Genomic DNA, 72,089 nt, shown 5'->3' on the forward strand with positions numbered 1-72,089 from the left:
GGTCGGACGGCGGAGAAATCACCGTTTGAAGATTTTCGACCCCTCGCCGGAAAACGCTCCGATCCCGGCGCGTCGGTGGTCCGATGGCCGTGATTTTTGGTGGGTAGGCCGGACTTGAGGAGAGGATGCTGGGTGTATGGCGCGTGTACTGTATATCGGCCGGAATAGTGCCGATTCGCGGTGGCCGGCAGTGGAGGGGGAAAAATCGCCGCCAAACTTCGGACGTCCGATCCGGGCGCGTCCGGCGGCCGTTCGCCGTGAAATTTGGAGGTTTTGTCGGAAATGAGGTGGGCAATCTGGCTGGCCGGCGCGTGTACAGTAACTAGGCCGGAAAAATGTGAAAATGACCGGCGGCCGGCGGGTCCTCTCTCTCTCTTTCTCTCTCTTTCTCTCTCTTCCCCGAGAGTTTTTCAAAATTAAAACCCTGCGTGACACTGTTCATGCCACGTGGACCACTCAGAAGCTGACACATGGCATTTCACTGTTCACGACCCAAAAACATTAAAATAATACGGTATCCGGTAAACTTCAAACGTCCATAACTTTTTAACCACATGTCCGATTTAAGCGTGCCGCTAGTCTATGAACTCGTATCGACGAGTACTTTACAACCATACAAGAGTCAACTCACAATTACATCACAAGAAAAAGTCAACTCCCGGCACCTTTTAGACAGTTTACACTTCAACTTGTTTTGCCCATAACTTTCAAACCGTAGCTCCGTTTTCGACGTGCTACTAGTCTACGAACTCAGGGCGTCATGCACTCCGCCACGGTACCCTGGTCAACTCGCAATTCCCACCGAGTCAAAAAGTCAACTTTTGACCCCTTTGGTCAACGGTCAACGTGCACGGATTCCGGTGCGAATCGGGACGGGGTGTTACAGCCTTCCCCCCTTACAAAAATTTCGTCCTCGAAATTTCCGCATGTCACTGGAACAGATACGGGTACTGCTCACGCATCTGTGCTTCGGGTTCCCACGTTGCTTCCTCGACCAAGTGGTTCCGCCATAAGACCTTAACTAGAGGAATAGTCTTGTTGCGTAGCGTGCGTTCCTCGCGATCCAAAATCTGTACTGGCTGCTCCACATACGAAAGATCTTCCCTTATCTCTATATCCGGACTCTCGAGTACGTGCGAAGGGTCTGCAATATACTTCCGTAGCATCGACACATGAAACACGTTGTGTACTCGAGCTAGCTCTTCCGGTAACGCCAACCTATACGCCACCGGGCCAATCCTCTCCGTAACCGCGTAAGGCCCAATATAACGAGGACCCAACTTACCTCGTCGTCCAAAACGTACTACTCCTTTCCATGGAGATAGTTTTAGGAATACCCAATCTCCTACCTCGAATTCCAAATCCTTTCTACGCACATCGGCGTAACTCTTCTGTCTATCTTGGGCAACCTTCAATCGATCCCTAATGATCTTCACCTTGTCCAAGGTCATCCTTAAATACTCAGATCCGACCGCATTAGTTGTTGCAAGGAGCCTCTCTTCTCCTACCTCACTCCAACACAAAGGTGTCCGACACTGCCTCCCATATAAAGCTTCATACGGGGACATTCCAGTACTCGCTTGATAACTGTTGTTGTAGACAAACTCTATCAGTGGCAGTTGTTCATCCCAGCTACCGCTAAATTGCATAATGCAAGACCTTAGCATGTCTTCTAATGTCTGGATTGTGCGCTCTGCTTGTCCATCAGATTGTGGGTGAAAAGCGGTGCTGTAGTTAAGTCTTGCTCCTAGTGCATCAGCCAACTTCCGCCATAGTCGTGAAGTAAAGCGCGGATCTCGATCGGAGACGATGGCTAACGGTACTCCATGAAGACTTACAATGCGTTGCACGAACAACTGGGCTAACTTCTCGGGCGAAAAACGTTCTCGTACCGGTAGGAAGTGTGCCGACTTGGTGAGACGATCAATGATTACCCAAATGCCGTCGTACCTTCTAGGTGTGGAAGGAAGCTTGAATACGAAGTCCATGTTGAGTTCTTCCCACTTCCACACGGGAATCGGTAAAGGTTGGAGTAGTCCCGAAGGCTTCTGTCTTTCTGCTTTCACTTGTTGACAAATCAAACACTTTGATACAAAGTCTGCCACTTCTCTCTTCATACCAATCCACCAATAATACTTAACAAGCGTCCAATACATCTTGGTACTCCCAGGATGCGTCGCATACATCGAGCTATGCGCCTCCTCCAAAATCTCCTTCTTGAGTCCTGGGATATCCGGAACGCAAAGTCATCCTTTATACACGAGGGCTCCATCCCTCCTTATGGAAAATTCCGGATCAAGACCTTCTTGTACCTTGCCCTTAATTGTCCTCAACTTAGGATCTTCCATTTGGGTCTCTACTATGCGATCCACCAACACCGGTCGTACTTGGAAGCTAGCCATGAGAACTCCTAAAGGATGCATATGCATTAACACCCCCATCTTCTTCAACTCCACCATGAGAGGTAGTTGGATGACTTGGATGTGAGCAAGGGATCCAGTAGCCTTCCTACTCAAAGCATCTGCCACTACATTCGCCTTACCCGGGTGATAGTCAATCACACAGTCATAATCCTTTAACAACTCCATCCATCGCCTTTGCCTCATATTTAACTCCTTCTGAGTGAAAATATACTTGAGGCTCTTGTGGTCGGTATAGATTTGGCACGTGGCCCCATACAAGTAGTGCCTCCACTTCTTTAGAGCAAAGACTACCGCCGCCAATTCTAAGTCGTGCGTAGGGTAATTCTGTTCGTGCTGCTTCAATTGCCGAGATGCATACGCTACCACCCTTTGATTCTGCATTAGCACGCAACCCAACCCTTGATGGGATGCATCACAATAAACTTCAAAACCTTCATTCCCATCAGGTAAAGTTAAAACAGGTGCGGATGTCAACTTTTGCTTCAACTCCTGAAAACTCTGTTCACACCTGTCCGTCCAACTAAATTCAACATTCTTTCGGGTCAATCTATGAAGCGGCCCGGCAATCCTTGAAAACCCTTCAATAAAACGACGGTAGTAACCCGCTAATCCAAGAAAACTTTGTACCTCCATCACAGTGGTAGGGCGCTCCCAACTCAACACTGCCTTTACCTTATCAGGGTCCACATAGATACCTTCTGGCGACACGATATGTCCGAGAAAACCCACTTGATTCAACCAGAATTCACACTTGTCGAACTTAGCATATAGCTGATGCTGCCTTAAAGTTTGGAGCACTCTCTTCAAATGCCTCACGTGCTCTTCTTGGATCCTTGAATAGATCAGAATGTCATCGATAAATACAATGACAAAACGATCCAAGTACGGACGAAACACCCTATTCATCAAGTCCATGAAAGCTGCTGGGGCATTGGTGAGTCCGAACGACATCACTAGGAATTCATAATGTCCGTACCTCGTCCTAAAGGCAGTCTTAGGAATGTCCGACTCTCGGATCCTTAACTGATGGTATCCCGACCTCAAGTCGATCTTGGAGAACACCTTGGCACCTTGGAGTTGGTCGAATAGATCATCTATCCTTGGCAACGGATAGCGATTAGGAATGGTGACCTTATTAAGTTGTCGGTAGTCTATACACAGCCTTAGACTACCATCCTTTTTCTTTACAAACAAAACTGGGGCTCCCCACGGCGATATACTTGGTCTAATAAACCCCTTATCTACCAAATCTTGCAACTGGACCTTTAGCTCCCTTAACTCCGCTGGAGCCATCCGATACGGTGGTAGAGAAATAGGCACGGTGCCTGGAATCAATTCAATGGGAAAGTCAACTTCCCTTTCCGGAGGCAATCCTGGTAACTCCTCAGGAAACACGTCCGGGAAATCCCTCAGAACGGGCATGTCTTCCAACCTGACCCCACTTACTCGGGTATCTATCACATGAGCCAAATACCCCTGGCAACCTTTATTCAGTAGCTTCTTGGCGGTAAGGGTAGATATCAACCTCGGTAAGGGCCTTCCAACTCCTCCACGGAATACTACTTCTGGCAACCCTGGCCTCCTGAATGTAACTTCCTTGCTGAAACAGTCTACAGATGCATGGTTCCTTGCCAACCAATCCATGCCCAAAATTACATCAAGTCCGGACAGATCCAACAGGATCAAGTCCGCCTCCATCACTTGATCTTCGATGCAGAAGAAACATTCCTTGATTAACTGGCTAGGCCACAAGGATTCTCCTGCAGGAGTGGCTATCTCTACTAGACATTCTAAAGGAGTAGGGGTCATACCGACCCGAGTGACGAATTCCTTGGAGATAAATGAATGTGTTGCTCCCAGGTCTATAAGTACCAATGCATAATTACCGAATATATTCAACGTACCTACCACGACGTCCGGTGTAGCTAAGGCCTCCTGCTGCGTCATCGCAAACACTCGACCCTGCCCTGTCTGCTGGGGCCTCCGTCCTCTACCCCTGCTCGGTCCAACAGGCTGTGGAACTGATCCCGATGAACCTCCTACTGCATAACTCCCTCGGGAACTCTGACCCCGCGATCCACTGGCCTGATGTGATGGTGGGCTCGCCCCTAACACTCCCGCCTCTCCATAAGGGCAATTTCTCTTAATATGTCCCGCCTGTCCACACTGAAAGCACACACCCTCAAACTGGCAAATCCCATGGTGTGCTCTATTGCAACGTCTGCAGAATGGCTTGGGGCTAAACCCAGAGTGCTGATATGAGCTCGTGCCGCCGCTGATGGAATGGCGCGCTGGTTGGGGCATACGATAGCCGCCTCTCCTCTGAAATCTGCCTCGAGGGCTGAACCCACCACTGTTTGAGCCTGAACTATGACTCTTCTTAGATGCCCCCTGTCGAGGTACCCCTGTAACAGCCCAGACCACCCGCATCAGGATATTGTCCTCTTTGGCCCAGGGTTCATACCCTCTCTCCCCCCTGGCCTCAAGGTTTTGTCAAAACGCGTCCTGAAGGGAGAGGTATCCACAGCCTTATAAAGACCGCTTCGTGCCCCTCTCCAACCGATGTGGGATGTTACAATCCTCCCCCCTTGGGGCCCAGCGTCCTCGCTGGCACACCGATCCGGGTACTGGCTCTGATACCACTGTAACAGCCCAGACCACCCGCATCAGGATATTGTCCTCTTTGGCCCAGGGTTCATACCCTCTCTCCCCCCTGGCCTCAAGGTTTTGTCAAAACGTGTCCTGAAGGGAGAGGTATCCACAGCCTTATAAAGACCGCTTCGTGCCCCTCTCCAACCGATGTGGGATGTTACAACCCCGCTGTACGAACCTTCGAACGGTCTGCGCCTCGAGGGTCTGTGTATCTCCGCCTGTCTCTCTAGCTCGAGCGCTGCATCCCTGGCGGACTGATAGGTGGGGTGTACTGACCCAGAAAGGGTGTAGCCGATGCTCTCGTTCAACCCGTCTATGAACCTCACCTTCTTCGCGTGATCGTCGGGAATCAGGTGCATGCAGAACTCTAATAGCTCCCGGAACCTCCTCTCGTACTCTGTCACCGTCATGTTTCCCTGGCGCAGTCCCTCGAACTCTCTCCTTCTCGCCTCACGGTAGGCAGGAGGACAGAACTCAGTAGAGAAGGCAATCTTGAACTGGTCCCACGTATGCCTTCTGCGGGTCTTCTCCATTTACCACCACTTCCGGGCGTCTCCCTCTAACATGAACCCAGAAATCCTCACCATATCCTCATCGGGGCATTGCATCCCCTCTTCCAAGATTTTCTCCATGCTGGATAGCCACTTCAAGGCTGCAGCTGGGCCTTGGCTTCCATCGAACTCCATAGCTCCTAAACGTCGAGCCTGATCCACGGATCGGTTACTAGAGCTTGAACCTCCTAAGGCTCTAGTTAGCTGAGAGACCAGATCTCTAAGGCTTGATCGACTCCCGGAACTCTCAGCCGCGCGTTCCCGAGTTCTACGTGTGTCCAGCCGACTCATCGTAGTCGATTACTGAAGAAACAAACAAGAGTTTAGAAACAGGGACACTTAAGCACGCTTACAAAAGGAAGGAATTTACGGATGGGCTGTACAGCAATGCACAGTCCCTTAGGATTACAAGAACCTATGCTCTGATACCAACTGTCAGGACCCGTCCAAAGTTCCCCACCGGAACCCTAGACAAGCCCTGATCCCAGGGAAACCCTACCGGACCCTTCTGTGGAAGATCCGGCAGAACCTCCCCTAAGGGATGGACTTACCACAAAATTTCCTGCACGGAAAACACACTTCTATAATTGTCCCCTGATTCCTCCCACAGTACTACAAACTGGTTCCACAAATTTTCAGCACCCAAAATGAAAATACAGTAATCCAGTGCAATGCAAATACATAAGTGTCCCATACAGTATACAGAGCTTTATGAAGTACTACAAAATACAGAATACAGTAAAAGTGAAAGAAATAGTACAACTGCAGTAAAAGAAGAACAAGGTACTGCACGAACAAATACAGCGAGGAAGATCGAGTCCGCTCCGAGTGAACACCGACAACCTGGTACCTAGAGGAACGGAATTTAAGAGTGTGAGATGCTAATCATCTCAGTGAGCGACCCTACTACTCTACACTATCATACCACGGTAATAGGTATATAAATAATAATTTCTCTCAAAACCCTTACAATTCTCTCAGTTGGAAAGGTTCCCCTTTTAAAACATTTTCACAAAACCCTTTATTCATATTTCCCGAAAACCAAGACATCAATTAAATACCAGAAGCGGTAACAATTATATTTTTCATTAACATTTTATTTTTAAAACACAGTTCTGAAAATCATTTGATGCACCCACTATATACCAGTGGCGCCAACAGTACCCAGCGTCCCAAGGTACCGCCAGACAGGAGGTTATAGAAAGAAACCGGCATACGGTCGCGTGGCGTCCCACTGCGCCGCTGCTAACCTGGTGTCCCGGCCAAAGGGGGGTGGCCGCCCTCTCCGATGGCATCCACAGGACACCCTCATAATATCAACCGCGCGCTACTCACACCCACCTGCGCGCTAATCACAACCGTGTGCACACTAACCATATCACATAATCAGAACACCAGTACGTGCACGGTGCATCTAAAAATTATAAAATCCATAATTTTTAAATCATAAAACAAATTTCACATTTTTCATAAGCATAGCGGGCATAATCCATCCGCTTGAACCGGGAAATTCTCCACAATTTCCTTATAATCCATACCATAAATTCCATGATTTTCAAATCCACCAACTCCCAAATCCATCAATTCAAATATCCACATTTTTTCCAAGCATAAATAATTTCTCGAAATATCATAATCAAATCCCATAATATTTTATGGGCATATTTCATAAAAATTGAAATCACCAACATAACCAAATATTTTCCTTGAAATATTTGAAAATCAAATCGTGCCCAATTTACCATTAAAACCACACCAATTTCAAAATCCTCAAAACCATAAAATAATTCCACATGGCATAAATTGGTGAAATACACATTTTCTTAAATCCGATAAATTCACAAATAATTCCACAATAATTCAAATAAATATTTGGCACATAGAAATTAAATTCCAAATATTTAAATCACACATTATATATTCACCAATTAAATTCCCAAAATTAATTTGAAGGTGGGTCACTCATCTTGTGCACGTATCTCAATCAAGATCCTCCGCAGGATAGACTCCGCTACTTGCACGTGCACCTAAAACATCCACAGTACCAAAACCACAAATATTAATATTTTATTCGGGTAATCCCCAAATGGGTACCCGGGGAGCGAACACCAAACGATAACTAAAATTTACGAATTATATACCGAATCGAAGCTCGAGTGATGCTAATCACAGATCCGGTCTTAATTTCCGATGATCGTACCCGACGGGGTCAGAATTTTATCGGGAAGCTTTTCGGGTTTCGGCTCCGCAATTCTCCCAAACCGTCGTGAATTGGTGGAAACGGAAGTCGGATTTGGGTTTAGGAGGTCGAACACTGCGGACTGGAGCTGGCCGGAATTTTCGGGTACTCGCCGGAACAGTATTTTCCGACGGGCCGCCGCGGTCACCGTCAACCGTCGCCGGAACAGTATTTTTCGGCGGTGGCCGTTTGCTGTGAAATTTTGCAGATTTGTAGATCGTGAGGAGAGCAATCCAACGCGACCAACGGTGAGCAAAACGGAGGTCGGACGGCGGAGAAATCACCGTTTGAAGATTTTCGACCCCTCGCCGGAAAACGCTCCGATCCCGGCGCGTCGGTGGTCCGATGGCCGTGATTTTTGGTGGGTAGGCCGGACTTGAGGAGAGGATGCTAGGTGTATGGTGCGTGTACTGTATATCGGCCGGAATAGTGCCGATTCGCGGTGGCCGGCGGTGGAGGGGGAAAAATCGCCGCCAAACTTCGGACGTCCGATCCGGGCGCGTCCGGCGGCCGTTCGCCGTGAAATTTGGAGGTTTTGCCGAAAATGAGGTGGGCAATCTGGCTGGCCGGTGCGTGTACAGTAACTAGGCCGGAAAAATGTGAAAATGACCGGCGGCCGGCGGGTCCTCTCTCTCTCTTTCTCTCTCCTCTCTCTCTTTCTCTCTCTTCTCTCTCTTTCTCTCTCTTCCCTGAGAGTTTTTCAAAATTAAAACCCTGCGTGACACTGTTCATGCCACGTGGACCACTCAGAAGCTGACACGTGGCATTTCACTGTTCACGACCCAAAAACATTAAAATAATACAGTATCCGGTAAACTTCAAACGTCCATAACTTTTTAACCACATGTCCGATTTAAGCATGCCGCTAGTCTATGAACTCGTATCGACGAGTACTTTACAACCATACAAGAGTCAACTCACAATTACATCACAAGAAAAAGTCAACTCCCGGCACCTTTTAGACAGTTTACACTTCAACTTGTTTTGCCCATAACTTTCAAACCGTAGCTCCGTTTTCGATGTTCTACTAGTCTACGAACTCAGGGCGCCATGCACTCCGCCACGGTACCCTGGTCAACTCGCAATTCCCACCGAGTCAAAAAGTCAACTTTTGACCCCTTTGGTCAACGGTCAACGGTCAACGTGCACGGATTCCGGTGCGATTCGGGACGGGGTGTTACACAAATGCTTGGAAAATTGGAGCTGGAGGTGAGAGGCATGCTGAATTGGTGAGGGGCACATTGAAATGGTGAGTGATGCATGAAATTTGGTTCTTAAGGACCTTGACTATTGCCTCGCCTCTTTGAAAACTCCCTAAAATGAATTTAGGCTTCTCCACAATGCTTTGAGCTTCAATAAAACCTTGAATTTTTAAGACTCCTCTTAATAGCTTCAAAGATCATCCAGTTTGCAACAAAATCCAATTTTGAAGCGTTCCTACAAACTGCACACAAAATTCAACAAATAACTTGAAAGCTTGAGTTCTCACCACTAATTAAGCCTTAAAAAGATACCAATAAGTGAGTAAATCCTCAGTTATCAAGAAGCAATTGCGTGCTAGACTTAACAATGTTATAAAAACTTAACTTATATTTTCCTCTTTAATTAGCAAACTTGTAACGCCGCATCCCAAAGTACACTGGAATTTTTCTTCACATTGACCAAGATTTGTTGGGTTTGACTGCCATTGCCCGAGATGGGATAAATTTTGCTTTTTTATCCGGCATAGAATTTTGCTTTGACCAAGGTATCATTACAAAATACGCATTAACCCAAGTTCATAGACTAGTGGTACATTGAAAACAGAGCTACGGTTTGATAGATATGAGCAAAACAAGATGCGGTCCAAACTATTCGAGGGTATCAGGTTTGACTTTTTTTTGTGAAATTTTTCTTTAACTCATGTGTCATTGTAAAGTACTCATCGAGATGAGTTCATAGACTAGTTGTGAAGCCCCACATCGGTTGGAAAGGAGAACGGACAACTCTTTATAATTGGGTGTGGATACCTTTTGTAATGCCCCGTCCTAAATCATACCGAAATTTTTTCACGTTGACTGGATTTGATCATTGTTGACCGAGAGGATCCAACTTTGGCTTTTTGATTCAGAAAAAATTTCAGGTTGACCTAGACACCATTGCAAAGTATGCATCGACATGAGTCCATAGACTAGTAGCACATTGAAAACAAAGCTACAGTTTGAAAGTTATGAGCAAAACAAGTTGAGGTCCAAACTGTCCAATGGTGCTCGAGTTGACTTTTTATTTTTGTAAAATTGAGCTTTGACTTATGCATGGTTGTGAAGTACTCATCGATACGAGTTCATAGACTAGTGGCACATCTAATTTGGACACCAGGTTAAAAAGCTATTGATCTGCAAAGTTTTCCAAATACCATAATATTTTAATATATTTTTTAATTGAGTGAATATTGTGTGCCATGTATTGTGTTCTCAGCCAATCCCGTGAGTGAACAGTATCACCCATGGGTGGCTTTTATTTTGGCCAAAATACATATGGGCCAGGGGGAAGAGAGAGAGAGAGAGAGAGAGGAGAGACCACCACCACCGGCCACCCTTTCCGTACACACGCCACCCCACCTTGAAATCCACCTAAAAACTGCCCGGCCAACCAAAAATCACTGCCAAATCGCCGGCGACCCGCCCAGATTGGGGTGTTTTCGAACGATCGACCTGTTTCCTTCTCTGGCAGATTTCTCCCAAACCAGACCTCCGTTTGTCTCACCGCCAATCCTATTGCTTCACCCATTTCCTAATCTACCATTCCACCAAAAATCACGATCAGTGGCCACCGGATGCGCCGCCGGCAGTGGTGGGTTCCGGTGACCACAGCGGCTCATCGGGAAATTGACTTCCGGTGAGTTTTTATTTGTATCGCCTATCTTTTCCCACTAATTTCGACCCCCTTAACCCAAATTCGATGTCCACTTGCCTCAGTTCTTAACAGATTGTGAGAATCGAAGGACTAAAATCCGAAAGCTTTCCGGCTAGATTCCGGCCACCTCAGGTCCGATCTCCGGGAAGTAAGACCATATTCATAATCCTCGCTTCACATGCATCGATTCGGTATATCATTTGTAAATTTTGGTTGTCGTTTGTGTTCGCTTCCCCGGATACCAGATATTATGTATCAGAATAAAATATTAATTTATTTAATCCTGTGTAATATTGTTATTATAGGAGCACGTGTGAGTCATAGAATTGATCCTATGGAAGATCTTGGCTGGATTGCATGCTCGAGGTGAGTGACCCACCTTCTAAACTATTTTGGGGACTATTAAAAATATATATTTTGTGTTATTTGAAATTATGAAAAATAAATGTGTTTGATATTGAGAGAAATTGATATTTAAAATTTATAATGTCAAATTATGATTGATTAATATATGTAATGTCATTGAACTATATTTTGGGATTGTGAAAAAAAATATATATATATATATGGTGCTAATTGAATTTATGAAAAATGTGCTATATATGTTTAATATTTAAGAAATTGTTATTTGAGCTTATGATGGTGATTTATGTTGACTTAGTGCATGTATTGCATCAAAAATTATATTTTGGGTTTTTAAATAAATTATGTTTTAAATCGTTATTAAATTTATTTTTGAATTTATGATGCCAAAAGTTTATTGATTTAAGCATATATTGCAGGGAAATCATATATTTGGTTTTAAAGAAGTTATGGATTTAAATTATGATCGATTATTGTTAAATTTATATTATGGAATTTATTGCGTATAATAAATGTACTTATGTGGATTTAAGCAAATATGAAATTTATGTGATTTTAATATAAATTGATTTTAAGATTTTGAGAAAAATAATTGTATTAAAGTATTGAGTTCAAAATCCATATTTATACGTTTGATTATTTATGGATTAGGTTTTCATGGTGTTGAAAATTGTTATATTTAAATGGATGGATTTGAAATTGATGGATTTTAAAGTGATGGATTTATGATAAGGATTAAAGAAAAATGTGGGATTGTGAATTTGAAAAATGGTATAATTCCCACGGTGAATTTTGGAAAAACTTGGTATTTTAGTAAATTTAGTAATTGATTTTAGATGCACTCATACAGTACTGTGTTCTGTACTATATATATGGATATGATTAGCGCGCAAGTTATAATGTCTCTCGTGAGTTGCCATCAGACCGAAGGCAGGCAAGTTTGATATTGGCCATAAGCCACCCCCCTCCATGGCCGGGATGATGGTTTAAGTAGCGGTTCTGTTAGGACGTCGAAGCGACCGTATGCAAGTTTCTCTTTTTAACCTCCCGCCGGACGGTGCTCGGGATGCTAGATATTGTAGGGCATCACTGGTATATAGTCTGGTGCGTCAAGTATTATTTTTCTGATATAAATTTCAAATCCTAAATTTTTAAAATCGTATTTAAATTAAATATATTTAATTTGTTTTATCATCTATTTTCAATTAGTATTTTTCTAAAATGTATTCATTCATATTTTATGACACTTATTTTAAAATAATGTTTTGAAAATGCATCTTGCCATATTTTTATTATATAGACTGATTGAATATTTCAAAATGAATTTTATAATATATTTTTACCATTTATTTTACATGATTATTTGTAATTATTTAAATTATATTTTTGATACTGTTTATTTTAGTTTATTAAATCAAATGTTACGAATTATGTATTGAATTTCACTTTTATGATATATTTCTTTAATGCAAGTATTCTAAATTTATTTTATTATATTTTATTCGTATTTGGATTGTTTAAATTTTTATTAAATTAACTATTCCTTGATTTTTGGGGCATAAAATATTGGGTTTTACGAAAATGTTTTAAAAGGAAAACTTTCCAACGGAGTGAATGGTGAGGGTTTTGAGAGAAAATATTATTTTCAATTAATTATTAATTATTTACTTATTTATTCTTAATTAATCAAGTGTACTATGATTATCGTTACTATTATAACTGTATAGTAGATAGGGTCACTCACTGAGATAATTAACATCTCATATTTTTAAATCCATTCCCCTAGGTACAAAGATTGGTAGACGTTCGTCTGGAGCGAGTTTGATCTTCGTTGCTGTTGTATTTCGAGGAGTTTTCTTTCTTTTCATTTATTTCCATTGTAATATTTCTTTCCATCCTTTGTTGTATAACTTCCATACTTAATTGTACCCTATGATGTCCTGTATACTGTATTGGATATATTTTATTAAATACTGCATTAGTTCCCTGTTTAATTTATGGAAGTGTTGATTATTGTGGAATTAAATTGTAGTAAAGTGGAGGAATAAGGCGGTAGATATATAGAAGTGTGTTTTTAGTGCAGGAAATTTGTGGTAAGTCCAACCCTTAAGGAAGGTTCTGCCGGATTTTCCATTGGAAGGTCCGCTAGGGTTTCCCCGGGATTAGGGCTTGTCTAGGGTTCCGATGAGGGATCTTAGATAGGTCGTGACACCTTTCCCTTGCGAGGCCTTCCCATGTGGGAATGTAAAACCTTGAGGTTGTGGTGAGCCAAGACCAAGAGGACAATATCTCGAGTTGTTGAGTGGGTGGGACCCCTAACTCGTGCGAGACCTTTTAAAATCTTGAGGGCTAGGTTGTAAGAGAATTTCCCAGGCTCAAAGAGGACAATATCGCATGTGGGTGGTCTGGCCTGTTATAGTTGGTATTAGAGCCAGTACCAGTATTAGTGTGCCAGCGAGGACGCTAGACCCCAAGGAGGGAGGATTGTGAAGTCCCACATCGGTTACAAAACGGAATGAAACATTCCTTATTAGTGGGTGTGGATACCTTTCCCTTACGAGGCCTTCCCATGTGGGAATGTAAAACCTTGAGGTTGTGGTGAGCCAAGCCAAAGAGGACAATATCCCGAGTTCTTGAGTGGGTGGAACCCCTAACTCGTGCGAGGTTTTTTAAAACCTTGAGAACTAGGTTGTAAGAGGATTCCCCAAGCTCAAAAAGGATAATATTGCATGCGGGTGGTCTAGGCTGTTACACTAGTGGCACGCCTAATTTGGACATTTGGTTAGAAAGTTACGGACCTACAAAGTTTTTCTAAGACATCATTTAACATGCATTGTCCAATGAACTGACAGGACCCATCCCGGGGACCCTTCCAGGATCTCCCTGGAGGTCCCGCCTGGTGAAGTACCACTGGACAATTCCTAAGAATATCCAATGGAACTCCACTTGACACGTGGACAACCAACACAAGTAATATCAATAATACCCCAACATATAAATGTAAATAAATCCTCAACAGCGTAAAAGTCCACAACCGGCCTAAGGTACTATAGGCCATAACTAAAACATAAATATCGTGGTCTCTACAGAGTCCCAAATTTAATATCAAAGCATTCTAAGAGTGTTAACGAAGTCTGAGAGTACAAATAAGTAATAAATGAGCCTGAAAAGATAAGATAAGATAAGAAAAGATAAATACTGCTGCTGTCGCGAAAGAATGAAGTAACGAATGGTGCGCGAGGTAGACTGCTACTAACTGCCTAAGCCTAAGGGAACGAATTTAAAACAAATAAAACGTAAGATAAGGAAATCTCAGTGAGTGGCATAGTATAATAGGAAAATAATAATTTACTTCAGTAACGTCTTTCTCTCAAGACCTCTCATTCCTCTCGTTAGAAAAGTTCCCTGTTTAAAATCATTTCACAAAACCCAAACTTGTACCCCATTCAATACCATAAAATTGATGCTCAAAAGTATAAAATGAACGATCATTACAATATTATAAAATGTCTTAATCGAGATATAAGAATTGAGCATGAACATATCATAGACACAAATCCACAAAATAATTATTACAGTGTAGCAATAACCACCATTTTATTTATTTATTTATTTTTTAAACCAACAATATATTCAAACATATGCAATTTAACATTCCATGTACTAAACTGTAAACCGTGGGATTCACCCACCTCACGACCTTCAATATCCGAAAGGTATCGTGGGAACAATAATAAATAAACCGTCGATTAAACCCGACCTCACGGTCCATGGCAATAATAAACCGTTGGATGAAACCAACCTCACGGTACTGTGGCAATAATAAATCGTCAGTTAAACCCGACCTCACAGTCTGTGGTAATAATAAACCGTTGGATGAAACCAACCTCATGGTACCGTGGCAACCCAGCGCGCTGTAATATAATATAATACTGAACCAAACCTCTGATACTATATGGTACATCAATTAAACATGACTGATACAGTACTCCACTGTATCGTAAATCATAATTTAATATTTAAGTTCCACCGCTTATTGAAATATTTCAAAAAAATTCCAATTCATCAACTTCAAATAAAACCATAAATACCACAGTGAATTTATATTCACCATAATCCAATTTTAAGCATATAAAATTTGAAAATACTTGAACATGCTTAAAATCATATAAATTTTTCAATCTGCTCCTCAAATCAAGTACTTTCCGAAATAATCTGAAATCTCAATTCAAATACCAGAATATTTAATTAACATAATTCACAAGTTCACTATGAACTCATCAAATTTAGAAATCACTGAAAATCTTATTAAAATCCACACAAAATGATAACTTGTATAAGTGAAAGCAGATATTATATATATGCATAAAGCAAGCATTTCAATCAAATGGTATATATGCCAAATTATTCAAAACACATACATATTATAATATGCCCAAAATAATTTAAACAATATAACCACTCACTGTACAGATGCTGCTCAACTATACTCTCCTGCAGGCTCACCTCCGGTTCAATACCAGTGCCTATCATAATATAAAAATATTTGTCAGGCTCCAATAACTAAACTAAATGTATTATTATAACCCAAATGCCTTACAATAATTTATCAAACTCTAAAATTTTCGAAATTGGACACCGGGCGGTCCAAATATACCGTGTCCCCTTCAAACCCGGTACTCCAAATTGGGGCTTTTTGCCCTAAGCGTATTTTTTTGCAATTGACCCACCAAACAAGTTCCAATAATATCTAATTGCACTAATCCAACTCCAATTTCAACTGATTTGACCAATTGTTGTCCAGACACAGTCTAATTTTATCCGAAAGATTAATAAAATAACCCGAAAATAGGAAAATTACCAAAACGATCTCCAAAATTCACAAATTATATGTCTATGGAAAGCCCAAGAGGCAAGGAGTTCACCAATGGCCTTACCTTGGTCCGCTGACTCCTCCGGTGGCCGAAAAATCGAGGTAAAGTTTCGACCGAGTTTAAACTTGAGGGATCTCTCAAACAATGGGGATTTTGGGCAATCTAACCCCGGAAATGGACTCAGAGAGGTAAAAAATGGTGGGATAGAAGTATGGGGTGAGCTGGCTTGGCCGAAAAACACACAAATCAAGGAGAGAGAAAAACTCCGGCTCGATCTGGGCGCGTCCGGCGTCCGGTGGCCGGAAAATTTTAGGGCCGAGCTCACCTCCTCCCTCCGCTCCTCTCTGGCTGACGCGTGTAACAAGGTGGTGGCCGGAGGTGGTTGAACGGCGTAAACCCGGTTGTAGGTAAAAACGGGTCGTTTTGACCCAGTTCGGGTCCAAAGGTTGGGGTGTTTTTCCTCGGGGTTCATGAAGGAAAAGGGAGCTCTAGGGTTTCAGGACTCTATTTGGCACACAAAATGAGACTTTTATAAGCCTGGGGTTGCTATCAGATAAAAACACTTAGACTGGTTTGGACACAGATAAAATACTGAAACTGAACTTCATAGAACCATAACTTTTGATTCGTGGCTCGAAATTTGGCATGCCGCTAGTCTTTAAACTCGTATCGACAAGCTCTCTCCAATGATACCTTGGTCAAACTAAAATATAAATCATAGAAAAAGTCAAATCTGGACCCGCACTATTCACTTGGTCAACCCGGTCAAACTTGGTCAAACCCTAGTCAAACTTCTTAATAGGTGCATTTTTTGGGTGTGGGGTGTTACAGAACTATGCCACATGTCACATTTTTGGGCCAACCTGTGAGTGCACAGCGGCACCCAGGGGTATTTTGATTAGGCGAGAAGGAGAGAAAAGGAGGGGAGAGAAGGAGAAAGAGGAGAAAGAAAGAGGAAAGGGAAAGAGGTGAGAGAGGGAGGAACTGGCCTTATGCCATTCACCCTTTTCTAGCCACCTGACCATTACATGCATTGGATAACCACCACCCACCCTTCATTTCCAGCCAGCCACCCAAAACCCAAGGCCAAATCTCCAGCGACGGGCTCAGATTGGGGCATTTTCCTATGACGACCCATTTTCCTTCCACCATCGATTTCTCCCACACCAGCCACCCGTTTTCAACACCACTGGTCCCATTGGCTTACCCATCCTCCAATCTACCTCTCCACCAAAAATCATGCCCAGTGGCCACAAGACGTGCCACTGGAGGCGAGTTTCTCCAGTGGGCACGGCAGTTCACCGTGAAATCTCATTTCGACAAGTTCCCGATGATCCCACTTACCCTTTTCCCACTAATTTGACCTCTCTGAATCCAAATCTGAGGTAGGTTTCCTTCAATTCTTGATGAATTGTGAGATTTGAGGATATTAAATGTCAGGACCCGTCCAAAATTGCTCACCGGAACCCTGGATAAGCCCTGATCCTAGGGAAACCCTACCGGACCCTCCAATGGAAAATCCGGCAGAACCTCCCCTAAGGATTGGACTTACCACAAATTTCCTGCACTGAAAACACACTTCTATACACATCCCCTTATTCCTCCCACATTACTACAATATAATTCCACAATTTGCAATACTCCAAAAGAATAACAGGGAATCAATGCAGTATTTAATAAAATGCGTCCAATACAGTATACAGAGCATTATACAAATAAATGTGGAATTAATACAATGTCAGATGAAACAATACAAGATGGAGAGGAAAAAGGGAAGAAAATGTTCCTTGGACTTTCGGCAATGAACTGAGACGTCGGGCTCGCCCCGGACGATCAACGTCTCCCAACCTGGACTTAGGGGAACGGAATTTAAAAATATGAGATGCTAATCATCTCAGTGAGTGACCCTATCTACTGTACAATTATAAAGCCACGATAATTATAGTACACTTGATTAATTAAGAATGAATAAATAAATAATTAATAATTAATTGGAAAATAATAATTTCTCTCAAAACCCTCACTATTCACTCCGTTGGAAAGGTTCTCTTTTTAAAACATTTTCGCGGAACCCAATCTTTTATACTCCAAAAATCAAGGAAAACAATTAGTCAATAAATTTCGAGTAAAATACAAGAATTTAAGGATCCAAATTTATAATGGAAATAAAGAATAAGACATCATTAGATACCATAAATAAAATCATAAATAATACTTATATTAAAGAAATTTGGCATAAGAACAAAAATAAATCCAATATATAAATTATAAAATTTATTGTTTAAATCAAGGAAATAACCAAAGGAATATTTTAAATCAATTTAAACATCTATATAAAACAATTGATAAAAAATACAATAGAATTTATTTTAAAATATCAATCGATTTAAATGACAAAATCAAGACAAATAACTCTTAAACATTAATGAGAATAGGTAATAAAATTACGATAACAATTCCATAAAATTTGTGTAAAGCTTTAAATTTAAATGAATAATAAAAACACGATTTATACAACATATACAATGTACCATACGATGTACCAATCTGTAAACCATGGGATACACCCACCTCACGACCCTCAATATATGAAAGGTATCGTGGAAATAATAAATAACCGTCAGGACATACCCAATCTCACAGTCCATGGCAATACTAAACTGTTGGATGATACCAACCTCATGGCACCGTGGTAATAATAATAAACAGTCGGATAAATCCGACCTCACAGTTCGTGGTAATAATAGATAACCGTTGGATGAAACCAACCTTACGGCACCGTGGTAAACCCAGCACGCTGTAATATAATACTGAACCAAACTCTGGTACTATATGGTACATCAATTAAAAATAACCGATACAGTATCCTACTGTATCATAATCATAATTTAATTGTCAAATTCAACCGCTTGTTTAAATATTTCAAAAATTTTCAAATCGTCATTTCATACGAAAATCAGAAATACCACAGTGAAATATATTCACCATAAATCAATTTTTAAACCCATAAAATTCTTAAAATATTTGAACATGCTTAAAACCATAAAATTTTTCATCTGCTTCTCAAATAAATCATTTTCGAAATGATTTAAAACCCCAAATTAAATACCAAAATATTTAACTACTCCAAGTTCACTTATGAACCCATTAGAATTTCAAACCATTTAATATATTGTCAGACCTTACATAAAATGACAACTCATATTTAATAAGGCAAATATTTTTATATGCATAATCCAAACATTCAATCAAATGGTATATAAGTCAAATTATTCGAACACATATATATTATATTATACCCCAAAACAATTTTTAAAACTAATAAGCATAGCAATAATTAAAATAAATCAAATCACAATTTCTTTAATTTTCCAAATATATACTTTTGGCACCAAAACATATATTAAAAACATTATAATTTAGCAATACCATTTATCTGGAAATTCTCTTAATATCAAATACATAAAACGTATTTATCAAATATTTAATTATGAAATATATCAACAATGAAATTTGATAAAATTTACCAAAATCTCAAATTCCTTAGAACCAACATATTTTATGATGCCCAAATATTTAATTCCATTCAATTTTGGCATCAAAAATTCCAAATATGAATTTATTAAATATTCAACACATCAAACATATTTTCAAATAACCAATTAACACAAAATATATATTTTTTAACATCCCAAAATAATTTTGAAGGTGGATCACTCACCTGGAGCACGCAATTAACTTAAGATCCTCCATGGGATCAATTCCACGATGCACACGTGCTCCTAGAACAACAAATTCACACACAGTCAAATAAAATAATATTTTATTCGGGTAAATAATACCCAGTACCCGGGGGGTTAAAGACAAACGTTAACCAAAATTGACAAGTAATATACCGAATCGAAGCTTGAGTGACGAGGATTACGAATCCAGGTCTTACTTCCCAGAAATCAAAATCTCGCCGGAAAGCTTTAGGGATTCAACTCTTCGATTCTCTCAAACCATCGCAAATTGGAGGAAAAGGACACCGGATTTGGATTCAGGGGGTCAGAATTAGTGGGGAGGGACCAGAGACGTGACTCGTTACTCGCTGGAATTGGATTTTCCGGCGAGCCGCCGAATCCCACCGGAAACAGTCACTGCCGGTGGCACTTCCGGTGGCTAGTGGCCAAGATTTTTGGGGGTTTTGTAGATCGAAGGGAGAGGGTTCTAACGGGATTAGCGGTGAGGCAAACGGAGGCCGGACGGCGAAGAGATCTGGGTTTGAAGATTTTTGGCCCCTCGCCGGAAAATACTCCGATCCCGGCGCGTCGGAGGTCCGGTAGCCGTGAAATTTGGTGGCTAGCCGGAAATGAGGAGGTGGTGAGGGGTGGCTAGCGTGTGTGGCTTGAAAATGACCGGAAATGGGTCAAATGGCGGTGGCCGGTGGTGGAGGGGAAAAATCACCGTCGCCGGAAAACGCTCCGATCCCGAGGCGTTACCGGTCGGTTGACCGTGAGATTTGGGTGGTCGGTCAGAATTGAGGAGACAGAGGTAGTGGGGTGGTGCGTGTGGCCCTCCGATGGCCGGACGATGGCCAACCGGTGGTTGCCAGTGATTTTCTCTCTCTCTTTCTCTCCTCTCTCTCTTTCTCTCTCCTCCCTCCCCCCCCCCCCCCCCGTTTTGCCAAAATAAAAGCCACCGTGGGTGATACTGTTCACCCACATGGACCTCTCAGATGTCGACACGCGGCATCACTGTTCACTTAAGCCAGATATAATAAAATATTACGGTATTCGGAAAACTTCGCATGTCCATAACTTTCAAACCACATGTCCAAATCGGATGTGCCGCTAGTCTACGAACTCGTATCGACGAGTACTTCACAACCATGCATGAGTCAAAGCTCAACTTTGCATGAATAAAAAGTCACCTCCGGCACTCCTTGGACAGTTTGGACCTCAACTTGTTTTGCTCATAACTTTCAAGCCGTAGCTCCGTTTTCGATGTGCTACTAGTCTACGAACTCATGCAAACGTGTACTTCATAATGGTACCTCAGTCCACCTAGAATTTCATCTGAGTCAAAAAGTCAACTTTTGATCCCTTGGTCAACGGTCAACGATCAACCTCGGTCAAAGTTGGAAAATTTCCGTTGTACTTTGGGACGGTGTGTTACATTAAACCTGAAATCTTTTCAACTAGATTCCAGCCACCACAGGTCTGATCTCCGAGAGGTAAGACTCAATCAGTGATCCCTGCTTCATAAGCTTCGTTTCAATATATTACTTGTGAATTTTGGATACCATTTATGTTAGCTCCCCCAGGTACCCGTATGTAAAATACTCGGATAAAATATTAATTTATTTGATCTTGTGTACTATTGATATTTTAGGAGCACGTATGAGCCGTCGGAAAGATCCCATTGAGGATCTTGATTTATATGCATGTTTAAGGTGAGTGATTCACATTCAAATTTATTTTCAGGTGTTAAATTATATATATTTTATGATAATTAATAATTTGGATTTGATATTTTATGTGTTGGACTTTCGATAAAAATTATATTGAATTTATGATGCCTATTTAGGATGAAATAAAAATATATGTTGCATGAGAATCATATCTTGATTCTTAAGATATTATGGTATAAGGTTTTTAATAATGTATTGTTAAGTTTAATGTTGAATTTATGATGCATAATAAATGTGTATATGATTTTAAGAATATATAAATTTTATGAGATTTTAATATTATTTTTGGTACAAATTGATTTTACGGATTTGAAGGAAAATATTCATTTAAATTTATTATGCATTAAAATAATTGTGAATTTATTTTATGGTATTGGTGAATTGTGGAAATTTAATTATGCCTGAATTTTACGTGATTTCAATGATATTTTTATTTAAATTGGATTTTAAGGATTTGAGAAAAATATTGTTTTAAATTATTATGTTTCAAAAATATATTTATGCATTTAAATATTAAGGGTTTGACTTATTTCCATAGGAAATTTGGTATATTTGAAAGTGATGGATTTACATTGATGAACTTTAAGTGATTGGATTTATGATGATGGTTTAAAGGTGATGTGGATTAATGGATTTGAAAGTGGTATTTATGAGATTCGAGATTTGGAAAACATATAATTTTACTGGTTCTTAGATGCACCATATAGTACTCGTATTCTCTACTGTATTTGTGATATACTGATAAGCGTGCAAGTTATATGATTTCCCGTGAGATGCTATGGACCCGAGGATAGGCAAGTTTGATATATTGGCCATAGCCATCCCCTTCCATAGTTGGGATGGTAGCTATAAGCATCAGTGCTGTTGGGATGTCAAAGTGGTCGGATGCAAATTTCTCTCTTTAACTTCCCCATCAGACACTGCTTGGGACGTTGGGTACCGTCGAACATCACTGGTATATAGCTTGGTGCATCAAATAGTTTTATCGATACGATTTCCAAAATATTAATGATTTAAAAGAATATTTAAAATTAAAATGTATTGAATTATGTTTTTATCATTTATTCGTATTAATGTTTTAAAAATGCATTTTAGCATGATTTTATTATTTAAATTGATTTGTTAATTTAAAATGGATTTTATTATATTTTTACCACTTATTTCAAGTAGATGTTTTAAATTGATTTAAATATTTCTTATATTATTTAATTGATTTATTCTACTTACTGAAATTGATTATTTGAATGCATTTATTCATGTTTTCATTATTGTTTCAATGTTGGATTTTAAATGAAATTTAATGTATTTTATTGCCTACACAAATTGAGGCATTTTGAACTAATTAAAATAATTCTATTATTATTTATTATTTCATTAATTTATATAGTAAATTTCATAAATTATTTATGATTTTATTTTTATCTTATGATATTTCATTATAAATTCAATTATTTTTTATTAAATTATCCTCAAGGTTATATTGGAAGATTTAAATTATTTGTATTTTATTTTTTATTTACCCCATTGATTTTGGGGTAAAAAATTATGGGTTTTGTGAAAATGTTTTAAACGAAGAACTTTTCCAGTTGAGTGGAATGGTGAGGGTTTTGAGAGAAAATGCAAATTTTACTTATTTAAAATTATTTAATTATTTATTATTAATTAATCAAGTTTATTATATTATTATTATTATTATTACTGCATAGTAGTGTATAGTAGACTACGTCAGTGCACTGTGTCAGGACCCGTCCAAGACCCTTCACTAGAACCCTGGACAAGTCCTGATCCCAGGGAAACACCACTGAACCTTCTAATGGAAAATCCGACAGCATTTCCCCTAAGTGAAAGACTTACCATAAAATTTATCTGCACAAAGTTACACTCCTATATGGTATACCATCTTATCCCTCCAATCTTACTACAATAATTTCCACAGTGGCAGCACTTCGATAACAATTTATATAAAACACATACGTATATACATATGCAATAGGAATAATCAACTAAATAAACAACCAATTATACCTTTAATCATTCACATCCGCCCACACCACCCACTGATTGTCATACATTTCAAATATTGTGTTACAAAATATACCGATGCGTAATATAAGAAAAAAAATAAAATAATCATCACATCAACAACAATAATAATAATAGCAATCATTTTCATGATAAAAATAGTACTAATATCATCTATCATATTTACTCGAAGGTAATCACTTGTCCAAGAACTATCACATAATCACAGCTGTCCCAAAGACTATCTCATCTGCCCAAAGGCTACCACTTGTCCAAGGACTATTATACTTACCCAATGGCTATCTTTCTTGCCCGTAGGCTGTGATACTTGTCCACATATATCATATGCTAATAATAATAATAGAAATAATAAAAATAATAAAAATTAAAATAAATAATGGCAATAATAATTAAAAAAATAATAATCATAGTAATGAAAATAACTTTAAACATAATTCTGATAAATAATAATTGTAATATTAATAATGAGAATAATATTAATAATAGTAATGACAATAAAAACAATTAAGTATACTGTTAGAAAATCAGATTATGAATAGATAGAATAGTACAAGGTCAAATAATATTTTAAATTGAAAATATATTATGAAATATATACTCATATCAAGGGTTCAAATGATAACCTCCAACATGCTGTGCAATCCATGCTTCTATCCGTCGCCGGCACCCTGCTACCAATATAGTCCGGAATGGTTGCCTAAATTGGCCCTCTAATCTCCTGAACTCGTAGGCAACATACTTACGAGGCTAGCTCTTTATGGACCACATCGGATCGCTGTTCCCGAACGGTGTGATCCATAAAAATATAAAATATATATATATATATATAAGATACTTGATGCACATACTATATACCAGTGGTGTCCTACAGTGCCCAGCGTCCCAAAGCACCATCTGATGGGGAAGTTAAAGAGAGAAACCAGCATACGGTCCCGTGGCGTCCCATCGTGCCTCTGCTTAAACCGTCATTTGAGCCATGGAGGGAGGTGGCTATGGCCAATATCAAACTGGCTTGCCCTCGGCCCGATGGCAACTCACGAGAGACATTACAACCTGCGTGCTAATCACATCTACATCCACCTGCGCGCTAATCACATCCATTACTACAGAACACCGGTACGTGTATAGTGCATCGAAAACCGATAAAAATATTTTATAATATTATAAAATATAGAATTTTGATAAAATATAATCAAATCGTACACCCTTACCAGTTTCATAAAATTTCATGCTCTCTTGTAATCCATCGTCAAATACATCAGATTAAATATTTCAATTCCTATAACCAGAATACCAAGTGCTAGCATACATAATTATTAAACACATAAATACATTTTAAATATCTTTTAATTAAATATTTCCTTCAAATCCATAAAATTTATTTACACCAAATTAATAATAAAAGATGCCTAAAAATTCATACAGAATTTAAATCACATAACGCATTATTTACATATTAAAATCTCAACATTTAAATCAACAATAATTTAGTAAATATTAAACCATAATCTTATAAAATTAATCTCTTCCACAACAATTCAATTTCATAAATAATTAAATGATTAAACACACACACACATATATATATACTGCCCCAGTAAGTTAATATAATTAATTCCTCAACCTACAAATCAATTCATACTAAATATTGTTCAAACCATATTTATTCAATTCAGCACAATTTGACATCTACAATATAAATAATAATTATTTAAATATTAACAGCATATCTTTCAGACTACCATATTAAAATAATAATATTTTATCCAAAAATGGCATCTTTCAAAATACTCAGTCATAATTCACAAATAAGGTATCAAATCAAAGCTTATAACGAGGACGTCAAGAATATACCTTCAATCTGCCCCACTGCCGCCGGAGATGGCCGGAATCCCATCGGGGAGTTACAGTCAGTTTTGAACTCCATAATATCCCATAAACAAAAGAGGTTTGAGCCAATTTGAGCTTGGAAAAGGACTCAAGGGGTTCAAATTGGTGGGAAGGGACTGGTTGCAAGCCGATAGCTGCCGGAAAACCAGTCAATGGGGAGGAAGCCGACCTCCTGCGTTATGCACCGATCCCAGCGCATTAGCCACTCCACCGGCTGGAGATTGAGTGGCTGAGGTCGTGGCATTGTGGATCGTCGGTCTGTCCAGTGCATGTGGCCTGCTACCATCGACACAATGGTCAATCGGCGGGAGATGAGGGAGGAGGAAGGTGGACCCGTCGGGGGAGGGGAAGGAAGGAAGAGAAGGAAGAAGAAAAGAGAAGAAAAGAGGAAAAAAGGAGAGGTGTTTTTCCCACATGGGGATAGAAAGAAAAATAAAGAAAAAGAAAAAAAGACAATTAAAAATAAATAAATAAAAAATATTAAAATAATAAAATTTTATCATAATAATATCATATATAAAACAATAACAAAGATAATATAATATAACATTTACTTGTGGCTGATAGGTGGCATTTTCTCATTGTGACACACGGCACCATTAACTAAGTTACACGTGGCATATACTATTCACATTTTTAAAAATAATATTAAAATAATACGATATTTGAAAAAATTTGTAGGTCCATAACTTTAAAACCACATGTCCGAATCGGGCGTGCCGCTAGTCTACAAACTCATATCGATGAGTACTTCATAACTATGTATGAGTCAAAACTCAATTTCACAAAAATAAAAAGTCAACTCCGACACCTTCTGACAATTCGAACATCAACTTGTTTTACTCATAACTTTCAAATTGTAGCTCCGTTTTCGACGTGCTACTAGTCTACGGACTCATGTCGATGTGTACTTCATAATGGTATCTCGATCAACTTAGAATTCTTGCTGAATCAAGAAGTCAAAGTTTGACCCTTCTCGGTCAATGACAGTCAAATCCAGTCAATCTTGGTCAACATGAGAAAATTCCAGCATACTTCGGGACGGGGTGTTACACACTAAAATGGTTAGCATCTCACATTTTTAAATTCGTTCTCTAGTCCCAAGTTGTAGGCATTGATCGCTCGAGGCGAGTTTGACATCCCATGATCGTTGCTAATTTCAAAGAGTTCTTCACTTCTTTTTTTTTTTTTTTTTTCTATCTTGTATTATTTCTTTCCAGCTCTTTGTTGTATTAAATTCATACTCATTGTGATATTTAATGCTCTATATACTACATTGGATAACTATTCAACTAATATTGCATAGATTCCCTGTTTATTATTTGAAGCATAGTAAACTTTTGGAAATAAATTGTAGTAAAGTGGGAGGAATAAGTGTCAGGACCCGTCCAGAATTCCTCCCTGGAACCCTAGACAAGCCCTGATCCCAGGAAAATACCACCAAACCTTCCAACGGAAAATCCGGCAGCACCTCCCCTTGGGGTAGGACTAACCAAAAATTTCCTGCACTGAAAACACACTTCTATAATCATCCCCTTATTCCTCCCACAATACTACAAATTGATTTCCACAAATTTACAACACTTCAAATTAATAACAGTAATCCAGTGCATAATTAATACATAAATGTCCGAGACAGTATACAAAGCTTCATGAAGTACTACTAAGTATAGAATACAACATGGCTGAAAGAAATATTACAATTTCAATAAAAGAAGGCAAAGGTTCTTCTCTAACTAAGACAGCGATGAAGATCAAGTCCGCTCCGGATGAATACCGACAAACCTGGTACCTAGAGGAACGGAATTTAAAAATATGAAATGTTAATCATCTCAGTGAGTGACCCTATCTACTATACAATTATAATACCATGGTAATAAAGTAGATAAATAATAATTAATTGGAAATAATAATTTCTCTCAAAACCCTTACAATTCTCTCGGTTGGAAAAGTTTCCCTTTTAAAACCCTTTCACAAAACCCTTTATTCGTATTCCCCGAAAACCAAGACATCAATTGAATAAAATATTTCAAATAAAAATATAATAAAATATAATTAAAAGAAATTAATTTATTGAATAATTAAGTAAAGGGAAAATTAAACCAATTTAAAAATCCCCATTCGAATAAATACCAAAAACAGTATTAATTATATTTTTAATTCCAATACAATTTCAAAATATTTATTTTAAAATCCCAGTTTTGAAAATCACTTGATGCACCCACTATATACCAGTGGCGCCAACAGTACCCAGCATCCCAAGGTACCGCCAGACAGGAGGTTATAGAGAGAACCCAGCATACAGTCGCGTGGCGTCCCACCGCGCCGCTGCAAACATGTGTCCCGGCCATGGAGGGGCGGCCTACCCTCATCCGATGGCAAACACAGGACAACCCCATAAAATCACCTGCGTGCTATTCACACCCACCCGCGCGCTAATCACATCCGTGTGCACACTAACCATATCACATATAAACAGAACACCAGTACATGTATGGTGCATCTAAAAATCATAAAATCCACATATTTATTTTATATCTCAAAATCTCAAATTTTCCATAACATACCAGGTTTATTCCATCCAATTAAACCCGTAAATTTCCCACAATTCCATTTTAATCATCATCATAAATTCATCGCATAAATTCCATAATTTTCAAATCCACCAGCTCTCAAATCCACCAATTTAAACATTCAAATTTTTCCAATAGCATAAATATTTTTTAAATATAATAAATTAAATCATATAACATTCCATGGGCATACTTATAAAAATTGAAGTCACCAACATAAACAAATATTTTCCTTGAAATATTTGAAAATCAAATCATGCCCAAAATAATGTTAAAACCACAAGAATTTCATATATAATTAAATTCCACGATTCTCAATACCATAAAATAATTTTCACATGGCATAAATTTATATAATGCATATTTTCTTTAATTAAAATAAATCCACCAATAATTTCCACAATAAATCAATTAAATATTTGACACATAGAATATAAATTTCAAATATTCAAATCACACATAATATTCACAAATTTAATTCCCGAAATTAATTTGAAGGTGGGTCACTCACCTGGAGCACGCAATTAAACCACAATCCACCATAGAATCGATTCCACAATTCACACGTGCTTCTAAATTAACAATTTTACACAGTCAAATAAAATAATATTTTATTCTGGTAAATAATACCCGGTACCCGGGGGGTTAAACACAAACGTTAACAAAAGTTGACGAGTAATATACCGAATTGAAGCTTGAGTGATGAGGATTACAAATCCAGTCTTACTTCCCGGAGATCGGACCGGTGGTGGCCGGAATCTCGCCGAAAAGCTTCCGGGATTCAACTCTTCGATTCTCTCAATCCGTCGCGAATTGGCGGAAAAGGACCCCGGATTTGGATTCAAGGGGTCGGAATCAGTGGAAAGGGACCGGCGGTGCAATTGGGTACTCGCCGGAACAGTGATTTCCGACGAGCAGCCGTGGTCACCGGCAACCGTCGCCAGCGGCGGCGCATGCGGTGGCCATTGGCTGAGATTTTTGGGGGTTTTGTAGATCAAGGGGAGAGGGTTCCAACGGGACCGGTGGTGAGGAAAATGGAGGCCGGACGGCGAAGAAATCGGGGTTCGAAGGTTTTCGGCGCCTCACCGGAAAACGCTCCGATCCCGGCTCGTCGGAGGTCTGGTGGCCGTGAAATTTGGTGGGCTGGCCGAAAATGAGGAGGTGGTGAGGGGTGGCTGGTGCGTGTGGCCTAAAAATGGCCGAAAAGGGGTCAAACGGCAGTGGCCGGCGGTGGAGGAGAAAATCGCTGCCGAGCTTAGCCGGCTCGATCTGGGTGCGTCCGGCGACCGGCGATCGTGAGATTTTGGGGTTTGGCCGGAAATGGGAAGGGGGTCCCATCTGGCTGGTGCGTGTAGCAAGGATCGGCCGGAAAACGTGACGATTCCGATGGCTAGTCGTTTCTCTCTCTCCCTCTCTCTCTCCTCTCTCTCTTTCTCTCTCTTCCCCGTCGTTTTTACCAAATAAAAGACACCGTGGGTGACACTGTTCACCCATGTGGACAAATCAGGTGTCGACACGTGGCGTTATTGTGCACTTAGGCATGATATAATAAAATATTACGGTATCCAGCAAACTTCACACGTCTATAACTTTTTAACCAGATGTCCGATTTAAGCATGCCGCTAGTCTATGAACTCGTATCGATGAGTACTTTACAACCATACAAAAGTCAAATAAAAATTATGCAACGATAAAAAGTCAACTCCCGGCACCTTTTGGACAGTTTGCACCACGACTTGTTTTACCCATAACTTTCAAACCGTAGCTCCGTTTTCGACGTGCTACTAGTCTACGAACTCGGAGCATCATGCACTTCGCCACGGTACCCTGGTCAACTCAAAAATTCAATTGCAACAAAAAGTCAACTTTTGACCCACTCGGTCAACGGTCAACGGTCAAAGTGAACGGTCAACGATCACCCTTGGTCAAATTTGAGAAAATTTCGGTGTACTTTGGGACGGGGTGTTAAAATAAGGGAATATTATTATAATTGCATTTTCTGTGTAGGGAATTTTGTGATAAGTCCACCTTTAGGGAAGGATTTGGTAGGGATTTCCTGAGATCAAGACGTCTAGGGGTTTCAGTGAGGAATCTTGAATGGGTGATTCTGACAAAACAAAACTTATAACATTACTTTTTAGTTAAATTTGACAATGGACATAAAATTACTAACTCCAATAATAATAGTAGAATTTAAAATAGAATAAAGAATACAAACTACCAAAAACATGTAATATTATATGCCTACTATGTAACAGCCCAGTACCATTCGCATCAAAATATTGTCCTCTTTGGCCCAGGGTTCACTCCCTCTCTCCCCCCCCCCCCCCCCCGGCCTCAAGGTTTTGTCAAAACGCGTCTTGAAGGGAGAGGTATCCGCAGCCTTATAAAGACCGCTTCGTGCCCCTCTCCAACCTCTCCCCTTGGAGCCCAGCGTCCTCGCTGGCACACCAATCCGGGTCCGGCTCTGATACCACTATAACAGCCCAGTACTATCCGCATCAAGATATTGTCCTCTTTCGCCCAGGGTTCACTCCCTCTCTCTCCCCCGGCCTCAAGGTTTTGTCAAAACCTTTCTTGAAGGGAGAGGTATCCGCAGCCTTATAAAGACCGCTTCGTGCCCCTCTTTAACCGATGTGGGATGTTACATACTATATGAAATTGAATATGCAATATGCTTGTTGCATATCTTGTAAGCCCATATTTTAAACATGATGGTTATTTGACAGATATATATATATATATATATATATATGGATAAGAAAATCCTACACAAAATGACATAAAAAGCAGGCTGCTATGGAGATAATGCAGTGTGAAAATTATATAATCTTTTGCACAATTAATAAAGAAAAAGGTAAGCGTTGTGTGTTCATTATGAAACAATGCCTAAACAAAGTCTATAATTTTTCTATACATCAAATTAGCTTGTTAATTGAGGGGATTAATAAACATGCATATTCTAATGGAGTCTTGTGCATTTTCTTACTTTGTTAGTGTTTTTACGCTTTTGCTCCTCTTGCTAATATATGATCCTAAACAAGCATTTTCTTTTATGCAAACGAGGTGCCGTGACCATGAGAGGTCTGCTGTTGTTGCAATTTAAAGAAAGCTTTGTCAATGGAAACTGTGTTCCTGGTGATTCTTTTTCATATCCTAAGCTTTCAACTGGAAAATTACTGAAGGTAAGAGAACTAACATAGACTACTAAAAAATGTATTTATTTCTACAAAAAATGAAACAATATGAAATCATATTCTATATATCTTGAACAATGAAAAGTAAAAATGCAAATATATTGAGCTAATGAAAACCTTGCAAAATCAACAATGAATATATGGAAAGTTTCAATCAAAATATAAGAAATAGAAGAAGAGGAAGAAATTGTGAGGAAAATTTGGAAAAACAGGGAATAGATGCATTTTAATTATGTTCTACAAGGAAGGTTATATTAGTAGATTGATAATTGAAGAAACTTAAATATCTTTATTTTCAAAAGTAGGTTATATTTCATTAAAGACCTAAATTATGAGCCATTGGTTCAAATTTCCCAAGTACATTTACATATATATATATATATATATGGCATATATCTATTCTAATAGTAACAAATTATTATTAACTTAGTATTCTAAATATTGAAAATGTTAGTTGATTTGTTAGATAATTGCAACGATTCATCAACGATTGGTTTTCCTTATTTAGCTTTGAATAATTTAAAAAAGGTACCACTTATATCTTTAACGTATTTTTTTATTTATTTAGTTCCTCTTATTATGCATATATTACTAAAATTAGTGACCTGCTTCGTTTTATTCCTTTCTAGTTTCCAACCTTGTCTCCTATCTCTTTTGCTATAAATTCATTTAAACATTCGAAGACAACCAAAATAGAGAAATTGTTCTGTAAATTAATTAATCTGCAAGGTCAGAGCAAAGAGTTTGGGGAAAAAAAAAATGGCCACGTTCAAAGCTAATGTGACAGTACTGATTCTTGTTGCATTCTTTGTGTTGTCAATAGGTGCGTATCATCTTGGCATATCAATTTAAAGAATGGATGTTTTGGTTTTAGTTTTAATATTTTGCTTTTTGTTAATTAATTTTTATGGATTTTGATAATATCCTTTTTTTTAACATATTTTTGTTTTTCTTTTTGGTTATTTAACAGAATACAACAAAGTGGACGCTGCAGTGTGTTGCACTGAAAATGAGAAATTTGGAATTTGTATACCAGGAAATGATGATGGCAGATGTGACGCATTCTGCAAACCAGACTGTAGAGGAGGTGAATGTAAACTAAGAGGCAGCCGTCACAGATGTCACTGCTATTGCTGATCTCTCCTGCATGCTCTCTCACTTAATGATTTTATAATCAAATAAATTATATAAACATAAATAAAGCAAGCTGAACGACGTTGTTCTGCAATTGCACTAGTTTTCTAATAAGATAATCTTGCAAGGCTGTTGTTTGTGGCCAATTAAACAATTATTTCTTCCAATATTAATATTCGATTTTTTTTTTTTTTTAAATATTCCACCGTACTTTGCTTGGCTTTTGTTTTCACGTTTGATAGCATTGATTGATAGTGTATTATTTTCATTCATGAATGTATTTTAATAAGAAAATCAAATAATTTGTAAATATTTTACCTATAAGAGCCTAATAAATATATTTTTCTAACAAATCCTTTAGGGAAGTCCCCCACACCAACAGGTTATTATATGTCATTTTTTTACATCATGTTGAATTTCATCTAAACCAATCAACGGTGCAGATTACAGGGATACCATATTAGGAATACCGTAGGAGGATCCTCTTTATTTGTATGAAGAGAAATTTTGACGCAGGAGACAGTCATATAAACCATATAAAGGGAAACATTTACTTTTTCCATTTCAAGATTATTGGGAAATTTGGCAGCATGTAAGTTGGCCTTTTAAACCCAACTGTTGTAGAATTTTCCAGATCCTAATTCTGAGTTAGCAACGCATTCTCAAGAATTGGCAGAGTTTGGAGCTGGCTATATATCACTATTACATCAGTTAGTTGGAAACCTAAACTATAAATGCTTAATATGGGTTTACGCTCTTTAGCTATATTAAGTCTTTGTACGGAAACCTTAGCCAATAACTTACCCTGTCGTTGAAAATAATACATTGCATGGTTGCATACCTTGTTCACTTACAAAACTGAGGCTTACCTATTTGGATCTTTCAGAAAACAATTTTGAGGGTCAAATCCCTTCTTTTCTTTAGAACTTAACGCAGCTTACTGTTTTATGGCTTGAAAAGAATCAAATTTCACTCTTTTAACTCACTCAATTTTTCGAGCAAACAAATTGCATGGTCTTGCGGCATCTTCCCTTGGTAGACTAACGAGCTTCACTTTTTTGGACCTTTCAAGTAACAATTCAATGTCCAAATCCCCTGTTATCTTCAAAATCTCACCCATTTCACTGACCTAGATCTTGATGGCAATAAGTTTACTTGTCACATTCCTTCTTGCCTTGGAAACCTTACAAAATTTACTCACCTTGACGTTGAAAATAATAAATTGCGTGGTTCCGTTTCTTATTCATTTACATGAATGACAAATATTGAACATCTTTACTCCGATGACAATAAGTTGAGTGGAATGCTGAATTTTGACATGATATTAGGCTTCAAAAATCTAAATGTACTATCATTTTCACTGACAAGTTATCGGTTCTTATTTAAACTTGAAAAATAAATGCAACTTTTCCAAGGTTCCAAATGTTTGGCTTGATTCATGCAACTATGGTAGTGTTCATTCCTTCTAAAGCCTAATAATGAGCCTCCACACTTGAGAACACGATAAAACCATCCAAAAGAGGCTAATCTAGCCATGAAAATTTGATTCAATGGCTAAGATTAGTTCTTGGTGTCCACTAATTAAAAACTTCGAGAGGGTCGCGCCAAATATGGTGCTTAGTTGCCAAAGAAACTGATTTGGGGAATCAAATGCTTGGAAAATCGGAGCGGGAAGTGAGGGGCCTGCTGAATTGGTGAGGGGCACACTGAAATGGTGAGAGACGCGCCAAATTTGGTGCTTAAGCACCGCGACTGCTGCCTGGCCTCCTTGAAAACTCCCTAAAATGAATTTAGGCTTCTCCATAATGCTTCAACCTTCAATAAAACCTTGAATTTGTAAGATTCCTCTTAATAGCTTCAAAAACATCCAGTTTTTGGAACAAAATCCAATTTTGATGCGTTCCTACAAACTGCACTCAAAATTCATCAAAATAACTTGAAAGCTTGAGTTCTCACCACTAATTAAGCCTTAAAAAGATATCAATAAGTGAGTAAATCCTCACTCATCAACAACCAATTGCATGCTAGGTGTAACAAAGTTCTGAAAACTTGACTTATATTTTCCTCTTTAATTAGCAAAACAAGACTTATAACATTATTTTTTAGTCAAATTTGACAATGGAGATAAAATTTCTAACTCCAATAATAATATTAGAATTTAAAATAGAACAAAGAATACAAACTGCCAAAAACATGTAATATTTTATGCCTAGTATATGAAATTGAATATGCAATATGTTTGTTGCATATCTAGTAAGCCCATATTTTAAACAGGATAGTTATTTGACAGATATATAAATATAAATAAGAAAATGGAAAGAAAATCCTACTACAAAATGACATAAAAAGCGGGCAGCTATGGAGATAATGCAGTGCGAAAATTATATAATCTTTTGCGCAATTAATAAAGAAAAAGGTAACCGTTGTGTGTTCATTATGAAACAATGCCTAAACAGAGTCTATAATTTTTCTATACATCAAATTAGCTTGTTAATTAAGGGGATTAATAAAAATACGTCAAGTAGTGTCTCCTCCACTCCTAGTTAGATTGGATTGGAATAATACTGTGTAGTCGTTAGACGTAGTTATAACTGTGGTGAGAAAGATCAATTCGCAGAACCAGGTGGCCGATTGCATTCTCGTTATGGGGTGCTAAAGATCAAGGAAAAGACAAATTGTCGTTCTTCCAATTCCTTAGCAGATCAGATTGCTAAGGAAAGCCTTTTGAATCACTTTAGTTTTCTTTATATTAATTTTAATTTGAACCTGGCCTCCTACCAGCTAATTTCTCTAATATAGCATTAATGGACATGCTGGAGGCATATGTTTGTAATTAATTTGTGATATATTATATAGTAATAAAAGAAAATTGTAATTTGTGATAATCCATGTTTATAAGTCAATTTTCACTTTTCTATATGGGGTTTTTTATTTATTTTATTTTTTATTTTTTGCAACACATTTAATATAGAGGTAACACTATTTTATGCCACATGTATATATGATGAGATATTGTACCTTCCAATTATATATTATAAGATAAATCAGCTTTAAAGCCAAGCCATAAATAATTTTTAATTTTTTTAATTTAACCAAACCATGTACTAGATGGGACTGGATTGGTAAATGACCAAAACATAATGACATTTTTTAAACCCAAATGCAATTTAAATTTAACTTTTAAAACAATCCAACAAAACATAATAAAAATTTTGATGGGAGATTGACTATAATATATATATATATATATACTGCTATGCTTAAATAAAGTCCTTAATATGAAGATTAATATCAAAACTTTTTTCAGCCATCGAATTATATCAAATGGTAATATTTAAAATTTATATTTATTAATCAGCAGGTTTCAACAGCGTTTATTTTTCTTAAATAGAATTTTGATATATTACTAAATCCATATATGATAATTTTTAAAATTTAAATTACAGCCCATGTGATATACAAGGGTTAATAAAAAAAAAAAAGACTCGATATTCAAATTAGAGCAAAATACAAATTAATATCCTTTATTTTTATTATTTTTAATTTGGGATCTGTAAAAAAAAATTTAACAAATAATACATTTTACTGTCCAAATTGTTAAAACTAAACTGTTTCTATTAAAAAATAATCATGTGATAAATAAATTATTTTTTTAATAATTTTGTGTTTTTCGAGAAATTTATGAGGAAAAAATCATTTAAAAATGAAAATACAGAACAGAGAAAACAGAGGAGGTAAGATGTCCGTGCCCTTCTCATTGTTGATTCCACCAGTACCTGTAGTTTTGAAGTTGACACTTTTAGCAAAAAAATTTCCATAAAATTGACTGGACGATTTCTACCTCAAATCTGCGTCGACTCAAATGGGTGGGGGTTCTCTATTTTCTTGCAATGCCGGCTATGCTCCTTTAGTTAGAATTAGCAGTAGAGGGAGCCGGTGCCCCCTTGACTCTCAACCAAAGGGATCGCCGAAGTGAGCCTCAACAGGGGCAGACTGCCGCACTTACCCAGTGGGGATAAAGACTAGCAAGTCGACGTTCCTCAGGACTTGCCCGAAAAGGCTAGCTGCGTTTTTATCTTTGAAGGCTATATCGTTAGATGGGAATGTCTTGTTCCGCATATATATATATTTTTTTTCGATTGTTACTATGATCGGGTCGATAGACGCCCTTCTAAACGATGTATAATCCATTTATGTAACCACGTAGTGAACTGCTGTAAAAAAATAAAATAAAAAGTACGTAGTTAACTGCTGAAAAAAAAAAAAAAAAACAAAAAAATCTGTCGTTTCGCTTTGGGGCTGGGCTAGTCTTGCGTTTTGCATCCCATTTCCATGCTTTCACCAAAATGGTTTTCTATGTTCATATCATATTTCTTTAAAACACAGTAGTAGAGGAAGGGAAGAACAAGAGAAAAAAAAAAATTAATAAAAAAATAAAAAAATGAAAGGGAGTTTAAGCAACACGGCGTCCAAGATCATGGGCGGAAACGGCGTCTTTAGCCGCTCCATTGAATCTTCTCTTCGCCTCCACGGCGGTGACACAAGGCTTCCTGTTGGCAAACACATCGTCCCTGGAAAACACTTTAAGCATAAATCTAATTAAGTCCAAACCCTAGACATATATCAAGGAATTTTCACAATTATACATTTCCTTCTAAATTTTTTAAAAAGCATCGGGAAAAAAAAAAACAAAAAAAATTCCAAGCCCCAATTATATTTGTACTTGCTCTTTGTGTTTCAGCTTCCTGTAAACGGCAGGCTTGTTTGGGACAATGGCACTCCCGTTCCCAGAGCCTTGCGTTGATCACCTGCTGAGCTAATAGTTCAAAAGGCATAAAATTTTCTACTTAGGATTTTTAAAAGAGAAAATTTTTATTTGCCCCTTCTTTTTTTTTTTTTTTCCCTATTTTCCTAATTTTTAAGTGTGAATTCTGAACAATATGAGCTTGGGTTGGCTATAGAAGTGAGACGCGCAAGAACACGATGAAGATGAAGATGAAGATGATGAAGCAGATGAATGGCTGAGATAGAATTTGTTTTGGATTAAAACGGTGCCATTAAGAGTTTTAGGTTCTTTAACTAATTTTTTAAAAATTAATTAAAAAATTAAAAAATATATAAAGAAAAATCAAGTTTAAAGGTCACATGACCGCATGTGATTTTTTTTTTAACGATTTTTTTAAAAATTAACATATATAAATTAATATGAAATTTTTTAAAAACTAAAAAATATTATCTATCAAACATTTTTTTACAAAATCCTAACTAAAAAAAAAAAAAGTAAAAAGTATTAATTCACATTTTGTCCCAAAAAAAAAAAAGTTAATAAAATGATTGTATTATATATACATATATATTATTAAATCATATATATGCGGTGTCTATTAGTATTCATAAACTTTTCATAACCAAACTATAGAAACTTATACATCCTTTTACCGCATAAGAAATTTTGTTTAAATAATATAAGCAAAACAATTGCTGCTGGTCAAAAATTTTATGACTGCCTAAAACTGTTGCCATTTAAGAGTTGGATTTCTCACTCAATAAATTAACATAATATTTTCCACCTCTGATTTTCCTTTTGCCTTTCTCTCTCTTCTTTTATTTTTTTTGTTTTTTGGGGGGTTTCCCTCTATTTTCTTTTCTTATGCTATTTATTTATTTATGTAATTATTATTGCAAGTTTTACAAAAATTATTATTAACTTATATAGTTAAGACAAATATATGGATATTGTGTGTGTGTGTGTGCGCGCGCGCGCTCGCGGGTGCGTCTACACGTGTATTTCATGGTAATGAAGATGACCAAAGATAGTCTTCCTGTCATTGATCAGAAGAGACGACTTGACTTAGAAGTCCTATTCCATGACTTGTAGAAGGGTTTCCGATGTCTCTCTCCCCAGAATATAAGTTTCGCAAAATGATCCCCCTCAGATCAATTTTAAATGCACAAGACAGAAATTAAAATCAACATGATACGTATATATTGCTATTCTAATTAACTCCATTGACGAGATAGACATCAAGCTTGACTACTTTACAGAATAAAGGTAGACTCAATGTATGGAACATTTAACACGGCACAGAAGCTGCCAATTTTTTTCCATGGAAAAATTAGAGCATTTTAGAGCGCCACGCAAGTCAAATTATCAATAAATAACAGATAAAAGAAACTTACTGAAAACAATAATATTCTTTCTATTGGATCGCAATTAATGTGTAGAGACGAGTTGACTTGGACTAGTTTTCATGGAAATTAGTATATAAGAAGGGATATCATTGTTGATATACACACTAATCCTTGTTCATCATCAAAACTGCTAAAGCTTTGTCAGGTCCTACTTGTTCATCTCATGCTCAATCTGTGTTTTTCTTTGAAGCCGCTTTGTCTTGATGATGATAGGTCTTCCTTGTTGCAGTTCATAGATATGGTCGATGAACGAGTTCTCTTTAATCCTTTTGTCTATTCAAAGGTCAAAAACTGGACGGTATAAGGAGAGATGAGTGACTGCTGCACTTCTTGGGATGGTGTGAAGTGTGATCCAAACACCGGCCATGTGATTGAACTTGATGTGAGCAGCAGCTATCTGCACGGTTCTATCAACTCTGATAGCACCCTTTTCAGCCATGCTAACCTTGAGAAGCTTAATCTTGCTGAAAATGATTTCAGTTACTCTTCAATTCCCAAAGCTTTCAGTAAGCTTTCAAGGCTGAGTTATCTCAACCTTTCCCTTTGTAGATTTTCTGGTCTAATCCCCAATGAAATTTTGGGACTCTCCAGATTGACTACTCTTGATTTGTCTGTCAATATTGATGTGTCATCTGAACAGAAGTTGCTGCAACTCAAAAATCCGGATTTGAAAAGCCTAATCCTGAACTTAAAAAGGCTTGAAGTACTTGATCTCAGTTTTGTTGACATATCCTCCACAGTGCCTGATATGTTGGCAGACTTGTCTACTTTGAGAGAGCTGTCGCTAAGAAGCTGTGGATTGAAGGGTGTGTTTCCCACGAGAATTTTTCAACTTCCTAATCTGCAATTTCTGAGCCTGTCGGATAACATAGACCTCTATGGTTCATTGCCTCCACTTCAGCGGAGTTCTCTTAAGTTGTTTAGCGTTGCGAAGACTAGCTTCTTTTCTGGTGAGCTACCTCCTTCAATCGAAAATCTTCGTTCTTTGAATGTATTGATAGCGTTTGGTTGCAATTTTTATGGGTTTCCATCATCCATAGCTAAACTTAACCAGCTATCTTATCTTGACCTTTCAGAAAATAATTTTAGAGGCCAAATCCCTTCTTTCTTGGAAAAACTTACCAACTTGACATATTTATCACTTGCTTCCAATCAATTTACTGGTCCAATTCCGGAGTCATTTTCAAAACTCAGAAATTTGGAAACCCTTTTACTACAGAACAATAATTTCAATGGCACTGTGAATTTTGATATGTTTCTTGGCCTTAAAAATTTGAGCCAGCTTGATCTATCAAACAACAATCTTTCTGGTGTCACTGAACCAAGTGGTATCAATTCAACACTCTCACAGTTGACCATGCTACGACTGGACTCATGCAACTTAAGAAAGTTCCCTGATTTCCTTATGAACCAGAAAAGTTTGAAGTGGTTGAGTCTTCAAGGAAACCAAATTGGTGGTCTAATACCCAAATGGATATGGACCGTGAGCGTGGAAACTTTGAAGGTCTTGAATCTTGCGAACAACTTCTTGATAGGCTTTGAACAAACCCCAGATATTTTTTCTTGGGTTAATCTACGTGTGTTGGTTCTATCTTTTAACATGCTCTTTGACATTTCAGACAACAATTTAACTGGAGAATTTTCTCCTTCAATTTGTGATCTGCCGTTTCTTCAAATTCTTCATTTGTCTAACAACAGGTTGAGTGGTGTGATTCCAGAGTGTTTGGGAAACTCTGGCAACCGACTCTCAGTGTTAAATCTCAGAAACAACTCCTTTACTGGCAGCATTCCTGACACCTTCACAGATGGAACACTCTTGAGAGTGATTGATCTAAGCGATAATCATCTACAAGGTCAACTACCAAGATCACTAGCCAATTGCGGGATGCTTGAAAAGCTTGTTCTGAGTAACAATCAGCTCGATGACATTTTCCCTTCCTGGTTGGGGAATCTTCCAGAGTTGAGAGTCCTAGTGCTCAAATCCAATAAGTTCCATGGAGTTATAGAAGACCCACAAACCATCTTCCAACCCACCAAGTTGCGTATAATCGATATGTCCAACAACAAATTCGTTGGAAAATTGCCATCTAAATACATCCAGAGCTGGAATGCCATGAAAGATATCAGTGTCAATCTCTCAGCATACTTGCAGACAAACCCAGCTTTCAATGCACAAGAGTATTTATTGGAGACCAACTACGATGTAATAGTTACCATGAGAAACGACGGTTTTCTTATACGCTATGTGGTACTCCAAGAAGATGTTGCAGACATAGACCTCTCAAACAACAAATTTGATGGAGAAATTCCACAAGTCATAGGGGGTTTAAAGGGTCTCAATGGACTCAACCTATCCAATAACATTCTAAGTGGTGGAATACCGTCATCTTTTGGGAACTTAACAGAGCTTGAATTCTTGGATCTTTCTCACAACAAGCTCTCAGGAGAGATACCCAAACAACTCACAATTCTCAAGTTTCTTCAAGTCTTTGATGTCTCTCACAATCTTCTCACAGGACCTATACCACAAGGAAATCAATTTGACAAGTTCGAGAGCAGTTCATATGAAGGAAACTTGGGATTGTGTGGCCATCCATTGCTGCTGGAATGTGGAAATTCTGAGGCCTCAAAGTCGGAGTCAGAACTTGAATTTGATTGGAAAGTTGTGGGGATTGGATATGATTGTGGGCTAGCCATTGGATTATTTATTGGGCAAATTGTGATTTCAAAGAAGCACATGTGTTCTGCCATGAGTTTTAGAATATACAACAATTCAAGAAGAAGAAAGGGATGGATGAGGCTTAGGAAATGATGTCGAGTGTCAACCAATCACAAATAAATACCCAGATTGTGTTTTATAGTTTTTCTATGTACTAGTTTTATAGGATGTTTTTATTATTATTTATTATTATTATTATTATTAGATTGTCCTGTCAAAGAGGCCAAGGCAATTCGTGCGGACTCAGTTATTTGGGCTTCGAAACCGAACCAACTTTTGGATTTCAAACCATACACATCAAGCTTTGGCCCATGTTATGCTGTTGAGGTTGGCTTTTTACGGACTTGGGCGTGTTTAGTCTTGGCTTTTAGAGGTGTTGCTTTGAATTGCTTTGAAATCTAAATAATTATATTTTGGTTGAAAACTATGATTCTATAGTATCGTAGGCATTCAGATATTTATTTTGAAGGTTTCCCAACTTTTCATACAGAAACTAGAATAACTTATTTCAAAATTTAATTGACCAATAGAACTTGCCTAAGTTATGTTAATTATATGACATAGATTTCCTCTCTAGTGTGCTTAATTGATTTCCTGATAAAGATTTATTTTACTGGACAATTATATTTTGCATAGATTCACACAAGAAAAATCATTTCCGGCACCACTCTTTTGGTTGCAAAAAGTGAGCGCTTTGGTTGCTAAAGAAACTCAGAGACCAAAAATTAATGGTCAACGAACTGTTGCTAAAAGGTGGTAATAGTAACTAAACAAAATATGGTAGCTAAAACTCAAAAGTTTCCGTGACCAAATTTTGATTTTTTAGTGATGAAGTAGTCTCTAAAAGGCCTACAAAATCACCATTTAGATATTAATATTTCGTAGTCTAAAGTTGTAAAACCAACCAATTTTATGGTTATTAGCGACTATTAATATGGTCACAAGAAAATAACTTTTTGGGACCAAATTTCTTGGTCACTAAAAATCGCTTACAGTCACTTGTGGTCTTCACGTGTTTGAAGATAATTTTAATCACCAATAATTGGCCACTGGTGCTCTATAGTCAGCAACCAGTCTCTGGTCACTAAACATTAAATATTTAGCAGCTTATTTGGACAAACCCTTAACAACCAAAATTTGGCCTCTAAAAGCTAAATATTTATAAGAACTATAATTGTAACTGCACAAATAATTTTCATTGCATAATAAAAAAACAAGATTCGAATGTGTACATAAACATTCAAAACATTTTGACCAAAAAAAATGTGTACAAACATAAACAATAAAATATATAAGTGCAGCTAACTTTAGAGATGATGGGGTGGTGGGCAATGGTGTAGTAGGAGGCTAATGTTGCATTGAACTTGTCATTGCATTAAACTTGATCTTGGTCTTTAAAAAACACGTGACATGTGATAATAAAATAATCAGGTGGTAGTCAAACCAAAACATAAGTTAATCCCTAAAATCAGTTTATCATATAACATTTGAACATAAGCCAGACTTCAAAAGTTATATATAAAGAGTGATTAATTACAAGAGTGCATGATCATACGTATCCTATTTGGTTAAACAGAAGCCAAAAGATAGATGGTATGAAAATATAATGCCCATTATCTGAACATAGCAAAAATGTTCTCAACAGAGGTCTTTTTCTACTAAGATAAAGTAAGATGGCCAAACTTCCAATTGTCAGAAATCTCTAAAAAATTGCATAATTAATAAATACTAATAATATAAAAATTGACATACACAAAATCTCCAATTAGTTACTAACCGCCCAACCTTGGTTCTCAAGCATATGGCTAGCATTTTGGTTTCTCTAGGAAGTCTGGATACAACTATCATTTAATTATCAAAAGCTTTCCTCTACATCATCAATCCTAAACCAAGCACCTGAAGTGAATACCCTTTTGTATAGAAAATTATGTAAATATATAAAGCAGAAAAAAATTTACGTCAAATGTATAGAAATATATGTATTTTTCATCATGTTGAGAACTACAAAAGTGAGGGTGTAAAATCATATTCACTATCTTGAAACAAAACATATTCACTATCTTAAAACAAAACATTCTTTGGAAAAAGAGTGCCAGAATAATTGTATATCCAAAAGAAGAACTTGGAGAGACCCTTTTATACTAAAAAAAATACTATGAATAGGAAAATAGTTTACAATTTTTCTTGTAAATATATTTCATAAAATAAAAGAAAAGTAGATTATATATACACTCTCATTTGACAAAAATTTCCTTATTTTATTATGCATTTAACATTTCAAAAACACTTACAATTTATTCTCATCAAAAAGACACTCACAATCCCCAAAATTGGAAAGGGCATGATAAGTCCATTCAAACATAGTCAAGAATCACAACACAATCAAGAAGATAACATCCACAAGAATTAGCCATAAAACATAAAAATTAAAACAAATCCAGAGTCAAATATTATAATTATAATGATAATCTATGCCCTAAACATAATTCAGTAGATAAACCGTCAAGTATCCATGTCGTAGACCAATTTGGCAGCCAAAAAATTACAAAAAAATAAGAAATAAAATAATTGAATTGTTTTCATAACTATTCATGCAGTAAACCAATTTGGGAAACTATATGACCAAAGAAGATGTGAACCACTCATATTGTAACACCCCGTCCCAAAGTACAACAGAAATTTTCCAACTTTGACCGAGGTTGACCGTTGACCGTTGACCGTTGACCGTTGACCGAATGGGTCAAAAGTTGATTTTTTGACTCGGATGGAATTCTAGGTTGATTGAGGTACCGTTATGAAGTACACATTGGTATGAGTTTCTAGACTAGTAGCACGTCAAAAACGGAGCTACGGTTTGAAAGTTATGGGTAAAACAAGCTGAGATTCAAACTGTCCAAAAGGTACCGGGAGTTAACTTTTTATGGTTGTAGAATTTTGCTTTGACTTTTGTATGGTTGTAAAGTGCTTGTCGATACGAGTTTATAGACTAGCGGCACGCTTAAATTGGACACCTGGTTAAGAAGTTATGGACATGTGAAGTTTTCCGAATACCATAATATTTTAATATATCTGGCTTAAGTGAACAGTGACACCACGTGCCGACATCTGAGAGGTCCACATGGGTGAACAGTATCACCCACGGTGGCTTTTATTTTGGCAAAATGGGGGGGAGGAGAGAGAAAGAGAGAGAGGAGAGAGAGAGGGAGAGAGAAAACCACCGGCCGCCGGAGTTGCCAATTTTTCCGGCTAAATCTTGTCACATGAGCTGGCCAGACAGGAGCACCTCTCCATTCCCGGCTAACCCCCAAAATTTCACGGCCAACCGACCAGTGATGAGCCTAGATTGGGGCTTTTTCCGGCGGCAGCATCGATTTCTTCAACCGCCAAGATCTCCACATTTCGGCCTCCATTCTTGTCACCGCTGGTCCCGTTGGAACCCTCTCCCTTTGATCTACAAAACCCCCAAAAATCTTAGCCACTAACCACCACACGCGCCGGCAGCAGCAACGGTTGTCGGTGACCGTGATGGCTCGTCGAAGAAATCACTATTCCGGTGAGTACCCAGTTGCACCGCCGGTCCTTCCCCACTAATTCCGACCCCCTGAACCCAGATCAGGTGTCCTTTTCCTCCAATTCATGATGGTTTGGGAGAATCGAGGTTCTAAAGGCCGAAAGCTTTTCGACGAGATTCCGGACACCTCGGGTCCGATCTCCGAGAAGTAAGAGCGGATTCGTACTCCTCGTCACTCAAGCTTCGTTTCAGAGCACATGTGCTTCATGGAATTGATCCCATGGAGGATCTTAGGTTAATTGCGTGCTCCAGGTGAGTGACCCATCTTTAAAACTATTTTGGGATGATTAATTATGTTTATTTTGTGTTAATTCGATATCTAGAATTTGCTCATGTGGTGGAATTTAAATATAATTGTGGGAAAAATATTATTTTATATATATATATATATACCCATTGATGCTAAACGTGATTTTGGGTTACTAAGAATTTTCTGATTATTATTATTGTGATTTAATTGTATTTATTATACATGAGCAAGGTATTTTCATTAATTAATTGTATCTGGATTTTAATATTATTTTTTGCCATGAGTTGATTTTTAAATATTTCAAGGAAAATATTGGTTTAAATTGGTGGTTTCAAATTTTATAATTATGCCCGTGGAGTATTAATTGATGGACCGTGTGATACGAGAAAATTTATTTGTATATTGTTATTGGTGGTTTTGTACCAGAAATGTTAAAGAAAAATGTAGGAGGTTGAGTTCGAAAAATGGTATAATTCCCACGGTAAATATTTTGAAAATTGGGTTATTATTTTAGACGCACTCATACAGTATTGGTGTTCTGGCTGTATATGTGGATTAGCGCGCAAGTTATAATGTCTCCCGTGAGTTGCCATTGGACCGAGGGCAGCCAATTTTGATATTGGCTATAGCCGCCCCCCTTCGTGGCCGGGATGAAGGTTTCAGCAGCGGCGCTGTCGGGACGCCGAAGTGCCGTATGCAAGTTTCTCTCTTTAACCTCCCCGTCGGTCAGTGCTCAGGACACTGGGTATCGGAGGGCATCACTGGTATATGGTGTGGTGTGTCAAGTATAAATTTTCAGATAGAAATTTCAAATCCTAAAGTATTCTAAAATTATTTATTGTATTTTATTACATTTTATTTATATTTGGATTATTTAATTATTATTTATTAAATTAATTGATTCCTTGGTTTTCGGGGAATACGAATATCGGATTTTGTGAAAATGTTTTAAAAGGGGAACATTTCCAACGGAGTGAATAGTGAGGGTTTTGAGAGAAAATATTACTTTCAAATGATTATTATTTAATTATTTATTTAATTGTTTGGTATTGAGTAATTAAATTCCTTTTATTGTTATATTGTTAATATTAAAAGTGTACAGTAGATAGGGTCACTCACTGAGATAATTAGCATCTCATATTTTTAAATTCCGTTCCTCTAGGTCCAGGTTGGGAGACGTTGATTGTCCAGGGCGAGCCCAACGTCTCAGTTCATTGCCGAAAGTCCAAGAAGCATTTCTTCCCTTTTTCCTCTCCATCTTGTATTACTTCTTTATCTGTCATCGTATTAATTCCACATTTATTTGTATAATGCTCTGTATATTGTATTGGACATTTAGTTGTTAATTATGCACTGATTTACTGTTATTCTTTTGGAGTGCTGCAAATTGTGGAATTATATTGTAGTAACGTGGGAGGAATAAGGGGATGTATATAGAAGTGTGTTTTCAGTGCAGGAAATCCGTGGTAAGTCCAACCCTTAGGGGAGGTTCTGCTGGATTTTCCATTGGAAGGTCCGGTAGGGTTTCCCTGGGATCAGGGTTTTTCTAGGGTTCCGGTGAGGAATTTTGGAGGGGTCCTGACAATTGGTATCAGAGCTCTAGGTTCTAGTATTCCTAAGGGACTATGCATTGTTGTGCATCCCATCTGCATCTAATCTCTCGTTTTACCCATCTTAAAGCGTTCTTTCCCTTTGTCTTGAAGCAAATTTATTGTCCGAGTTTAAATAACTCTAATCTTTAAGGGTGTCAATTAGAATCACCTATCCTAACGGGGAATTCCTATGGCCTAGTCGATGGTCGAGGATTGCCTTTTCTTTTTGAAGGTCAAGTAATGGGGGCAGATCCAATCTTTGAATCTTTTTGGGATCTGAAGCGACCCTAGATATGGATCGAGTAGTTATGCATCTTATATTTATGGGCCGCTATCATAAAGGAGTAAAGTTAAAGTGATTCAGCTTACTTGAAGTGGTGCTTCATGGAGGAGTTAGGAGGCCTTTGCTGTGGTTAATTTCTGTCCTCGTCTCCAATGAGCTATTGGAGAATGGTTGTTAAGGGTCTATGGCCCAGGTGGTTGATGCCAAAGAAGATGGTGAGCGTTGGAACCGCTAATAGTGGGAAGCAATTCGAAAGCATTTTCCTAGCAAGTTATCTGGATTACGACCGTAAAAAGGATATCGAATCATTATTGATTTGGCTTTGGACATCGATCTATTTCAGTACCGCCATACCGTGCGACTCCATTAAAGTTAAAGGACTTAAAGGCTTAACTGCAAGATTTGGTGAATAAAGGTTTCACTAGGTCAAGCTTATCATCGTGAATGACATCCGTTTCGTTCATGGAGAAGAAGGATGGTTGCCTAAGGGTGTGTATCGGTTACCAACGACTTAACAAGATGACCACCCATAATCGATACTTGTTGTCGAGTATGGATATGTGTCGATCAACTTCAAGGTGTCAACATCTTTTTCCGATCAATTAATAAAAATTAAATACTTTTCAAAGTGATATTTGAAATTAAAGGTATTTTATTCAAGTATTATTTGTTTATGTTCGTACATATATTTGTATGTTATATTGTTTGATATTATACTGCATATACTGCACTGTACGGAGGCGGCGAACCAATGTGGTCCATGTAGAGCTAGCCCCATAATCATGTTGCCTATGAATCCAGGGGATCGGACGGCCAATATAGGCAACCACCCTGGTTTGTATTGGTAGCGAAGTGCCGGCGACAGCTGGAATCATGGATCACGTAGCATGTTAGAAGGTATCGTACGTACCTCCATTACGAGCGTGCATATTTCATTTTATGATATGGATTTTAAGATATGATTTTATGCATTTATTCATGTTTTTATTATTGTTCCAACGTGGAGTTTTAACAATTGCCTATGCAAGTTAAGGTATTTTAAACTAATTAAAATAATTTTTGTATTATTATTTCATTGATTTAATTAGTAAACTTCATAAATTATATTTTGATTTTTGAAGAAGTTTGGAAATTTAATTTGGGTTGATAAATTGTGTATATTTTATGTTGGTGGTATATTTGAAAAATATATTTTATTATTTATTTTATGTTATATTTTTCCAAGAGCGACTTAAAGTTTAAGTATCGCCAATTGAGAATCCAAAGTAGGATATCGTTGAGTTCAAAAAGGAGATCCTAAAGGAAGCACGTGATTCAATGTATGCGATACACCCCAAGGGTACAAAGATGTATGGAAGGCTCACTAGATGACATTATAGTTTGGCACGATAATGAAAGTTGCAAGATTCGAATAAAGGTACTTAAGTCACCAACAAGTAAAAGTGGGGAGTAGAAACGTTTGAGATAGCTTCAATACTTGCCCATTTCCATGTCGGGTGGGGAGATGTAAACATGGATTTCGTGCTTAAACTATCATTCACAAAGAGAAGGTACGACAGCGTTTAGAGAATCAAACAAGATCCGGATAGCGATTAAAGTTCTACTTGGTTGTTGATGAGGTTAATGAGATGAGGATGATTCCTTAGGCATGGTTAGATGTTTAAGCATGGTTATTTTCATTCTAGAAGCTAGGATCTTGATATCTTATTTCCTTGGAGATTTAAGGTTCATATTGGTGGTGCTTTATCGATTCAAGGTGGCTGATATTGTTAGTGATAATTTACAATGATAAGGAGTATGATTTTTGGGACGTAGTTAGAATTTAAGAAGTGTGGAATACTTTTATGGGTTAAGGATCTAATGATTTGTTCATAGTATTGGTGGTGATGCTAGAATTAAGATTTAAATTCCTTATTGCTTGAGGAGTGGATTCATGGAATTTATTTGAAATTGGGGGAACTTAGGGTTTTCAAGAATAGTATTTGGATGTTGAAAAATTTTATTCATGACCTTGATGAATTTAGTTAAAGGAAAGATTGATGTTTGTCGAGGTTAAGACTATTGGTTAATCAATGAGGAGCAAGGGTTTTATAATTGTAAGTGCTAGGAGGGTAATCGAAGACAAGAGAATTAATCTCAACCTTAACTTGGTGATACCGGTATTTGAGGAAATTAGACTTAAGTTCTAATCTTACCTTTTGAATTGCTGATCGAGTTGCGAGAGTTGGTTGTTGATTTAAGGATGCATGCTTCAGAAGCATTTTATGGTTAGCGTTCGACTATAACCAAGACTTGTAGTTTGAATATCCTTAATTAGTGGGCATGAGAAGGAAAGTTGCACAAGAGGAAAGTTAAAATTCACTATTAGGCGTGCTGGTAGTGTAGTGATAGTGGATGAGGTCTTTATTCCACTTGCTAAGTTAAGCTGCTCAGGTTCGGAAGAAGAGCTATACAGTTGTGTGTATACAGATCTTAGGAGGTGAAGCATACGTATTGGTCAACAAAACTATTTCTTAAGTTAAAGTCTACTGGTGAATTCACAAAGTCGAGGAAAGTGACGTGAGAGTCGTGTAAACCGCGACTGATATTTTTATAAGTTTCAGTGACGTAAGAAATTTTGAGGACAAAATTTTTATAAGGGGGGAAGATTGTAACATCTAGTCCCAAAATAAAATAGAAATTTTCCAACTTTGACCGAGGTTGACCATTGACTGTTGACTTTGATCGTTGACCATTGACCAAGGGGTAAAAAGTTGACTTTTCGACTGGGATGGAATTCTAGGTTGAGTGAGGTACCGTTACAAAGTACACGTTGGTACAAGTTCGTAGACTAGTAGCACATCGAAAACGGAGCTACGGTTTGAAAGTTATGGGTAAAACAAGCCGAGATTCAAACTGTCCAAAAGGTGCTGGAAGTTGACTTTCTATGGTTGCAGAATTTTGCTTTGACTTTGGTATGGTTGTAAAGTGCTCGTCGATACGAGTTCATAGATTAGCAGCACGCTTAAATTGGACATCTGGTTAAGAAGTTATGGACATGTGAAGTTTTCCGAATACCGTAATATTTTAATATATTTGGCTTAAGCGAACAATGATGCCACGTGTCGACATCTAAGAGGTCCACGTGGATGAACAGTGTCACCCACGGTGGCTTTTATTTTGGTAAAACAGGGGGGAGGATAGAGAAAGAGAGAGAGGGAGAGAGAAAACCACCGGCCGCCGGAGTTGCCAATTTTTCCGGCTGAATCTTGTCACACATGCCGGCCAGGCAGGAGCACCTCTCCATTCCAGGCCAACCCCCAAAATTTCATGGCCAACCGACCGGCGACACGCCCGGATCGGGACTTTTTCCGGCGGCGGCGTCGATTTCTTCAACCGCCGAGATCTCCACATTCCGGTCTCCATTCTTGTTACCGCCGGTCCCGTTGGTACCCACTCCCTTCGATCTAAAAAATCTCCAGAAATCTCAGTCACCAGCCACCACACGCGCCGGCATCGGCGACGGTTGCCGGTTCATTCACATCTTACATTTTCTTCTTTAGTATCACCAGCATGAATACTTTGATAATATATATATATATATATACCCATTGATGCTAAACGGGATTTTGGGTTACTAAGAATTTCCCAATTATTATTATTGTGATTTAATTTTATTTATTATGCATGAGCAAGGTATTTTCATTAATTAATTATATCTGGATTTTAATATTATTTTTGGGCATGAGTTGATTTTTAAATATTTCAAGGAAAATATTGGTTTAAATTGGTGGTTTCAAATTTTATAATTATGCCCATGGAGTATTAATTGATGGACCGTGTGATACGAGAAAAATTATTTGTATATTGTTATCGGTGGTTTTGTACCAGAAATGTTAAAGAAAAATGTGGGAGGTTGAGTTCGAAAAATGGTATAATTCCCACGGTAAATTTTTTGAAAATTGGGTTATTATTTTAGACGCACTCATACAGTATTGGTGTTCTGGCTGTATATGTGGATTAGCATGCAAGTTATAATGTCTCCCGTGAGTTGCCATTGGACTGATGGCAGGCAAGTTTGATAATGGCCATTGCCGCCCCCCTCCGTGGCCAGGATGACCGTTTCAGCAGCGGCGCTGTCGGGATGCCGAAGCGCCGTATGCAAATTTCTCTCTTTAACCTCCCCGCCAGTCGGTGCTCGGGACGCTGGGTATCGGAGGGCATCACTGGTATATGGTGTGGTGCATCAAGTATAAATTTTTAGATAGAAATTTCAAACCCTAAAGTATTTTAAAATTATTTATTGTATTTTATTACATTTTATTTATATTTGGACTATTTAATTATTATTTATTAAATTAATTGATTCCTTGTTTTTCAGGGAATACGAATATCGGGTTTTGTGAAAATGTTTTAAAAGGGGAACATTTCCAACGGAGTGAATAGTGAGGGTTTTGAGAGAAAATATTACTTTCAAATGATTATTATTTAATTGTTTGGTATTGAGTAATTAAATTCCTTTTATTGTTATATTGTTAATATTAAAAGTGTACAATAGATAGGGTCACTCACTGAGATGATTAGCATCTCATATTTCTAAATTACGTTCCCCTAGGTCCAGGTTGGGAGACGTTGATTGTCCAGGGCGAGCCCAACGTCTCAGTTCATTGCCGAAAGTCCAAGAAGCATTTCTTCCCTTTTTCCTCTCCATCTTGTATTACTTCTTTATCTGTCATCGTATTAATTCCACATTTATTTGTATAATGCTTTGTATATTGTATTGAACATTTAGTTGTTAATTATGCACTGATTTACTGTTATTCTTTTGGAGTGCTGCAAATTGTGGAATTATATTGTAGTAACGTGGGAGGAATAAGGGGATGTATATAGAAATGTGTTTTCAGTGTAGGAAATCCGTGGTAAGTCCAACCCTTAGGGGAGGTTCTGCCAGATTTTCCATTGGAGGGTCCGGTAGGGTTTTCCTGGGATCAGGGCTTGTGTAGGGTTCCGGTGAGGAATTTTGGACGGGTCCTGACACATATACAAACTAATACACATAATCAAGTAGAGAGTTTTAACATTTTTATGGTGTAACTGTATAAACAATCATTTGTAAGAAGATAAAAATCAATCCTTCATCTCATATATTAGAGAAATTTTATGTCTAACGAATTACAATGTAACCAGGTAAAATATTCATTACCTTCATTGAAAATAAGTGAACCAGTTAAACCTTTGCAATCTCATGGAAACTTTTAGTTGGTTCTGCATAAAACAAGATATGGCCATAAGATCAAAGAGTGGATACATGAATATAGAGAACCATGAACTAGAAATGTTGAAATTAGCAATTTGTACTCCTGCATACTTTAAAGGGCAACAAATATAACGACAGAGACAAAATAATGAAGGAAAATAAAAGTAGATAGAGAAAGAAGAGGTTATTCCTTTGTTATTTTAGTATTTATACGTGACAGTACAATGACAGCATAATTTTTATTATAAATTAACAACAATACATCTTATTCAAACTATAAAAACCTTAATGAATTTCCATAACAAGTGAAGTTCAATTTGTACTTTTTAATCAAAACATAGGAAATTGAAATAGTTTTTAAATAGGGCATTGTATACTATCAACATCATTCATTTTGATATCTTAAGAACATAAATTTTCTTTATTGCATCATACTTGACAATATCTATCTTTTAAATGCTTACAATTTAGACCCACTCAACTGTGCTAAATTGAAGCAAAATCTAATGCTAATGTACCATAAACATACAAAGATAAATGCTTTCATATGGGTTAAAAGTTACATAGTTCTGGCCATTATGTAAGAGTGGAATCTTCCTAGCCTGCCCAATATCTTTACGAGGAATTTCTTTTTTCTTAGCATCTACTTTGTGCTGAATTTACCTTTTTGCAAAGGCTACGTTCACACTCACAAGAGATTCAGCAATAATTGTCTATGCATCCCATTAAAATGAGTCTTAGGTCTATCCATTCACACCTCAACAAAATTATACACATAAGAAAAACATAAGCTTGTTTCAAAGTTAAAAGGATATATAGAGAATTCAAATTATGAGCAACAAGAAGTAGTAAAATATATATGAAAACATAAACATCACATATTAAATTTAGTAAAAGATATATAAAAACATAAACATCATAGATTAAATTAATATAATCTTTATTATACTGAAATCATGAGCAAAAACTAATAATTAATATAGCAAAAACAAAATTTAATTAGTAGGTGGAGCTAAACGAAAACAAAGATATCCTTTACCTAGAAATCTCCATTTCCAGCAAGTAAACGCTCCTCTCCCTCCATTTTCAAATTGCAAATACGCAAAATTCTATTAAAAGGTCAATATGAAGAAAACTTAACCTCAAGCATATTTAAAAAAAAAAAAAAAAACTCAAATCTAATTATTTTGAAACTATTGGGACATGTGTCCAGTGAGCATGACATCTAGATAAAAGTTTCAAGCATAAAAACCTAACCATAGGAATAAAAATTAAATTAGTTCATATCCGCTATGAAGTTCTTTAACTGCTTCAAGAGAATGGAAATGCCATGTGTAAAACATATATCCAAGGTGACAGCATGCTTAAAAATTTTCAAACAAGTAGTTTTCGAAGATTACAAGTGAAACGAATTCAAAATTTTATACCTGCTGGGTCTTAGAGCTGCTCTCTATATACGCTGCAGCACCAATTTGCTTTCTTAGCTCCTCTCCTTGTTTCATAAGCATAATGAGCTCCCCTTTGATGATACAATCTACAAATACTTTCCCAAAGTGTGAGTGACCACAATAAAGAGAACATACTGGGACAAATATTATGACATTAGATCCCATATGATTAGCTGAATAAATTTGTCCTCACGGAGATATGAAATAGATGAAGGATCCATGTTAGCTTTATAATATCAAAGTCATTGGTTTTTTTCCCATTGTTGACAAAGAATACAAGCCACTTTTAGCCATTTGTTCCAACAAGAACAACTAGAAAGTTAGGTGCAAATCGACGAAGTTTCGAAAACAAATTAGAATAAATGAATTCAGTACTAATATGCTAAAACTAATCAATCAACAAACAAAAGCTCTCTACCATATGGAAAAAGGTAACACATTATTATAAAAGGAAAAGCAATAAGTATTAATGCTTTAATCATAATAAGTGGTAAACAACAATAAAAAAAAGTGAAGAGAAAACAAAACAAGTACCTTCTTAAGAATTTTCATAGGTTGCCCTATTAATTAAAGATAAAGCTAGCACAAATATGTTTGCATCTTGCTAACTCAGTGACCTTAACCTGCCGTAATCTTCTTGACCGTTGAATAATGGAAAAATGAAAATTTATCGGACAAATAAAAAACCGACTAAAACCCTAACTCCATCAACAAACCAAAACAATCCACATAGTTGAACCAAATATATAAGAACTATTACACCTACAGCGCAACATAGTCAAAAGTTGACAATGCTCTAGTACACAGCCAGATTTGCACTAAAATTGTCAAACATGGTAGGCGTGTAAGCCAATCCTCCCATAGAAAAAAGCATAAATATTGAGACAGAGAAACAGTCCTCTCTTGAAGCCTAATACGCAAACCAAATTTGAATTTATTTTTTTTACCTATTTTTTGAAATCTTTTTTCTGCTTGTTTTACAATGTAAATTTTCAATGTCTAAAATAGGTACAAGAAAGAAATCCCAAGCAACAAAATCTCGGTAGGAAAAATCATGAAATTATTTCAATGCTAATATGATATATGAAGAAAGTTTTAGGGGGTACTATGATAAAGTTTATGCAGATACACATGGTAAATAACTGAGTCACTCTTTAGTTACACACTAGAAATAATACATTAGAAGCATGTTTGCCACAACTTATTTATTCTTTCCCCCTCTATACTGTATGTCCATAATCTCAGCATTTGAATCCAACAAGAAGTAGGCATTAAGGCAATTATAATAACAAAGGAATTAGTCCTGCCACTAATTATCATCTTAATATGTGGCCATTTATAGGTATCAACTATCATGCTAGATGTTTTTGAGTTCCATACAACTATCAAGTTAACGTCTTTGACTTCAAACTACAAAGGGGAAGAGAGATAATTATATGAGAATCAGTTTAAACCAACCTTAGACAACAATGCCAACAAAATTATGACACAAATAATAATTATAATAATTAACAGTTTAAGCTTGGAATAGTAACTAAAGGTTTAATATTTTCTCTCCGAGGAGCTTCTAAAGTGCCATGAAGTTGTCCTATAGTAAACAAAACCATAAGAATCTACTGATCCCTGAAGCAAGGTTCTCTGGTTTATTCACCACAAGTTCAACCTTCTTTCCAGTCAAAGACCTCCAAAGTGAATACCACCAAAATCAATGACAGCACCAAATAGGTGCGAGTTAACTAAATTAACTGAACAAAAGCACCAATATCATTTCCATTACTTGGACCACAAAAAAAAAAAAAAATATATATATATATATATATATAATTGAATGAAATAAAAAGAAGTGGACCGACAAGACAAAAAAGTAAATCCAACAAATTTTTTTTTTTAATTTATACAATTTTAATAGAAAATAAATACAAATTGTAATCATTTTTTAGGGTGGAGGTATATATTCCCCATTTGTTCCCAGACAATATTGAAACTTTTTGTTATGAGAAACTGTAACACATTTTAAAGTTTCATAAATAGCAAAGAAAAACGCCATGGGGTTACAAATAATAATCTCAAAACCATCACTCTAACTAAGGTGCTAATAGTTCTTTTAATTCATAAAAGAACTTATATTCTTTGTAGTTTTTCTCTAGGTGATAGTGGTAAAGATTACTGAGAGATGGTATGAAAAGTTTTTTTCAAGTTGTTATATACATATAAAATGATGTAGTTACCCAAAAAATGCTAAAATCAAACAAAATATATGCAGATATCTAATTGCTCCGGTAGTTCAAAGAAAACACACATCCATGTGCAAGGGATCATCAGTATTTGTGACTTTGAAATGAGAAGGTTCTAACATTGAAATATGGTTTGGTGGATGGGAGACAAAAAACTTAGGGATTTGGGCGTTTGTAGTGCAAGGTTCGTGGGTTTGGGCAGAGCTGCAGATGTGGGTTCAAAGTTCTTCACAAAAAAGAAAAAAAACTGATAGCTTAGCCAAAACTAGTTTTAGCTTTTGAAGCCTCCCCAAAATCGCTTGGGACTCCAACAAACAAAACAACAACAAATGCAAGTTACAGATGGTCGGGGAGACGGATAAATAGAGAGGGGGTAAAAGGAAAAAGAGGGAGCAAGAAGAAACATGGCAAGAAATTTGTAGCCGGCCATAGAGTAGGGGGATGATATTGTTCGAGTGACGGGGCACTGCACAATGTTTTTTTAATTAGAATGGAAGGAGGGGAAGGGCGGCAAATTTCCCACTAAGCAAAAATGAAAATTTTTATTTATTTGGCAAAACCCAAAATTAATAGAAAATTTTTTATATTTTATATGATAAATAAATTAATATAATTTTTTTTTTATATATATAATATCGATATTCAACAATAGTATTAATTGATTTTGTTAATTTACTGAAATAGTATTAATGCTATAGGAGTGGTTAATCTAATTAATCAAAGGCAAATTTAACCAATATGTATATAAAATTATTACATATTCATAATGTGATTAAGTATACAAGTATGATTAAGTATACAAGGATACTCTCTTTGGAAGTATACAAATTTATAATAAATATCAAATCAGTATGCATATATATTTTTCTAAAAAAAAAAAGTATATTTGTGTGTTTAAGTATATATACTAATATGCCTTCAAAAAAAAAAATACATATACTAATATAAATGTCTATATATATACATGCAGTATTAACTATAATGACATGTTAAGTCCTATTCTACAAAGATTTTAATTTTTAATCATGTATTAACTAAGACCAGTTTAATAAGTCCACTCTTTCGTAAAAGAAAAAAACAATGCTCTATATTTTAAGGTAAGATATTCTCTCCCTCTGTCTCCCTATATATATATATATTTAGTTTTTCATTATATGCCTTGGAGAATTCAAATAAGAATATTTATATAAGGAAATAATTACTCCTTCATCAATTGTTTTCAAATGGAATTTATATAGTTTGATCTCCTCACAAATATCTTACTTTATAATAAAAATTATATTAATATAGAAAATGTTATTTATCACCAATGATGACCTATCATTAGGGATGTTCATTATAAGCTGAAAAAAAGAAATCAAATTGAAACTGATAGAAAATCGAAAGAATTGAATGTCGCCGATTGGTTAGCTAAACTAATCAAAATGTAGGTGGTCGATGCCCATGTTGATTTTTCAAAACCAACGATTAACTGAACCAATAAAAAAATAACAGAAGAATTGAAATTGACCAACCGATACTCAGATGGTTTTCAAAATGCCAAAATTGATTTTTTGTCCAATAACCTACCGATTGAAATTTTCAGTTTAAAAACTAAACTGATTGATAATGACTATTGAATATCCTTACCCATCATTAGTGCGCTTTGCATACTGATATGGCAACTTAATAGGCTACCATTAAGAGTTCACTTTCCTATACTATAAGAAAAATAATAAATGCAATCAATTAATATTTTCCAAATGAACATAGGTTCCACTAATGTAACATCCCATCCCCAGGTACGCTGGAATTTTCTCATGTTGACCAAGGTTGATTGGGTTTGACCGTTGTTGACTGAGAAGGGTCAAACTTTGACTTTTTGACTCGGCAAGAATTCTAGGTTGATCAAGGCACCATTATGAAGTACGCATCGACACAAGTTCATAGACTAGTAGCATATTGAAAACGGAGCTACGGTTTGAAAGTTATGAGCAAAACAAGTTATTGTCCGAACTGTCCGAGGGTGGTGGAGTTGACTTTTTATTTTTGTGAAATTGAGTTTTGACTCATACATGGTTATGAAGTACTCATCGATACAAGTTTGTAAACTAGTGGTACGCCCGATTCGGACATGTGGTTTTAAAGTTATGGAACTGCAAAATTTTTCAAATATCGTATTATTTTAATATTATTTTTAAACGTGTGAACAGTATATGCCACATGTAACTTAGTTAATGGTGCCGTGTGTCACAATGAGAAAATGCCACATGTCAGCCACAAGTAAATGTTATATTATATTATATTGTTTTTGTTATTATTTTATATATTATATTATTATGATAAAATTTTATTATTTTAATATTATTTCTTTGTTTATTTTTAATTCTTTTTTTTCTTTTTCTTTTTCTTTTTTTTTTATTTTTCTTTCTTTCCCCACGTGGGAAAACACCACAGGCCCTCCTTCTCTCTTCTTTTTCTTTTCTTCTTCTTCTTTCTTCTTCCTTCTTCCTTCTTCTTCCTCCCGTCCTTGTTGCATTTCTTCCGGCCACCAGACGACGACACGTGCCGGACAGATAGAAAGCCAGTGGAAAACCCGGTCGGTAACCGAAAGGACAAGGCCGAACGTCGCCGGATGCACCCGAATCGGGCCTCCATCGTCAGCGACGGCAAGTTGGTTTTTCGGCGATCTGGCCATCACCCGGCCAAATTGATACTCCTTTCTACTATTATCTAACCCTCTGAGCTCAATTTTGAGATCCATTCAGCTCAATTCCTTGTTGTTTGAGAGATATGAGAAGTTGAACTTTGACCGAATCTTTCCGTCCATTTTTCGGTAACCGTCGGTTGATTTGAGCCCAATGGAAGTCAGTAACGTATTTCTCATCTTTTTAGCTTCTTATAGGTACCTTATTTGTGAATTATGATTAAGTATTTTGAAAGATGCCATTTTTGGATAAAATATTATTATTTTAATATGGTAGTATGAAAGATGTACTGTTTAATATTTAAATAATTGTTATTTATATTGAAGATGTTAAATTGGGAATTGTACAAATATGGGTTAAATTAATATTTCTGAAATTGGAAAGCTATTAATTTTGAAGGTGCTATTAAATTATTGTTAATTTTATTGTGAGATTATGGTATCTATTAGAATATATTTTTGTATACTTATTTATATGTGAAGTTGTGAAATTATATGTGGATTAAATGATATTTGTTGTGAATTGATCTGAAAATTGAGGAATTAATTGTGTTAATTTACCATGATAACAAAAATATATTATGTAATGTAAATTATGTAAGAATTTTTATATTGTTTTGGTGAAAATTGATTTTATGGATTTGAAGAAAAATATTTATTTAAAATTTAGTATTCCCAAAAAATATAATTAATTAATTATTCATAAATTTGATTTTATCTTATTTTATCGAAACTTATTATTTTAATAATACTATAAAAGTTTTTATAGTTTTTAGATGTACCATACACGTAGCGGTATTCTGTAGTTGTGGATGTGATTAGCGCGCAGGTGGATGTGGATGTAATTAGAGCGCAAGTTGTATTGTCTCCCGTGAGTTGCCATCGGACCGAGGGCAGACAAGTTTGATTTGGCCATAGCCGTCCCCTTCCATGGCTGGAATGACGGTTTAAGCAGCGGCGCAATGGGATGCCATGCGACCGTATGCCAGTTTCTCTCTTTAACCTTTCCGTCAGATGGTGCTTTGGGACGTTGGACACCACCGGTATATAGTATGTGCATTAAGTATCTTTTGTATATATATATATATGTTATATTTGTATATATCACATTGTACGGGGACAGCGATCCGATGTGGTCCATGAAGAGCTAGCCTTGTCACTATGTTGCCTACGAGTCCAATGGATTGGACGGCCAATCTAGGCAACCATCCCAGACTGTATTGGTAGCAGGGTACTGGCAACAGCTGGAATCATGGATTGCGCAACATATTGGAGGTTATCATTTGTACCCCTGATACGAGTGTATATTTGATAATATTTTTTGAATTTTAAATTATTATTTGATCTCGTATTATTCTATCTATTCATAATTTGATTTTCTAGCATTATACTTAATTGCTTTTATTGTCATTACTATTATTAATATTATTCTCGTTATTAATATTACAATTATTATTTATCAGAATTATGTTTACAATTATTTTCATTATTACTAATATTATCATCATCATTATGATTATTATTATTATTTTATTATTATTGTCATTATTTATTTTAATTTTATTATTATTGTCATTATTTATTTTTATTTTATTATTATTGTCATTATTTATTTTTATTTTATTATTATTATCGTGATTTTCATACTGTAGTGTTGAACAAGTATCACAACCAATGGGTGAGAAATATGGCCATCGGGCAAGTATGATAGTCCTTGGGCAAGTGACAGCCATCGGGTGAGTATGACAACCCTTGGATAGATGTGGTTATATGATAGCCTTTGGGCATGTGGGATGGCTGTTGCTAGCCTCGGATGAGTTATATTAATATCATTATTAGCATTAAATGGTTGGTATTATTATTATTGTTAATATAGCGGTTAATTTATCTTTCTTTTTATATTACACATTGGTATGTTTTTAAAACGATGTAAAATATATTTGAGATTTGCAGCACTAAGTGGGTGGTGTGGGCGATCATGAACCTGTGATGGTATATTTTGGTTGCTTACTTAGTAAATTATTTCCGTTGTATATATATATTTTATATCTAATTTGTTATCGAAGTGTTGCCATTTGTGGAATTTATTTGTAGTAAGGTGGGAGAGATAAGGTGGTAGTATATAGGAGTGGATTTTCGTACAAGTAAATTTTGGGCATGTTTTACTCTTAGGAGAGATGCTACCGGATTTTCCATAGGAGGGTTCGGTAGGGTCTCTCTGGGATCATGATTTATCTAGAGTTCCGGGAAGGGATTCTGGACGGGTCTTGACAATAATCACTAATGGTGGCAAATAATGCATCTTGATCTATATGTGTACATCATGATGATGTTGCTTCTTTTTTGATATTTTATAAGCCAAGAAAGGGGCATTTTAAGACCAAATGTAATTGAATTTAAAATCTAAAGGTTATCACCAATGATTATTGTTATTTAAGCTATCCCTAAAGGGCATTTAAGCAAATGATTAAATATTAAATCTACATGGTTAATTGGTAACTCATAGCATCTACATATCAATATGGCTTCTATTATGAAGTAGTGGAGGATAGTTCCTGTTTTATCAAGTTATATATAATAATGTTTATATATCTAGCTATATTTAAAGTATAAATAAATCTATGTTTGTATATATATGTACGATAATACATGTCTACACATACATACATATATATATATATATATATACGAATTCAAATATAGTACAAGTACCAATTACAAATATATATATATATATGTATAGACAAGTACTTATATTTTTTCATATTATATTCTAAAGAATTAAAAAAAATATATATCAAATGACTAATTTTTTTATCACTAAAAGGTATTATTCTTTATATATTTTTATTGTATTTTTTTTTATAATTATTTATGCTATCACTTGGTTGCTCATGTTTCGTCGTCAAAGGTGTACAATATTATCATTTTTTTTTAATTTTAAAAAGTTTCAACTATGAACCTTTTGGTCACTTATGCAACATTTCAACTATAAAAGCTTTTAGATCTCTTAAGGGTGTTATATTCACATTCTACTCCCCCCCCCCCAAAAAAAAAAAAAAAAAAAAAAGAGGTCTGACATTCATATTGTTTTAACATTATTTTAATTTTTATAACTGTAAATGACAATTATGTGCTCACCAAAAGTTGCATCTAGTAAACCATTAATTTTTGCACTTTCTAAGCAACTAAACTACACCTCGTCACTTAGTATTTGTAACCAAAAAAGCCACTAAAACAAAATTTTAGGTGACCAAAGTATTTTGGACACTAACGTCATGTATTTATATATTTTTTCATTTTAATTATTTAGAATATTAGTAACAAAATAATTAGTCACTGATAATTGATTTCAATGACCTATATGTATCTTGGTCACTGAAAAATCTTCTTCTTGCTAAAGAAGAAGCGGGAAAAATTTCCAACTCTGTCCTTGAGTAAATTGGTCACTGAAAACTTAGATTTAGCAATGTAATCCAGGGTTGCTGAAAGTGGTACCCTACCTTTTTTCCAATATGAGCTATCAAATATTTAACAACCACCATATGGTCACTAATGTTTGCCTTTAACAGCCAAAAAGTTTTGGTCGCAAAAGATTTAGTAACTAATTTCCTTTTTTTGGCAGTGATTTTAGAATTCAAATAAAGGGACATGGTGAAACATTTCAATATGTAATCGTCTATAACTTCTCAAAATTCATGATGTGATTCATGAAAAAGGAGAAGATAAGAATTCATGCATATCTCTCGACCAATGAGTATTTTAATTAATATGGGGAATTCACATGAAATGGTTAGTAAAAGACAGAATAATATAATATGTATATATATATATATATATGTTTTAAGGTCCCATATAAATAAATGTCGCAGAATTATAGCTTAATTTATAGCTTAGTGGAGGTGCTTTATCTTCAACCAATGTGGTTGTCTAATTTATGAATTACCAAGCTTTCTGATATGTTTTCCTTTAGTTATCTTATTTATTATTGTAATCTAGAAGTTTCAACTTTAATAAACTCGAGTTTCACGTGGCTTTGAAATGGTGCTGAAGCATTGAATTAAAGAGAAAATTGTCAAGTTGATTGATTTCTCCGTAGACTGCGGCCTGATTGATAAAGCTTTTCAGACTGACTTCCACTATATGTAATTTGATCGATGCAAGAATGCCAAGTTAATCTTGATTATTACAATATTTCGGCACGAAGATAATAAATTACCTTTTATGTAGACATAAGTTTTAAACGAAAAAAAAGTTTCCATTTTAACTGTCCCAATTTTTTATTTTTTTTGGTCAATTTTAAAGTTTAAGTTGTATACTAGTTTATGTGCATTAATCTGTAATCTCGTTAATTGTGTAATTTTCTTGATTTTACCCTTGATATTGTTCTATGATTTTGAGCCTTCATCTAAACAAACATTATTGGAAAATTAAAATCTCTCCTTGCATTACGCGAAAATTAAGTTCTAGCGACACATTATTGGCGACGCTACGAGATAAATGCGTCTAAAAAAATAAAACTGCGACTCTGAGGTTAATACGTTAGTAAAAATTCGACCAATCGACGATGCATAAGAAAAAAGTTGATGTTGAGATGTCGCGAGAAACAACAACACACGACGCATCCGTTAAGATTCGTTAAATATTCAGCCCAATAGAGTCGCCTTTAATAGAATGCGTATATTTTTATCAATTGTATTGTTTAAATGCTACACTAAAGATAATTGTTAATCAATCTGATTTTCTTTCAACTTTCCAAATAGGTGAAAATATTTAAGAAAACTTACTGTATCTTAATTTTTTTTTCGTTCCACTTAACAAATATCCGGCGACGCATAACAATCTCTATGAGTCACCTATTAAATTATTATTTTTTTTTGGATTTTTGAAAATATTAATCAGTTGATTTTCTTTCAACTTTAAATAGCAAGTGAAAATGTTTAAGCAGCATCACAGTACTTTTTTTTTTGTTTATTTTAAAAAATTGTTAGGAAGACATATTATTGATATCAGGCGACACAAAAGCATTATGCGTCGCCTATTAGTTACTATTTTTTTTTTTTTGGGTTCTTTGTAAGTATTAAACAGTTGATTTTATTTCAACTTTAAATAACAAGTGAAAATGTTTAAGCAGCATCATAGTGCTTTTTTTTTTTTTTTTCAAAAAATTTTTTGGAAAATTTTTCATTGATATAAGGCGACACATAAAAATTGTTATGTGTCGCCTATTAGTGTAACATTTTTTTTTTTTGCATTTCTTGTAAGTATTTAACAGTTGATTTTCTTTCAACTTTAAATAATAAGTGAAAATGTTTAAATATTTCGGAAAATATTTTATTAATATAAGACAACAAATACACACTATTATGCGTCGCCTATTAGTGTAATAATTTTTTTTTTTTGGTGTTTTTTGTAAGTATTAAATAGTTTATTTTCTTTCAACTTTAAATAACAAGTGAAAATGTTTAAGCAGTATCACAGTGCTTTTTTTATTGTTTTTTCCAAAAAAACTTTTTGGAAGACATATTATTAATATCAGGCGACTCCGAAGCATTATGTGTCGCCTATTAGTGTAAAATTTTTTTTTTTGGTATTTTTAGTAAGTATTAAACAATTGTTTATCTTTCAAATTTAAATAACAAATGAAAATGTTTAAGCTGCTTCACAGTGCTTTTTTTTTTTCGTTTTTTAAAATAAATTTTTTGGAAATCATTTTATTGATATACGGCGACGCAGAAACACTGTTATGCGTTGACGATTAGTGTAATAATTTTTTTTTTTTGGTTTTTTTCTAAGTATTAAACTGTTGATTTTCTTTCAACTTTAAATAACAAATGAAAATGTTTAATCAGAATCATAGTGCTTTTTTTTTTTTCAAATAAATTTTTTGGAAAATATTTTGTTGATATAAGGCGACGCATACACACTGTTATGCGTCGCCTATTAGTGTAATAATTTTTTTTTTTGGTTTTTTTCTGAATATTAAACAGTTGTTTTTCTTTCAACTTTAAATAACAAGTGAAAATGTTTAAGCACCATCACAGCGCTTTTTTTTTTTTTTTGTTTTTTTGCAAAAAATTTTTTGAAAGACATATTAATTATATCAGGCGACACAGAAGCATTATGCATCAACCTATTAGTGTATTATTCTATTTTTAGTAAGTATTAAACAGTTGATTTCTTTCAAATTTAAATAACAAGTGAAAATGTTTAAGCTGCTTCGAAGTACTTTTTTTTTTTGTTTTTTCAAATAAATTATTTGGAAAATATTTTATTGATATAAGCCGACTCATACACACTGTTATGCGTCGCCTATTAGTGTAATATTTTTTTTTTTTGGGGTTTTTTTCTAAGTATTAAACAGTTGATTTTTTTTTCAACTTTAAATAACAAGTGAAAATGTTTAAGCAGCATCACAGTGCATTTTTTTTTTTGTTTTTTCCAAAAAATTTGTTGGAAGACATATTATTGAAATCAGGCGACGCTGAATCATTATGTGTCGCCTATTAGTGTATTATTATTTTTTTTTGGAATTTTTAGTAAGTATTAAACAGTTGATTTCTTTCAACTTTAAATAACAGGTGAAAATGTTTAAGCTGCTTCACAGTGCTTTTTTTTTTTGTTTTTTCAAATAAATATTTTGGAAAATATTTTATTAATATAAGGCGTCGCATAAAAACTATTATGCGTCGCCTATTAGTTTGAAATTTTATTTTTTTTGTTTTTTTTCTAAGTATTAAACAATTGATTTTCTTTCAACTTTAAATAACAAGTGAAAATGTTTAAACTGCTTCACAGTGCTTTTTTTTTTTTTTGTTTTTTTGCAAAAATTTTTTTGGAAGACATATTATTCATATCAGGCGACACATAACAATTTCGCATCGCCTATTAATGTATTATTATTTTTGTTTTTGGCATTTATTAAGTATTAAACAGTTGATTTTCTTTCAACTTTAAATAACAAGTGAAAATGTTTAAACTGCATCACAGTGCTTTTTTTTTTTTTTTCAAATAAATTTTTTGGAAAACATTTTATTGATATAAGGCGACTCAGAAACTCTATTATGCATCGCCTATTAGTGTTACAAATTTTTTTTTTTGGTTTTTTTCTAAGTATTAAACAGTTGATTTTCTTTCAACTTTAAATAACAAGTGAAAATGTTTAAGCAGCATCACAGTACATTTTTTTTTTTCGATTTTTCCAAAAAATTTGTTAGGAGACATATTATTGATATCAGGCGACGCTGAATCATTATGCGTCGCCTATTAATGTATTATTATTATTTTTTTTTTGGGTTTCTAGTAAGTATTAAACAATTGATTTTCTTTCAACTTTAAATAACAAGTGAAAATGTTTAAGCAGCATCACAGAGCTTTTTTTTTTGTTCTTTTTTTCTTATTTGTATCAGGCGACCCTCAAGCATTTTGTGCGTCGCCTGTTCACCTTTTATTTAAATATTTTTTTTTTCCTTTGGTTTTGTGAAAATATTTTCAATCTGTTTTACTTTTGGCATCAAATAATCTGTTAAAATATTGAAGCACATAACTGTGATGGTTTTTGTTTTTTTTTACATTATTTGTATCAGGCGACTCTCAAGCATATTGTGCATCGCCTGTTCATCGTTTATTTTAATTATTTTTAATATTGTTTGAAATTTTGTAAAATTGGTATGTTTAAAACCAAAGTTCATGCAAAACAAATACTTCCTTATGAGTGATTTTCACAAATTTGTCTACGATATTTTATATGTACAAACAAAAGCTATTAACAAAATCTAGCTATTTCACTACCATGCATATATATTCGTTGGTTTGAGATACTTGTGATCATCGCTGTTGCCCATTCATCTCTAAATTCGTTGACATTTTCAGCTTGTAACCAAGTGACACCTTCGTACTGAACATGAGAAACTTATGTTAATACATAAACAAATAATCATAAATATTAATTATTACATAATAGAAATATGATGAAATCATTAAATTAATAATAATTTACCATTCCTCTTAAGTCCCGGGGAGGAACTTTGCGCCTAATGATATCTCGCATTATCATCATCATATACTAACCGCATTCCGTATTCCCGGGCTGCATCGGTGTCTAAATTTGCAAACAATAAATTATGTGTAATATTAGATACGAATATATACAAGTATTTAAATTAACTAACAACTAATAATGCTAAGTTTATATATAATAATTACCTTAGTATTTTGCCACCGAAGTTTCTTTTCAAATGTCTTTCCTTGGTTCCATGCAAAGAAGGAACTATATAGAAATATAAATATTGTATAAGATTATACAGTAGCTTCAAAAGTACAAATCCAATATAAGAACAATTAATTAAAAATATTAGAGTTATTAAACTTACTCGTCGATCAAAGATTTTAGATCCTTATCAATTATATTTTTATGAGTCTTCAAAGAATCAAAAAACCATGCTACTGCTTTGTATAAATCAACAACACAGAGCATCCAATGATTCCTAAAAACACCAATAAATATTTTAGTTAATATGATGTTTCTCGAAATGAATATTTTCATAACATAATTCAATATATAAAACTAACACAATATTACCTTGCACAGTAGGGAAAGAACCATAGTTGATTATTTCTTGCATCTTGCCATCTACTCAATATATTTAATATCCGTTCATGAGGGTTTGGATGACCAACCGAAGCAATAATATCCGGAGGAACAAAGCAATAATTCCCTTCGAAGGAGCCCGTCAATCCCTCACATAAATACCTACATAATCCGATTACAAGTAATTATAGTGTTTAATTAATTAAATTAAAGAATTAGTTATAAAGACATCCAAATTTAGTTTACCTTATGTAGAACAAGATGCATTCGGAAGATAATTCTTGCATGTAACAAAAATTGTTTATATCGCTGCTCGCTATGCCCAACTGTTGTTCTTCCCCAAAGATTTCTTTTTTCATATTAAAAAAACATAAATGATCGCTATCGACGTCCTTGATCCGACGTAGCAACTCTCGGATCGTTGGGGTAATGACTAAGGGATCAACATTATCATCTTGATCATTCTCAACATTTGACCTGTTCGAGCTTCCCTACAAAATATCAACAAACAACATTTAAAATAGAACAAAAATGAAATTATTTTAAACTTCATTAATATATATAGCTGCATCGAACAATACCTCCTTAGATGGCAAGATAACAAGATCTCTTGGCCATGCAACAAATGCACCTTCAGCATCACCGACACGTATGATGTCAAATGACGGAATAGGCAAAGGTGCAAATCCATCAATAACGTCATCAACAGTGACCTTATAATTTGTTGCACCTAGCTTCACACCATGGCACATATCCGTTGGCAGCGAAGGTACCAAAGTGCCACGTGCTATTATATGGCCAACATTGCCTTGTGCAAGATTGCATTTTACACCTGCAAAGTTTAAAAAATAAAAAGATTAATATATGTTCACATGACAATATTCCTTCAACTTAAAGACTCGACCCCATGACCTCATGGCGGTAGGTAAGACTCTTCAACCATGGGAGCTATATAGATAGTAATAACCCACTTAAACATACATACATATATATATATATATATATGAAATAATTACCTTAGGATAGATCCGAGGAGCATCAATCCAAGATGTAGATTGGGTCCCATGAGCAGCAACATCATCGAATTGGGTGCCCGGAGCATCAACATGTAACACCCCATCCCGAACCATGTCGAAATTTTTGCACGTTGACCGAGGTGACCATTGACTTTGACTTTGATCGTTGACCAATGGGGTCAAAAGTTGACTTTTTGATCCAGTTGGAATTATAGGTTGACTGAGGCACCGTTACAAAGTACACGTTGGCACGAGTTCGTAGACTGGTAGCACGTTGAAAACGGAGCTACGGTTTGAAAGTTATGGGCGAAACAAGTCGAAGTGCAAACAGTCCAAAAGGTGCCAGGAGTTGACTTTTTCTTGAGATGTAATTTTGAGTTGACTCTTGTATGGTTGTAAAGTACTCGTCGATACGAGTTCATAGATTAGCGGCACGCTTGAATCAAACGCTTGGTTAAAAAGTTATGGACGTTTGAATTTCGCCGGATACCGTATTATTTTAATATATCTAGCTTAAGTGCACAGTAACACCACGTGTCAGCTTCTGATTGGTCCACGTGACATGAACAGTATCACACAGGGGTTTTTATTTGTTAAAATTCTCGGGGAAGAGAGAGAAAGAGAGAGAGGAGAGAGAAAGAGAGAGAGAGAGAGTCTACCGGCTGCTGGAATTTTTCAAACTTTCCGGCTGAGTTACTGTACACGCACCGGCCAGCAAGGTTTCCCTCCTCATTTCCGGCAAAACCTCCAAGTTTCAAGGTGAACGGCCGCCGGACGCACCCGGATCGGACGTTCGAAGATCGGCGGCGAGTTTTTCCCTCCACCGCCGGCCACCGTAAATCGACCCACTTCCGGCCATTTTCCGGCCACATGCGCCATACACCCTTCATCCTCTCCTCAAGTCCGGCCGACCCACCAAAAATCACGGCCATCGGACCACCGACGCACCGGGATTGGAGCGTTTTCCGGCGAGGGGCCGGAAGTCTTCAAACCTTGATTTCTCCACCGTCCGGCCTCCGTTTTGCTCACCGCCGGTCCTGTTGGATTGCTCTCCTCACGATCTACAAGTCTACAAAATTTCACGACCAACGGCCACCACACGCACCGCTGCCGGTGACGGTTGCCGGTGACCGCGGCGGCTCGCCGGAAAGTACTGTTCCGGCGAGTACCCAGTTTTTCTGGCCGGCTCCAGTTCACTGTGTTCGACCTCCTGAACCTGAATCCGGCATCTGTTTCCGCCAATTCGCGATGGTTTGGGAGAATTGCGGAGCCGAAACCTGAAAAGCTTCCCGGCGAAATTCCGACCCCGTCGGGTACGATCATCGAAAATTAAGACCGGATCTGTGATTAGCATCACTCGAGCTTCAATTCGGTATATAATTCCTAGATTTTAGATATCGTTTGATGTTCGCTCCCCGAGTACCCATTTGGGAATTTACCCGAATAAAATATTAATATTGTGGTTTGGTACTGTGGATGTTTTAGGTGCACGTGCGAGTAACGGAGTCAATCCCACGGAGGATCTTGATTGAGATACTTGCATAAGGTGAGTGACCCACCTTCAAATTTATTTTGGGAATTTAATTGGTGAATATATTATGTGTGATTTAAATATTTGGAATTTAATTTCTATGTGCCAAATATTTATCTGATTTATTGTGGAATTATTGTGAATTTATTGGATTTAAGAAAATGTGCATTTTACAAATTATGCCATGTGGAATTATTTTATGGTTTTGAGGATTTTGAAATTGGTGTGGTTTTAATATTAAATTGGGCATTATTTGATTTTCAAATATTTTAAAGAAAATATTTGGTTATGTTGGTGATTTCAATTTTTATAAAATATGCCCATGGAATAATATGAGATTTGATTATTATATTTCGAGAATTATTTATGCTATTGGGAAAATGTGGATATTTGAATTGATGGATTTGGGAGTTGGTGGATTTGAAAATCATGGAATTTATGGTATTGATTACAAAGAAATTGTGGAGAATTTCCCGGTTCAAGCGGATGGATTATGCCCGCTATGTTTATGCAAAATGTGAAATTTGTTTTATAATTTAAATACGTGGCTTTTATGATTTTTAGATGCACCGTGCACGTACTGGTGTTCTGATTATATGTGATATGGATATTGTGCACACGGTTATGATTAGCGCACAGGTGGGTGTGAGTAGCGCGCAGGTGATATTATGAGGTGTCCTGTAGTTGCCATCGGATGAGGGTGGCCACCCCCCATGGCCGGGACACTAGGTTAGCAGCGGCGCAGTGGGACGCCATGCGACCGTATGCCGGTTTCTTTCTATAACCTACTGTCTGGCGGTACCTCGGGACGCTGAGTACTGTTGGTGCCACTGGTATATAGTGGGTGCATCAACTGATTTTCGGAACTGTGTTTTAAAAATAAAATGTTTTAAAGCTGTATTGGAATTAAAATTTATTATTTCTGTTTCTGGTATTTATTGTGATGCCTTGGTTTTGGGGAAATACGAACAAAGGGTTTTGTGAAAATGTTTTAAAAGGGGAACTTTTCCAAATGAGAGATTTTTGTAAGAGTTTTGAGAGAAATTATTATTTTCCAATTAATTATTATTATCTACTTATTACCGTGGTATTATATTGTATAGTAGATAGTGTCACTCACTGAGATGATTAGCATCTCACACTCTTAAATTCCGTTCCCCTAGGTCCAGGTTGGAGACGTTGATTGTCCGGGGCGAGCCTAACGTCTCAGTTCGTTGCCGAAGGTTCAAGAAGTTTTTTTTTTCTTCCCTTTTTCCTCTCTATCTTGTATCGCTTCTTTATCTGTCATTTTATAAATTCCACATTTATTTGTATAATGCTCTGTATACTGTATTGGACGTGTAGTTGTTTTAATGCACTGGGTTGCTGCTACTGTTATCTTTTGAAGTGCTGCAATTTGTGGAACCAATTTGTAGTTTGTGGGAGGAATAAGGGGATGTTTTTAGAAGTGTGTTTTCAGTGCAGGTAATTTGTGGTAAGTAAATCCCTTAGGGGAGGTGCTGTCGGATTTTCCGTTGGAAGGTTCGGTGGTATTTCCCTGGGATCAGGGCTTGTCTAGGGTTCCGGGTAAGGAATTCTGGACGGGTCCTGACAACATCATCGGCTGGGGGGGTCCCATGAGCAGCAACATCATCGACTTGGGTCCCAGGAGCATTAACATCATCGGCTGGAGGGGTCCCTTGACCAGCAACATCATCGACTTGGGTCTCAGGAGTAGCAACAGTATCGGCTGGATGAGCGAGTGATGGAATCTGAATACCACATGCCGATATGAGCGCATCAACTTGGGCAGCGCTGCTGCTGCTTGAATTTCTGATGATCGCCACCAAACCTTTGAGCAGCATCTCATAGATTGAATTGTTTCCACTTCCCGCCAACTTGGTCTTTTTTTGTGAACTCGGCTTAGGAGTATGGAAAAAGTTATTCACCGTGTATCCTTTGCCTCGACCCCTAAGCCTACCTCCATACTCCTCTTTTCCCAAAGCTTGTGTTAGGATATCCACAGGAGGTGAAGGCCGAATTTCTCCTTCTGTTGCCTTCTTCTTTAAGTCATTCTACAATATATTGTTTAAATGATTGAATATATCAGTTTATATAATAATGAACTAAATAATAATATATGCAACAAATATTCATAAAAAATACAATACTCACAATTTTTTCCGCTACATGTTCAGTTTCTTCATTTGCATATTTTCCATCCTTCCCCATACGTGCCCGTATCCACAGGTCATCTCGGTCTACATAATCTTCGGTGCCTCTTTCAAGTTGCTTCAAAATTACAAATAAATTAATTTTAATAATGCAAGTGATCAAGTAAAAATGACAAAATTAATATGGTTAAATGTAAATAAAAATAAATTGCATACAATGGCTCTTTCTAATCTCGCGTAGCCCATTGCACCCATCCTATGCGGATACTTGTTTAATTGCCGTTTTTCCGAATATTTTTGAC

At 36.3% G+C, this 72,089-nt stretch overlaps 1 protein-coding gene across 1 annotated transcript; it reads left to right on the plus strand.

Annotated features, from left to right (window-relative positions):
• Positions 1–38,788: 38,788 nt before the first annotated feature.
• LOC132803533 (receptor-like protein 6) lies at positions 38,789–41,290 on the plus strand. Its single transcript, XM_060816741.1, has one exon. The coding sequence runs from the start codon at positions 38,789–38,791 to the stop codon at positions 41,288–41,290; it is 2,502 nt and encodes an 833-aa protein (XP_060672724.1).
• The last annotated feature ends 30,799 nt before the right edge of the window (positions 41,291–72,089 follow it).

This window comes from Ziziphus jujuba, chromosome 4, assembly GCF_031755915.1.
Source record: "Ziziphus jujuba cultivar Dongzao chromosome 4, ASM3175591v1".
In the NCBI taxonomy this organism is placed as follows: Eukaryota; Viridiplantae; Streptophyta; class Magnoliopsida; order Rosales; family Rhamnaceae; genus Ziziphus; species Ziziphus jujuba.

What these genes read in the sequence shown, in the direction of transcription:
- LOC132803533 (XM_060816741.1), top strand. Translation starts at nt 38,789, where the DNA reads ATGAGTGACTGCTGCACTTCTTGGGATGGTGTGAAGTGTGATCCAAAC.